General features: G+C 46.7%; 2 protein-coding genes across 2 annotated transcripts; both read left to right on the forward strand.

The window, feature by feature from the left end:
• The first annotated feature begins 21,877 nt into the window (after positions 1–21,877).
• ZDHHC4 (zinc finger, DHHC-type containing 4) lies at positions 21,878–31,642 on the forward strand. The gene is made up of 6 exons (XM_006859767.1): positions 21,878–21,994; positions 22,965–23,038; positions 24,313–24,491; positions 26,154–26,279; positions 29,675–29,919; positions 31,355–31,642. The coding sequence occupies exons 1-6, from the start codon at positions 21,878–21,880 to the stop codon at positions 31,640–31,642; spliced, it is 1,029 nt and encodes a 342-aa protein (XP_006859829.1).
• A 1,717-nt stretch (positions 31,643–33,359) lies between these two features.
• Positions 33,360–51,868, forward strand: LOC102814007 (chromosome unknown open reading frame, human C7orf26). Its single transcript, XM_006859768.1, has 6 exons — positions 33,360–33,551; positions 34,579–34,800; positions 38,635–38,800; positions 43,823–44,350; positions 45,493–45,532; positions 51,667–51,868. Exons 1-6 carry the CDS (start codon positions 33,360–33,362, stop codon positions 51,866–51,868), a joined length of 1,350 nt encoding a protein of 449 aa, XP_006859830.1.
• The last annotated feature ends 3,679 nt before the right edge of the window (positions 51,869–55,547 follow it).

Consider the following 55,547-nt stretch of genomic DNA (forward strand, 5'->3'; position numbering starts at 1 on the left):
TACATAAGGTTACCAAGGAGCAGCTGGTAGGTTTGAACTGCTAACCTGTGGTTCGCAGTCCAGTGCTGATCCTATAGCACCACACCAGGAGTCTATATGTGTGTGTGTGTGTGTGTGTGTGTGTGTGTTTATATAGTTCTGTTTCTCTGGAGAACCCTAACACAGATGGGTGCTTGGGTGTTTTATATATATATATTATGGAGACATTTAGCATAAAAGTAGCCACCTTTTCTCTGGCGTGGTGCTGCAGGATAATGTGCTGTACTGCAAGGTCAGTTTGAACTGCAAGATCAATGGTTCAAGTCCACCAGCCACCCCTCGGAAACCCTATACAGGGTCACTATGGGTTGGAACTGACTTGATGGTACTTAATTAATTAAGTCACCTATTTGTACTTTCATGCATTTTTTGAAAAATCCAATATAAGCACGAAAGTTAAGAGGACTTGAAACACTTACTGATTAAGATCCAAGAATACAGCCTTTGGTATAGATTACAATTCAATGTAAAGAAAACAAAAATCCTCACAACTGGACCAATACACATTATGATAAACAGAAAACATTGACGTCGTCATGGGTTAATTTTACCTGGATCTACAATCAATGCTCATGGAATAAAGAAATCAAACATATTTTACTTATTGCACTGAGAAAATCTGCTGCAAAAGACCTCTTTACAGTGTTGTAAAGATGTCATTGTGAGGACTAAGGTGTGCTTGACCCAAGTCATATATTTTCAATTGCCTCCGATGCATGTGAAAGCTGGACAGTGAATAAGGAAGACCAAAGAATTGATGCCTTTGAATTATGGGGTTGACAAAGAATATTGAAAGTACCATGGACTGCCAGAAGAACAAACAAATCTGTCTTGGAAAATGTATAGTCAGAATACTTCTTAGAAATGAGGATGACAAGACTCCATCTCACATACTTGGGATGTTCTCAGGAGGAGCCAGTCCCTGGAAAGGACATCATGCTTGGTCAAGTAGAGGATCAATGAAAAGGAGGAAGACTCTCAGTGAGGTGGATTGACACAATGGCTGCAACAATGGGCTCGAACATGACAACAATGATAAGGATGGCATAGGACCAAGCAGTGTTTCGCTCTGTAGCGCGTAGGGCCTCTCTGAGTTGGAGCCAATATGATGGCACCTAACAACAACATTGAAAAGTTTCACTACCCATCTGTCAGTTTCTTTACTGTGGTGGATTACATGTTGCTATGATGCTGGAAGATATGCCACTAGTATTTCAAATACCATGGTGGACAGGTTCCAGCAAAGCCTCCAAACTAGGACAGAGAGGAAGAGGCAAAACTGTAGGGACAGTTAAAAGATCAGTGACCACCAGGAGCAAGGGGCAGGGAGGGAGGGTGGGATAAGTAGGAATACACAGGGCATGTTTAGGGCATTGAAACTGTTCTGTAAGATACTGTAATGATGGACACATGATATTATGCATTTGCCCAAACCCCTAAGACTATCCAACACAGTGAACCCTAATGTCAGCTAAAGGAGCCCTCATGGCACAATGTTGTGGTCAGTGGTCCGAACCCACCAGCTTCTCCACAGAAGAAAGATGTGGCAGTCTGCTTCTGTAAAGACTGTCATTACTTTTGTGTGCTGGTAAGTCGGTTCTGACTCACAGCGACCCTTGTATGGGGTTTCTGAGGCAGTAAATCTTGAAGGGAACAGAAATCCTCATCTTTCTCCTGCAAAGCAGTGTATGGATTTGCACTGCTGACCTTGTGGGTTTTAGCCCAACAAGCAACCCACCAGGCTCCTTTCCATAAAGATTACAATCTTGGAAAATTTATAGGACAGTTCTACCCTGTCCTACAGAATCCACTAAGTGAAAAAAGGTTTAGCTTGAATGTAAACTATGTACCTTACAGGATAATAATGTATAAAATACTGCTTCATCAATTGCAACAAATATACTGCACCAATCAGGATGTTAGTAATAGTAGAAACAGTGTGCAGAAGGGATACAGGCATATGGGAACTCTTCTGGAATCCTCTGTGTGGGAGATTCAAGTCCACTCTGAGGCACCTGGCGATTGATGTAGATCAGCCATTGAAAATCCTCCATAGCAACCTCTACTGTGACACACATGGGGTCACCATGAGTCAGAATCCACTTGATGGCAACTTGTTTTCTGTACTTTGTGCTCACTTTTTCCCCAAAACCTAAAACTATTCTAAAAAACAAAGTCTACTTTGAAAAAGCAAATTCATACAGTTTATACCATTAACTATCCAATGGGCCTAAGTGCCTTTTTCACACCAAAAGAAATAAGTATTTGAGCAGCAGGACAATCAGGGAGGATTAGGAGAGAGCCCAGGAGGGGCAGGCATTCTGCCTCAGGGGACCTGGGTCCCAGGAGCCACATAGAGTTCAGCTATGGGGAAATAAAGTTGTGTCTGGTACAGTTGACGGTGAAAATGGCTCACCTTTTGGGGATGCACCCCACTCTCGAGGGAGGTGCTAACTGGAGTGGGCAAGGGATGCTCTGGGTAACCCCAGACACTGAGCTACTGTTCAGGAGCACTGGAAATAGAGAGGCTCTGGGGTCTCCTGGCCCAAGCAACAGAACTTCTCAGACCTTCCGGCTGATTCTGGAGCCCCCTAGTGGATGAAGCAATGTTGACAGCATGCTCTGGTGGCTCAGGTGAGCAATGTTGTTGCGGTTAGGTGCCATCAAGTAGGTACCGACTCATAGCAACCTTATGCACAGCAGAACACTGCCCAATCCTGGGCCAACCTCACTGTCATTGCCACGCTTGATCCCATTGATGTTGGCACTTTGCCAATCCATCTCGCTGGGGGTCTTCCTCTTTTTCTCTGACCCTCCACCTTAACAAACATGATATCCTTCTCCAGCAACTGGTCCCTCCTGACAATATGTGCAAAGTATGACAGATGAAGTTTGGCCATCTTGGCCTCCAAGGAGCACTCTGGCTGCACTTCTTCCAACACAGATCTGGTGGTTCTTTTGGCAGCCCATGGCACTTTCAATATTCTCCTCCAACACCATAACTCAAAAGCATCAATTCTTCTATGGTCTTCCTTATTCACTGTCCAGCTTTTACAAGCATATGAGGTTAATGAAAATACCATGGCTTGGGTCAGGTGCACCTTAGTCTTTAAGCTGACATCTTTGCTCTTCAACACTTTAAAAAGGTCTTGTGCAGCAGATTTGCCTAGTGCAATACATTGTTTGATTTCTTGACTGCTGCTTCCATGAGTGTTGATAGTTGATCCAAGAAGAATGAAGTCCTTCTCAATGGGAATGCATGCTCTGATTGGTGACCACGCCCATCACCAATAAGGGGAAGTGAAGGAAAAACAGCAACAAAGCTACGAACTAAGCCCTACAATGCTCAATAGACTCCTGTGTACCCGGATGGAGACCTGGCTGGCCAGCAGCGTGCCAAGTCCAGGGGACTCTTGGACCCAGAGTCAGCAACATAGCCACAGAAGACTAGAGTAGAGAATGAAGCGTCCAGCTGATAAGAAGAGAGGGTACATGCATAAGTACACCCACACTTGCTGATAATACCCACTTGACCTGGCTTCAATGACTGGATGATCAGAGCTCAAACAGAAGAAGAAGAGGGGAAAAAGAATAATCTGATACAATTTGATGAACTTGACCTACACCTATGGCAGCAATAGCTCAAAAGAGGGAACAAATCTTCACAGTGAGGATCATTCCCACCTCTTCTGCACATGGAGAGGACAGGGATGGGCAACTTGGACATTGGCTACCCAGAAAGGGGGTGCTAGAGGCAAGAAGTGACTGGCTTACAAGCTTTCAAGAGGGAACCTAGATCCAGAGGGCATGGAGCAAGGTAGAATCTCCACTGAGTAGTATCCACTCTGCCTAGTCAGGGCTGATGAAAGGAGATGCGGATAGGTCTCTTGCAATACAACAGCGAATAATTGTTATCAGTACTGATTGTAAGGGCTGGAAATGTAAAGGTAGACATTTTAGGGCAAAGGGAGGGGAGTGATTAACCTTGCAGTCTAGGAGCAGAGGTCCCTGAGACCATCAAAGGAGAAGAGCAGAGAACAGTACCCTACCCAGAGAAGCAGGGATGCCAGGGATGGAGGCAGAGACGATGATGTAGGGAGATGGAGTGGCTGGAAACTTTGGACCCAGAGAGAGAGGGGCAGTATGCAGACAACCAGGGAGCAGGCTTGCAGGTATACCCTTTGATTGATGGATGATGCATGAAAGGGATTGTAACCATGGCAAGGAAATGATATACGACGGGATCAATGTGAAGCTGGTGTCCTCCCATGTAAACTATCACACAATTCACAATAAAGCATTTAAAAAAAAAAAAAAAAAGAATGAAGTCCTTGACAACTTCAATCTTTTCTCCGTTAATAAGAATGTTTATTGGTCCAGTGGTGAGGATTTTTGTTTTCTTTACACTGAGATACAATCCATACTGAAGGCTCTGCTCTTTGATCTTCATCAGTAAATGTTTTAAGTCCTCTTCACTTTCAGCAAGCAAGGTTGTATCATCTGCGTATTGCAGGTTGTTAATGAGTCTTCCTCCAATCCTGATGCCACATTTTTCTTCATAGAACCCAGCTTCTCGGATTATTTGCTCAGCATACAGGTTGAATAAGTATGGTGAAAGAATACAACCCTGCAGCACACCTTTCTTAATTTTAAATCATTCAATGTTCCCATGTTTTGTTCGAACACAGAACAATGAAATGAAGAAATCATCGGACACTATCTTGATATCCCATACAAGTAAAATTTTACAGAAATGGTTACAAGCATACATTGCCAGAGAACTTCCAGAGGTTCAAGCTGGATTCAGAAGAGGAAGTGGAACGAGGGCTATCATTGTTGATGCCCAATGGATCTTGGCTGAAAGCAGAGAATATCAGAAAGATGTTTACCTGTGCGTTACTGACTACGCAAAGGCTTTCGATTGTGTGAATCATGACAAGCTATAGAAGTATGAGTATTCCTGAATACTTAATTGTGCTCATGAGGAATCTGTACATGGACCAAGAGGCAGTTGTTAGAACAGAACAGGGTGAGCAATAAGGACCGGGTTTCCAGGATCCCAGGTGAGGCAGTCTCACATCCCTGGAGGGCACATCAGCGAGTCTTGCTCCAGGCCGTACTGCCTCTCCCACTGGCCTCACTTGTGTGTCTCCTGGGAGAAGTTTTCTTTCTTTAACTTCCATGATACCCTTTTTCCTGCCCCCGCCACCTGCCCCTCCCAGGCTTCTCTGACCACCCTGAATGCATTTTCTTTGCCAGCTCCTCTTTTTCTGCTCTCCCAACTTCCCTCTCTTATTACACTCTCTAGATCTTCAGAAGAAAAAGCATCCCCTCAGTCTGCTCCCAGTGACCTTGCAGAGCTATGAGACTGCAGCTTTTGAGGCTAAAATTTCCTTCCCCTTCCTTTGGAGGCAAATTTCCTTGAACCTGCACCAGGAGCTGGCTGCCAGGAGGGAATTTTATTAATAGATTTGCCTTTGAGCCTGAGAGATGAAGGACGCCCAGCCCAAGTTAGCACCTCGTCCCTGTCCCAGAGCCGAGGCTGGCCTCTTTACCTGGTGCTCTTCCCATGTGTCAGTACAAAGAAGTCAGTTGTAGTGGGGACGTCTGTGTCTCTCTGTGTGGGGATAGGGTACCCACAGTGGCTCTTCCGCTAGCAGCCCTTTCCCCCTTCATGCATCCTGACCTTATTTTCACATATTCACCGTAGTTCTCCTGTCACTCCAGACGTAACAACTTATTAGATGCCCTGTGTTGACTGTCCACCCTGTATCTATGTCCCTTCCACATATGACCCATGTGTCTCTGCAGGAACCCATCCTCCCCTCAGCAGCTTATGTTTTTGGGAGTAGCTGAGCCCACCTGCAGCTTCAACAGAACACCTTGTTAAACAAGCCAAATGGCACATTCCAGTCTCGGGCTCCGGTCACTGGTTTGGGGATTGTCATGGATTAAATTATGTCCTCCCAAAGTATGTGTCAACTTGGCTGGGTCATGATTCTCTGGACTGGCAGTTATGTAAGGATGCAATCCTTCCTGTGATGTAATTTGATGTGACCAACCAACCAGTTGTAAACTGATTAGGGTGGAAAGGAAACATCCTTACTTAGGTCACAGCCTAGATGTGATGTACAGGAGTTTCCCTGGATTGTGGCCTGCATCACCTTTTACCTGACAAGAAATAAGAGGAGAGAGAAGTGAGCAGAGATCTCCTACCACCAAGAACGAAGAGTCAGGAGTGGACTGAGTCCTTTGGACCCAGGGTCCCTGTGCTGAGAACCTCCTAGACCCAAGGGCAGATCGATGCCAAGACACATGGATATCTGTAGAGGTCCGTGGGACCCACAGAGGTTGACAGGAGACAAGGACCTTCCTTAAGAGCCTTGAGAGAAAACATTTTCCCCTAGAGCTGGCACCCTCACCTTCTTGCCTCCTAAACTGCAAGATAATACATTTCTTTGTTAAAGTCACCTCCTTGTGGTGTTTCTGTTAAGGCAGCACTAGAGGACAAAGAATGGAGCTCTGGTACTGTAGTGGTTAGGAGTCGGGCTGCTAACCTCAACGTCAGCAGTTTGAAACTACCAGCTGTTCTGCGGGAAAAAGATAAGGCTTTCTGTTCCCATAAAGATTTACAGGGTCACTATGAGTCAGAACTGACTCCACAGCACATAACCACCACCACCACAACCACCATCACCACCAGAGAACTAAAACAGGGGTGAGTCTATGCCCAAGCCAGCCCAATCAAATGAATGTCAGTGCTCCTGCTTCGGATGATGGAATCAACTTGTATTCATTTCCCAGGGCTGCTGTAACAAAATACCACACATTGGATGGTATATAAGAGCAGAAATGTACTGTCACTCAGTTCTGGAAGTCGGAGGCCAGAGTGTCAGCCTTGGTGATGCCTTTGGAGGCTCTGAGGAAGAACCTGTTCTATGCCTCTCCTGACTTCTGGTGGCTTCAGGCATTCCTTGGCTTCAGCTACAGCATCATATACAGCATCACATAGTGTAGCATCGGCCACAGTGTCCTCCCTCTGTCTCCCTGTGTCTCTTCTCCTCTTTTATAAGGACACCAGCCATACATCAGGATACTATGCCTACCATATAGGACTTCATGTTAACCTACCCAATGACATCTTCAAAGACCCTACTTCCAAAAAGGATCACATTCACAGGTATGGGAGTTAAGACTTCATATCTCCTTGGGGTCGGGGGCAATATTCAATCCAAACAGACCTCCCAGTCTCACCTCACTAGATACAAATGTAGATGCAGGAAACCCCAACTATAGCTGACAGCTATCCTACCACCAGGAGAAAAGTTTGTCCTCCAGTGATTTAAAAAAAAAACATCTGTCCTTGGCTCTGTCACCAAACTGCTGGTTCAAACCATTCCTGAAGCCAAGCCCACCTCTGGACATTCCAATGACAGAGGCTGAGAAGTCTCCTTGTTATTTAAACCAGTTGGAGTTCGGCTTGCTGTTATTTGAAACATAAAGAGTCCTGATACTCCCCAACCTTCTGGCACCAGAAGAAATATGTCCTGCTTTGTCCTTCAGTATTGATCACATTTGTTAATGTCCAGGAATCGCCTGTGACATTGATGGTGGTGTGTGCCACTGAGTCGGTTCCAACTCATGGTGACCCTGCCGTATAGGGTTTCCTAAGCTGTAAATCTTAACAGGGGCAGAAAGTCTCATCTTTCTCCTGCAGAACTTCAATTGAATTTGAACTACTGACCTTGCAATTAGCTGCCCAATGCATAACCCACTATGTTACTAGCCCTCCTTGTCTATGATATTAGTGGATAGTACTTATTAAGTGTCTTTATGTTCATCATCTCATTTCATCCTCACAACAACCCTTCAAGTTAGTCGCTTATCCCCATTTTGCAGATGAGGAAAGAAAGGTCCAGAGAGACCAAGTGTCTTCGTCCTCTAGTGCTGCTATAACAAAAATACCAGATGAGTAGCTTCAACAGACAGATTTATTCTCTCATAGTTTAGGAGGCTAGAAGTCCAAATTCAAGACACCATTCTCTCTTTCTCTGTTGGCTCTGAAGGAAAGTGGCTCTGAAGGTAGTAAAACCCACGTGAAATTGTTCACTACAGGTTAGTAAATAAGCACAAGGATGTCCATGCTTACCTTGCCTACTAGGTACTATGTCTCAGTCAGGGAGTGTCAAATTGAAAAGAGGTGTTGGTTCTATGGTGGTGGGAGGCAGACAGATGCCAGTTATACCTAGAAGCAGGATCTTTAATATGGTGACAAAATGTGAAGTTGTTCCCTACAGAAGTAAGTAAGCACAAGTAAACCTGTGCATACCTTGCTTATTGAGTAATCTGACACTGATGACAGAAGCACAGACAATGTGGTATCTGATAGTGTAAATCAGTATAAATTGGTCACTAGTATCTCAAGCTCCTAGCTGCCTGCCACACACTGCAGCACCAGCTACTGGCCAGAGGACTGCTGGCTTCGGTTATAAACTAAGATCCAGGTGGTTGCCTTCCTTCACAGCTGGTTTCCCTAAAGATGGCAGTCTTGGACACCTAGTGGGGCAGTTCTACTATGTCCTATAAGGTCGCTACAAGTTGGAATCGACTCACAGTAATGGGCTTACATCAGAACTCATCTTCATTCGTGCAATGCGTTTGTATCTACTACCAGCCTGGCACTAAAATAGTTTACTGCCGCTACAATTATAAGGAGCACTGGTGGTGCTGAAGGATAAGCACTTAACTGCTAATTGCAAGGTAGTTGGTTCAAACTCACCAGCTGCTCTGTGGGAGACAGATAAGGCGGTCTGCTTCTGTAAAGATCGATCCTCTTGGAAACCCTATATAGGACTGCTATGAGTTGGAAATCAATTCAATGGCAGGGTTTGGTTTGGGTGTGGCTACCTTCCTCATAACCAAGGAATCACTGGCTGAAAACAAGCATCATGTGCTGCTGACCTGTTGAGAGAGTGTCTCTTGCAATGAAGTCCTATATCTCATTTCCCCAGCATTGCCTCAGTTATTCCCATGGGGCCAGGAGATCCTGGTGTAAAAGGGGGTTGGTCCTGTCAGCTGATCTGGCAGCACATAAAACACTGATACCGCAGGTCCGGTTTCAGGGCCAACAGGAGGGTTTAGGAAAGCTACAAGGAGAGATTATTTGCGACATATTTCACAGATGAGACAATTCTTTCTCTCACACTTAAATCTAATTCTTGGTTTTCAGCTTAGGTCATCTCTTATTTCTGCGCTATTTACAAAATATCAAGGTCCAAGTTTGTCCTTTGAAGAACAGGGAGAGAAATACAATGCAGACCCGCAGCTACCCACAGTAACTGTCCAACTGCTGAGAGATTTAGCCTGAGAAAATAATTCAATCGGAAAAAAAAAAGTCTATGAAGATGCTTCCATAAAGATGAACAGTCTCTCAACTAGAAGAAAATATTTTAGAATATAGTTGTATATAAATATTATATATATATATATCTGTTACTATATGCCATCAGGTAGGTTCCAACTCATAACGACCAGACCATGTATAGGGTTTCCAAGGAGCAGCTGATGAGTTCAGACTGCCAACCTTGCAGTTCAAACTGACCTTGAGGTCTAGTGCTTACCCTACAGTGCCACACCAGGACTCCTTGTTATAGACATAAAGCATGGAGTCCTGGTGCGGCTCTGTGGGTTAATGCACTAGAGACTACAAGGTTGCTTTGAACCAAAAGGTCAGTGATTCAAACTCACCAGCCACTGCTCAGAAATACTATATAGGGTCGCTGAGTCAGAACTGACTCGACAGTACTTAACAACAATATATTTAAATGAGAGGGCTTCAAAAGGTTCACAGAACCCTATGGGTTCATGGAACTCTGCTCTGTCCTGCAGGATCACTGTGAACTGGAATTTACTCAGGGGCAATAGCATCAGATTTACTATGTCCTGGCGGTGACGGCAGCTTTTGTACACTTCTACGGGGCCTCCAACCTTGGAGAATTTCGTTATGGCCTAGAAGGTGGCTGTACTGATGACTCCCTTCTCTAAACCTTCCCACCAGTTGGGTGGAGGAGGGACTTCCCAAGTGCTTTTAAAAATAACTTCTTTGCTGAAGTGAAGAAGAGTCTGAGTTGTCTGTTTCTAGAAGAAACCTAGTAGAGAATTCAGTACAAGTTTCTTGTTTTGTTTTAAACATTTACATGAATATACAATTTAGATATACCTACATATCTGTCTATATCTATGAATATACGATAATGAAGCAGCAGTTAAGACACTAAGATATAGACTTTTAAATTTATTTCTATAAAATATAACATGATTTTATCAGAGAAACATGAGGTGGCGGGGAGAAGGGCTGAACAATGACGTGCTTCCTTAAGGATTAGGAGATTTCCACTGCCAAGTCACACAGAAAATGTAATTCAACCTTGTTTACAAGGTTGGCTTACTGAACTGAAATGTGGATCAGAAGAGCAGGCTTCAGGTATGGCTCAGTTAGGGCCCTGGCTCCATTTCTGTGACTGTCAGTTCTGCCTTCCCCAGTGTCTCAGCCTCATTCTCACATATGACTTCCCTTGTGGTCCCAGGAGTAGAGCCGGGAGGGACTAGGCTTCTTCTTTAAAGAAGGGAGAGCAGAGGCATTCTATTTCTTAACTTTGAGCAAAAAAGAATCCCAGCTTCAATCCAACTGGCTCTCCCACAGGAACAGAGGACTGCCATGCCTTGGTTGGCTTTTGTTTTGAAAATATATTGATAAGAAGGATAGGATTAGCCTGATTTGTTAAGACCAATGGGGGCCCACACGTAGAAGTGAGGGTCTGTTCCATCTGACAGAAAGAACATTTAGGGAGAGGTAGAAAGATGAGGCTTTCTGCTCCTGTAAAGATTTACAGCTTCAGAAACCCTATACAGGGTCGTTGAGTCAGAACCAACTCTACGGCACACCACCACCACCCACCACCATGTGGCACTGTCGGATAAGCATTGGACAGCTAACCACAAGGTTGGTGGTTCCAAGACTCCTTGGAAACCCTATACAGGTCAGCACTGACTCAACGTACTTAACAATTAAACAATTATATACACGGGTGTATTGGTATGGCACTGTAGGACAAACACTGGACCAGAAGGCCAGTTTGAACCTGAAGGTCAGTGGTTCAAATTCACCAGCCACTCTACAGAAACCCAATACAGGGCTGCTATGAGAATCGACTACACAACACTTAAATAACAACGTCATAGACATGTGGAAGCCTGATGTAGTACTATATGATAAGCATTAGACTGCTAACCACAAGGCTGGCAGTCCAAACCACTAGCTGCTCCTCAGAAACTCTATAAAGGGTCACTATGAGTCAGAAGTGACTTGGCAGCACTTATCAACATCGTAGACACGTTGGGCAGAAAAGCTCAGTGTCCACTAGACCATTTATGTGCAACAGACTGTCATGAAAACCAGGAAGTGAGTTAGAAGGCAGTTTGGAATGTAATAGATCATGTTAGCCAAATATTTTAAATGGCTCCTTTCCCTCATGAAATGACCTCAGTCACCACTGGAAGAAATTCCAGATGAAATTAGAGATAAAAATATAAATAAACAATAGGAAAATATTTTAGAATATACTTCTGTATATATGTATTTGTATAAACATAAATTTAAAATATATATGAGGGGATTTCAAACGGTTCATGGAAGAATGGAATGAAATGGTCATGGAATTTTCCAGGAACTTTTTGACGCTCCTTGTATATATATATTATACAAGGTGAAATAAAAAAGTACGACTACAAAATCATAGAAACCTTTATTAAACGAAATCATTAAAATGTGAAGCTGCTGTTTCTCAATACAGTCTCCATCTAGGTCATACACTCCTAAAGGTAGTGTGTCCATCTCTCTAACCCCTCCCTGACGCATACTGTGCTCTTTGATTTACAAGAATCCAAATGACAGTTTTGGCTTCCTGGAGGGACTCAAATCTTGTTCTTTTGAAATTTCTGAGTTTGGTGAACAAAAAGAAGTCTGAAGAGGCAAGATCTGGGTTGTGGGGTAAATGGGGTAAAGTTTACCAATGAAAGTCTCATAGGACATAGAATAAGCAGGTGTGTTGTCACAATGGAACAAAACTCTTCAACGCAATTTTCCTGGTCTTTTTCTCACCAATACACTTTTCAATTTTCTTAAAACGTTTTGTTTATAAGCATCTGTGATTATCCTGTGTCCTTTAAGAAAATCTATCAAGTTGGCCTCTTTGAAATCCCCCAAAGTCACCATAACCTTCTTTCTGTACTTAGCTCTCTATTTTGAATTGAACTGGCCCAGCAGATCCCATTGAAGCTACTGTTTTGAGTAGACCTTTTTTGGTTTTTTGAAGGCATCCTAACAAGACTAAGACAAGTATCTTACTGGGAGAACCTGTCTGCAGCCATTTACTGACTACAGAAACCTGTTTAAACATGTTTTGCTTGAAATAAACATATGCATGTATGAACTGGACCTCTAATAACAGTATTTTTTAACTTTTGCAAGGAGCCCTGATGACATAGTGGGTACGTGATGGACTGCTAATTGCAAGGTCAGCAGTTTGAATCCACCATCTGCTCTGCAGAGAAAAAGAAGCAGCTTTCTGAGCCCATAAAGATTTACAGCCTCAGAAACCCTATGCTGGGTCGCTGAGTTGGAATCTACTTGATGGCTCTTGACAACAATATGGCAAAGACTCCATAAACGAAGTTAAAAGATACATGACAGTAGTGTAAGGACAAATCTGGCATGATGTTATTTGTATGAAATAATCAAAATGCATGCGGGAGCATGGTGCCTCTGTAGGATAAGCACTGAATTGCGAACCACAAGGTTGGCAGTTCAAGGCCACGAGTTGCTCTGTGGTAGAAAGATGGGGTTTTATGCTCCCACAAAGATTTATAGCCTTGGAAACCCTATACAGGGTTGATATGAGTTAGAACTGACTGGACAGCACTTAACAACACAACAACAACAAACAAAATATACAGAAAGCACAGAGGATTGATCAGTGGATACCAAGAGCAGAAGGGCATGGGCATGGGGACATTTTACTTAGGGGCACTGAGTTTATATTCATGGTAGTGGAATGATTTGGAAAGATAGCGAGAATGGTGGTACGACTTGAAGGATATAATCAATGTCATTCAATGATACATGCAGAAATGGTTGAGATACATGTTTTCATGTTTTGTTGCGTATAGTCTCATCACTAAAAAAAAGAGCAGGTTAGACACAGAAGTGAACACATACTGGGGACAGATGCCACAAGAGGATCGTCTGCAAGCCATGATCACCGAGGAACACCAACAAGGAAGGAATCCATAGGGATGAGACCCTGTATTGGACTCATGGGGACCTCAAGTGTGTCAGAGTAGAAAACACATTTTGAACCCCCAGGACAATGTCCCTTAGATACCCTTCAAACCTGGAACTGATTGCACCCCTGTGGCTCAAGTTAAACCGAACACAGTCTATAAGGTGAAAATGCAGCAGGGAAGTCCACATTGCTTAGATCAAGCACAGATCAAAAGGGTAGCCTTTGCCTAGAGATGAAGCGCAGAAGGTAGGGACAGGAAAGAAGAAGGAACCTCAGGGAGGAAGTAGAAAGGTGCTGTTATGTGACATTGCAATCAATGTCACAAATCAAAATGGGGCTGAAATGTTGGATGGGAAACCAATTTGCTCTGTCAACTTTCACCCAAATCAAAGTAACATGTAAAAGAATTTCTGATTCTTTAAGGCAATCCACTTGTGGCATTTGAGTTACAGCAGCCCTAAGAAACAAAGCCAAACCCACTGTCAAGAGCTGATTCTGACTCATAGTAACTCTGTACAGGGTTTCCAAGGTTGTAAATCTTTATAGGGGCAGACTGCCTCATCTTTCTCCTGAGGAGAGTCTGGTAGGTTTGAACTGTCAACCTTCTGGTTAACAGCCCAGTACTTATCCTACAGTGCCGTAAAGGCATCTTTCCTTATACTAAAGTAAAGCTAAAAGAACTGTATGCGTCTGTTCCGACTTACCTACAAAGTTAATTTAAAGACACACTTCGGAACTGATCTTGTTTGTATACCAGGTACTGCCTGTAAAAAGAAACATTGAAGTGTAGCCTGAATGTTTACCAATTACTGTTGTTGTTAGGTGCCATTGAGTCGGTACCGACTCATAGCGACCTGATGCATAGCAGAAAAAAACACTGCCTGATCCTGGGCCAACCTCACTACTGTTGCCACTCTTGAGTCCATCGATGCTGCCACTTAGCCAATCTATCTTGTTGGGGGTCTACCTCTTTTTCTCTGACCCTCCACCTTATCAAACATGATATCCCTCCCAATGACTGGTCCCTCCTGACAATATGTCCAAAGCATGACAGACAAAGTTTGGCCATCCTGGCCTACAAAGAGCACTCTGGCTGCACTTCTTCCAAAACGGATCTATTGGTTCTTTTGGCAACCCATGGCACTTTCAATATTCTCCTCGAACAACATTAACGCTTTAGCATCAATTCTTCTACGGTCTTCCTTACTCACTGTACAGCTTTTACATGCATATGAGGTTATTGAAAATACCACAGCTTGGGTCAGGCACACCGTAATCCTCAAGCTGACAGCTTTGCTCTTCAACACTTTAAAAAGGTCTTGTACACATTGTTTGATTTCTTGACTGCTGCTTCCATGAGTGTTGATAGTTGATCCAGGAAGAGTGAAGTCCTTGACAACTTCAATCTTTTCTCGGTAAGAATTTGTTTATTAGTCCAGTAGTGAGGATTTGTTTTTTTTACATTGAAATGTAATCCATACCGAAGGCTGTGCTCTTTGATCTTCATTAGTAAATGTTTTAAGTCCTCTTCACTTTCAGCAAGCAAGGTTGTATCGTCTGCATATCGCAGGTTGTTAATGAGTCTTCCTCCAGTCCTGATGCCATGTTTTTCTTCATAGAACCCAGCTTCTCGGAATATTTGCTCAGCATACAGGTTGAATAAGTATGGTGAAAGGCTATAACCTTGTCGCACACCTTTCTTAACATTAAACCATTCAGTGTTCCCATGTTCTGTTCGAACAACTGCCTCTTGGTCCAGGTGCAGATTTCTCATGAGCACACTTACATGTTCCGGAGTACTCATACTTCGCAATGTTGTCCATAGTTTGTCATGATCCACATAATCGAAAGCCCTTGTGTAGTCAATAAAGCACAGGTAAACATCTTTCTGATACTTTCTGCTTTCAGCCAGGATTCATCGGATATCAGCAATGATATCCCTTGTTCCACAGCCTCTTCTGGATCTGGCTTGAACCTCTGGAAGTTCTCTGTCAATGTATGATTGCAGCTGTTTCTGTATTACCTTTAATAAAACTTTACTCGCATGAGATATCAAAGAGATTGTCCGATGATTTCCACATTCCATTGGGTCACCTCCCTTTGGAATGGGCACAAATACGGATCTCTTCCAATCAGTCGGCTAGATAGTTGTCTTCCAAATTTCTTGGCAGAGATGAGTGCCTCCTGTGCCACCTTACTTTCTTGAAAGATTTCCATTTTTATTCCATCAATTCCTGATGCCTTGTTCTTTGCCAATTCCTTCAATGCACCTTGGACTTTCTCCTTCAGTATCATTGGCTCTTGATCATATGCTACCTCTTGAAAGGGCTGAACATTAACCATTTCCTTTTGGTACAGTGACTCAGTGTATTCCTTCCATCTTCTCTTGATGCTTTCTGCATCGCTCATTCATTTGCCCAGAGAATCTTTCAATCACAAAAGTCGAGGCTTGAATTTTTTCTTCAGTTCCCCCAGCTTGAGAAATGCTGAGTGTGTTCTTCCTTTTTGATTTTCTGTTTCCATATCTTTGTACATTTTGTTATAATATTTGGCTTTATCTTCTCAAGCTGATCTTTGAAATTTTCTGTTCAGCTCGTGGACCTCCTAATTTCTTCCATTTGCTTTAGCATCTCTAAGCTGGAAAGCAAGTTTCACTGTCTCTTCTGACATTCATTTTGACCTTTTCCTTATTGTCTTCTCAATGACTCTTTGCTTTCTTCATGTATGATGTTCTGGATGTCATCCCACAACTCTTCTGGTCTTCGGTCTTTAGTGTTTAATGTATCAAATCTGTTCTTCAGATGATCCCTAAATTCAGGTGGGATATATTCAAGGTCATATTTTGACAATAGAACAGCTCAATTCAAGATTGCAAACTGGGGACCCTTGTGCTAAATTTGGCCTGCTGGGGTGTTGGTGCTTAGCCCAGACAGTGTTTTAAGATCTTGGTTTGATTGCCAACATGAAAAAATCAGATCTATGTTAATGGAGTCCTGGTGTGGCGCTGTGGGTTAATGCGCCAGACCGCAAAGCCGTTTGAACTACCAGGTTGGCACCCTTTCAAGCTTACCAGCTGCTTCTTGGAAACCCTATACAGGGTCGCTATGGGTCGGAATCGACTTGATGGCACTTAACACAACATATTATTATAAAATGCAGATTTCCGCATGCTCTAAAAGCACTGGAATTCTGGATTCATTCGAGTTAGTGGCTGGGTAGTGGCTACCTCTACATCAGACAGACATGTCTGCTCCCATTTGTCACTCTGAGAGGCAGCCACCTCAGGCCCAAGGGAATGACCATTGTAACCCACAGGGGTTTTAATGGCTGATTTTTATAAGTAGACAACCAGGCCTTTCTCCCAAGTCCATCTTAAGTCTGAAAATTCCACTGAAACCAACACAACATCACAGCCACCCACAAGCCTCCATGGATAGGTGGTCAGTAGGTGTGTATGAGGTATGTAGGTATGAACTCAGGTCTTCTGTAAAGAAGTTGAAGACTTATACCATTGAATGACCACTGCCCCCAGTGAAATGTATACAAGTATAATGAGGTAAACACAGTGTTATGGATCTATAGGTATGGCATGGAAAAATCACGACTACATATTGTTGAGTGGGAAAAAAAGCAAGACGCAGAACTATGTAGACAATTAGGTGTCCTTTCTGTAAGTCAGCATATGCGAATGTCAACTCTGTAAGGTTTGGGGATTTTTATCTGTTGGGTTCAGTGCTATGTTCCCAATAAATAGAACAATTCCAGGCACATTTTAAGTCCTCAATACGTATTTGTTGAATGAATAAACCACAACCCAATCCATTTGAGAGGGTCCTGGGCCATGCAAGATGGATCCTGCCCACAAAGGAGTCTGGGAGAGAACCAGAACAGCTGGCTGAGCAGTGATCTAGACCAGGAAAAAACACACCAAACACCTGACGTCTAGGTAACTTCCACTGGAATCCATTAACTAATACAAAAACAACCCCAACCATCAAAGGACAGCCATGCATTTTCCTGGGTTCCCTGCATGTAAGCAGTAAGTATGTAAGTGTTTACACGCACTGCTGTGTGCAGACCATCACTCTTGTGACTTCATCACTGTCCTAGGGAATCTTGGTGCCAACCTCTACCTGTAAGTTCCCAGATGGAAGCTAGCTCTAGTCGACCTGGCTTGTGGCCTTTTTTTTCAGAATCTGACCTATGCCCCCTCAGAGCCACTTTTTTCACCAGCAGACTGTGACAACCATTACGATCAAGTCAATTCAGACTCATGGAGACCACACGTGTTTCAGACTAGAACTGAGCTCCATTGGATTTTCAGTGACTGTCGTCTAATGGAAGTACATCACCAGGCTTTTGTTCCATGGGTGTAGCTAGATGCATCAGCCTTTTGGTTTGTAGTCAATGCAAACTTTGCACTAACCAGGGACCTGCTGAATACGTATGTATAAATGTTAAAAAGAGGGTTTTGGAGAACACATATTTAATAATCACTTGCCTTTCAATCAACTACAGTTGGGGACAACCTCAAGTATGTCAGAGCACAGCTGGGCTGTTATGGTTTTTTTAACTTCTTATTGTGAACTGAGCAAAGGTTTACAGAGATGATCAGTCCCATATTCAACAAATCAGACATTTTGTTCCATTACAATGATTGCAATCCCCTCTGTGTACCATCAGTTAGCAGTACTCACCTCTAATCACTTAAACTCTTACACTCCTCATTTTTAATATCTATTGTTTTTTTCAGAAGTAGATATCAGGTTCTAAAAGAAAGGTGACTTTGGAGGCACCTCCAGTGGACTTACTACTCAGTTAGCAGCTGAATGCATTAACCACTTGTACCATTGAGGAACCCTACACGTTGAGTGGTTAATTCTGTGAAGGGACTGAGATTTGGGAGGGCTGGTGGTCAAGGAAAACCTTTGATATGGTTTTATTATTTTTTTCTCTCTTGTAAGAATACAACACTGCTATTACTTAATTTTTTTTTTTTTTTAATTTTAAGGCAACACAGCACAAAATACATGTTGTTGTTAAGTGCTGCCAAGTCGGTTCCGACTTATAGTAACCCTGTATAAGGCTCCCAAGGGGTGGCTGGCGGGTTTGAACTGCCAACCTTGTAGTTAGCAATCCAGTGCTTATCCTACAGCGCCACAGAGGTGATCAAACCAAGATTCAAAGTTAGTCTCTACTGAAGCTATTCAGAGGGGAAAAAATGAATAGAGTTAAAAATAAAGTTCTGCATTAATGAACAACAACAACAACAAAGCTAACTCTTAAATATTTAATCCCCAGCTTAGTCATAAACAGCTGGCTGGAATGTTAGCTCCAGACAGGGAAAAAATTCCAGCTCAATATGGATTATGTAATGGGGTTCCTCCACCACCAATCTTCCCAAACCAAACTATGTTGTTAGTTGTTTGTTTTCTTGTTTCTAACTGTGCCCACAAGTTCATGAAAGCCCTTAACATGAATAGAGGAGAAGGGATCCAGGTTGGTAAGTCATTTTTAAAAAAGGATCAAGAAAAGTTATCAAGAAGCTGTGAGAAGTAGAAAAGGCAGACAGAAAAAGAGCTTTAAAGACAGTGTTTGAAGAGTTGACCTTTGTCCCTCAACAGGCGGCTGGGACTAGCTCAGGCACAGAAGCATCTTGAATAGGTTGGTCTCGGCGGAGTCAGACGCGTTCTGAATCCAGGTAACACCCACATGCTATGTTTGGAAGCAGCTCTTGGCACCCCGGGTCCATCTATCATTTCACAATCTCTGAAGCTCCCGGTGTGTGGCCAAGCAATTGTCACTATCCTCGGGGGCCGGTTGTTCCGAAACAGCCGTGAGGCGGCAGGCATGTCAGACTCTGTGCCTTTTACCTGCCTCAACAGTTCGGAGAGAAGGGGCTGGCTGAGAGCAAACGCTGCCCACCAAGAAAGTACGAGTACATGAGCGCACGAAGTCTGACCGTCTGGTCAGGAAGGGTCCCCGCTGAAGTGTGAGTGGGGCCGCGTGGGTTCCACCCAGGTCGCTAGGTGACTCGGTTTCCCAAAACCGACTTTCTGGTCTACACTAGAACGGCTCTTTTGTAAGAATCTGGCACTTGCACTCTCAAATCGAGGTTCTCTGGGACGTGGGGCCGGATTCTGGATTAGCGATGTGGAAACAAGTCGGGTAGCCAGAGACGACTGACGCTGAGGCGGCCCTCAGCACTTCCGCCGGAAGTCTAGCTTCTGGCAGTGCACCGGACTCATGAGTCCGCCGGAACCTGGAGCTACGCACTGGAGGCGCCGGCGCAGTGTGCTGGCAGTTGGCGGTAAGGCGTGGGGGGGGCGGGAACCTGGTGGCACCCGGGCAGCTCAGGGTCTAAGCTAACCTAAATCCTTGTGTGTGGGTCCGCTGCCCACCCGGGGCCTGGCGTCTCCGGGCCTGCTGCTCACCGCGCCCTCCACCCGGGCTCTGGTTCCTGCGAAATCTCGGACCCAGGCTCTGACCTCCGGCACCGCCGGCTAGACATTGGCCACAGCTGACTTTTTTATGGCATTCCCAGCCTGGCCACCGCAGGGATAGGGTTAGACCTGGGACGCAAATGAGCCGGTTCTGCAGAAGTCTCCTAACCTACGAGGAACTCAGCACTCCCGATTTCCACATCCTTAGCCACATGCGTTTTAGTTGTCTCTGCTGTCTTGTTAAGTGAGCGATTCATTTATCTGTCTCTCCAGCCAGATCCAGCCTCTCTGAACCATGTCTTCTGCAGCTTTGGGTGCTGCCTGTGGTGCTAGGCACCCACAGTGCCCAAGAAGACAAGCTGTGTGAATTCTCTGTGACTGTTGGAAGGAAGGAATGCCAGAGCTGCTGACTGTCAAGTATCCAACCAAGAACAATACGTAGGTTGGGCGTGGAATTCTCATGAGAATTGCTAATACTATTTTGAATCCTCTGTTTACAAAATCACAAGAATAAAAGCTCCTTTTGGCGCCCAAGTTAAGCACTCAGCAGCTGACCAAGAGATTGGCAGTTCAAACCTACCTAGGGCTCTGCAAGAGAAAAGATCTGTCAGTCTGCTCTTGTAAAGATGACAATCTAGAAAACTCTGTTAACCAGTTCTACTCTACCACATAGGGTTGCTGTGAGTCAAAAATCGACCCAACAGCATCCAACAATTTTTGCATGAGTAGTTTCTGGATTGGTTTTCTTCATTTGAATTCCTAACCAGAGTCCTATCTGCTAAGGCCCAAAGTAACACATTTCCAATTTATGGCTGTGGTTAAGTGCCACTGAGCCTGTTCTGACTCCTAGTGACCCTGTATTGGGTTTCTGAGGAGCAGTTGGGGGGTTCGAACTGCTGACATTGTGGTTCGCAGTTCAGTGCTTATCCTACAGTGCCACGTTTATTAAGTACTTTATGGAAAAGAATTCATGCCTTCACTTGGAGACATATCAGTGCTCTGACTCACACACACAAACCATAAATCATGTTGCAGAGGGAGCAAAGTCTGTGGTAGTGTTTTGTTTGGCCTTTCCATTACCAGCAGCTCATGGCAGTCTCAGGTGAAGGTGGTAATGATTTGTTTCTGGGGATGTCAGCTTAGGTCACTGCTAAAGTCAAAGGTCTGTGAGTTGACTAGTCCCTGGGTGGCACAGTCCCTGGCTTGTGCTTGACTACTAATCTCAAGTTTGGTGGTTCAAACCCACCCAGCTGTGTCTTGGAACAAAGGCCTGGCTGACGATCTACTTCAGTTAAGATTATTGTTGTTGTTATGTGCCGTCAAGTCAGTTCCGACTCATAGTGACTCTTTACAGGGTTTCCAAGGCTGTAAAGCTTTATAGGAGCAGAAAGCCTCGTCTTTCTCCCACGGAACAGCTGGTAGTTTCGAACTGCTGGCCTTGAGGTTCATAACCCGATTCGTAACCACTACGCTCAGCCAAGAAAACCTTGTGGAGCGACTCTACTCTAATACATGGCGTTGCGTGAGTTGGAATTGACTCAACAGCACTGAGTTTGGTTTTATGTGTATGTGTTGACTGTTTCTGGTCCCAACAGATGATCCTAATAGTTGTGGTTATTGACCTGGAGAGATACCTAATTCTGGGTGCAACCCACACACCACTGATTGATTGTAGGGGATGCTTGTTCCAATGGCTTTGTTACGTAGAATCTTTGGGTACATTCTGTATCGACATCTATGTGAAGAATGATTGGTTGCTAAGGGAAGGGAGAGTGGATGCATTCCCCATCCCCCACACACTTTATTTTGGAATTTGCCACCTGGCAATTTTGCAAAGGCAGATCACAACATTAGTTTGGGAAATTCTAGAGAAAGAAGACTTGGGACCGGTTGGATGGGGCTCCATTAAAGAGTAGCCGAGCTCCAAGGCTTTTGCTTTGAAGGCTGACATATTCGGGTTGGGGAAACCACTTAGGCAGATGGAATATGAAGAATGAATGAATCCCTCAGCAGCAGATGGTCCCTCTCTTATGTTCCATTCCAGCCTCCAGGATGGATTTCCTGGTTCTCTTCTTCTTCTACCTGGCCCTTTTGCTGACCGGTGGTGTTCTGATTTGCATCTGCTCAAGGTCCCAGTACTGGAAAGGCCTGGTCGGGAAAGGAGCACAGGTAACAGTGATGATCAGGGACCGCTGAACACAGTACTGCTCATTGGTATCATGACAGGAGAGAAAACGGGATGCCATTTGTAGTCACTTGTTTATTCTTTCATGAACAGCAGTTGTGGTATATTCGTAAGTCTCTCTCTCTCTCTGGTTGCTGTTGAAAGTCCTATAGCTCTGTGCTTTGTAGTTATAACATTCTCAAGGTTGACTGTTTTCCTCTGTGTTTGACACCTATCATGAGTCATGGATGTGGCCCTTGTCTGCTGAGGGGCTTGATGGATGAAACCGGGGGAGAGAGAGTCAGAAAGCTGAAGTCAGGCCACTATCTTCCTTTTCCTTCAAGGGTCAAAATGGGATGAGTGGTCCTTAAGAAGAGGTTGACATAGATGGGTGCCTAATAAACTGGGCTAGGCTCCAGAGCCTGGGTGTGAGTCATGTTACTGACCCACCCTCACCACTCCCCTGCTTTTCCCTGAAGACTGACATGGAACCTTCTTTGGGGTGAGGCTATCTTGAAGGAGTTGATAGTTGAAGAATGGTCTCCTCTCTTTTTTGTTGTTGTTAAGTGCCTTCAAGTCGGTTCTGACTCATAGCAACCCTGTATAGAGTTTCCGAGGCAATAAATCTTTTGCAGGAGCAGAAAACCTCATTTTTCTCCAGAGGAGTGGCTGGTAAGTTTGAACCGCTGACCTTGTATTACCAAGATTGCCATTTATGCATGAAGAAAGGGGTCCCAGTGGCACAACAGTGAAGTGCTTGGCTGCTAACTGAAAAAGCCCTAGTAATCTGCACCCATAAGGATGACAGCCTTGGAAACCCTACTAGGCAGTTGGTTCTCCTCTGTCACATGGGGTCTCCAGGAATTGGAATCAACTTGATGGCACTTGAGAACAACATTCATGGGGAATCTAGTTTGTTTGGGAATGAAAGGAATGAGACATGAAATTGAGCCTTTCTTTTTTCTTCGATTTCAGGTAATTTCCTGTCTAATTCCAGAATGCCTTCAGAGACCTGTGCAAAGACTGCTTCATTACCTCTTTCATTCACGGTATTTATAGTTCAGAAGGAGTCCTGGTGGCACAGTGGTTAAGCACTCGGCTGCCTCCCTCAACCTGTCCTCCTCATCTCTTCATTCAGCCTCCCTCTCCCAAATTCTCACCCTCCTCTGTACACCATTGTGCCCCACCCACCTGAGCAGCTGCAGGCAGGCTAAATAGGTGCCAGGTGGAGTGCCAGCCAGCTCCAGAGAGTCAATGGAGAGCCCACCTTCCGCAGAGTTGTGCATAAAGAAATGCAGAATCCCACTCCTCAACCCAAAGACCCTCTCTGCTTCCTCGAGCCTTTTGTGCACTCTAGAATGCCCTTCTGCTTTTTCTCATTTTTAAATTGGGATTTGGGTGAGTCTGCAGAGCACAGGGGATTTCCTCACAACAGTTCAGACACATTGTGTTTCATTTCATTGATTGCAGTCCCCACAATGGAACACCACTCTTTGGGCTCTTCCTCCCTGGGTTTTGTGTTTCCATTCATCCTTCTTTCCTACCCCTTCCTGCCTTCTGTGCCTTCTCCCTGGGCAAATGCTGCCCTTCTAACCTTGTATGGTTGGTGGTTCTCAGGAGTATATGTCTCCCTGGTGATATGTTCACTGTCTATCATTTGACTGGAAGTTGCATGGGGGGTGAATTCAGTTGAAAGGTGTCTAAGAGTCATAATCTTGAGGGTGTGAGTACAAGGAGATCTCATGAAGAAGTCACGTAGAGAGGGAACAGAACTGGATCTTGAGTGTGGTGGTGGTTTCATGAATCTACACATGGTAAAATTCCAGAGAAACACACACACACACACACACACACACACACACCACATGAATGTGTGTAAACTGGTGGAACTAAATGAACTGTGGCTAGTACCAATGTCAATTTCCTGGCTGTCATACTATAGTTAGGAGCCCTGGTGGCCCAATGGAGAAAGTGTTAGGCTACTAAACGCAAGGGCAGCAGTTCAAACCCACCAGCCGCTCCATCAGAGAACAACGTAGCAGTCTACTTCGGTATAGATTGACAGCCTCAGAAACCCCATGGGACAGTTCTACTCTGTCCTTTAGGGTCACTATGATGCAGAATCAACTCGATGGCAGCGGGGTTTTTTGTGTTTTTTTCAAATACACTATATGAAATCTTGTACACACTTTCCTATGGAATTCCCTCTATTATCTCAAATCCAAAGGAAGTGGTTGGCCCTTGGCTTCTTTTCTTAAATGAAGTTGCCAGATTTCTTCCTGAAGCATCCGAGTGATCAAGTCGTATGCCTGTCTCCTTCCAGAAACCCCACCTTCATTGTCTTGCACCTCGTCTTGCAAGGGCTGGTTTACACCGAGTTCACCTGGGAGATTTTTGGCTACTGCCGAGAACTGGACTTCTCTGTGTCTTACCTTCTTCTACCCTACCTGCTGCTGTTTGTGAACCTGCTCTTTTTCGCCCTAAGTTGTGGTAGCAACCCAGGTAAGTTGAGGTTCTTTGTATCCAGGCGAGTGACCACCTCACCCTCAGCCTTACTAATGGTGCTCCAAACAAGCAGTAACGTACTGCTGGACCACACCCTGTCAGGACTGTCCTCTCAGTACTCTGCCAAAGGCTCCATGAGCAATGTCTTCATCAGCTGTCATCTTTTTCTTTGATGACCATGGGGTTCATGAAAACTATTTAACATTTTCCACTTTTTTTTTTTTTAAGTTCATCTTTTTGAGATATGAGCGGGTACCCTATTGTGCAATGGTTAAGGCACTTGGGTGCTAACTGAAAGGTCGGTGGTTCAAACCCACTAGTCACTCCACAGGGGAAAGATGTGGCTATCTGCTTCTATAAAGATTTACAGCCTTGGAAGCCCTGTGGGACAGCTCTTCTCTGTCCCTCAGTGTCACCGGTAGTTGGAATCAGCTTGACCATGGACGTGGGTTTGTGCTATAGAGCTGTGGCCTATAGAGTATTCTCAGTGATGATACTACCAGTCAGCAGTGAATGTCCATCCATAGTGAATGGACAGATACAACGTGGCCCATCCAGACAGCAGAATATAGGCAGACCTCAGAGATAACTGTAGTTCAGTTCCAAACCCCCCGCAATAAAATGAATATCTCAATAAAGCCAGTCATCTTTGTTTTGAGGGGGTTCCCAGTGCGTGTAATAGTGATGTTTACTCTAGACTGTAATGTCTGACGTGTGCAAGAGCATTAGGAAAAACTGGGAAATCCTGTGAGAAAACGGGACACAGAGACAGAAAGGGAGCACACGCTGTTGGGAAAATGGCTCAATGAAGGTTTGCTGCAGACAACCGAGTAGTAAAAACGCAGTATTTGTGAAGCATCATAAAGGGAGCTATGCCTGTCGTATTGTTGTTGCATGCCGTCAAGTTGAGTCTGACTCAGAATGACTCTGTACAGAGTTTCTGAGGAGCAACTGGTAGGTTTGAACTGCTGACTTTGTGGTTCACAGTCCTGTGCTTCTCCTATTGCAGCACACCTGGATCCCGTGCTTGTATTGTTGTTGAGCGCCGTTGAGTCAGTCCCAACCCACAGCGACCCTATACAGGGTTTCCAAGGAGCAACTGGTGAGCCTGAACCACCAACCCTGCAGCTCAAATGACTTTGCAGTCCAGCTCCTTAATCCACAGCACCACACCAGGACTCCATGCTTGTATTATTTAACCCTAAAAAGAAGTCTAGTCCTGAGGCATGCTACAACATGAATGAGCCGTGAACACATGGTGTTGAGTGAAATAAATCAGTCACAAAAGCACAAACAATGTATGATCCCACTTCAAGGAAATGTCCAGAGAAAGCAAATCCATTGAGAGAGAAAGTAGATTCATGGTTGCAGAGGGTTGGAGGGAGGAGGGGGAAATGGGGAATGGTGGCTAAAGGGGTCAGCATTTCTCTTCCTGGTTGGTGAAACTGTTCTAACCTGGTTTTTGCACAACTCTGAATGTATGAAAAGCTGCTGACCTCAGTGGTACATGGATGATACCTCAATATGGCTGTTATAAGAAAAAAATTACTTGAATTGTAGAGTCGAGCGGTTTTGGTTGTGTTGCATGGGAGAGCTTTTGTGAACATCTAGAAGTCTACAGTACTGCAGGAAACTGCCACTTTTCCTTACTCTTTTCAGGAACCATCACAAAAGCCAACGAACTCTTGCTTCTCCAAGTTTACAAATTTGATGAAGTAATGTTTCCGAAGAACGTGAGGTGTCCCACTTGTGACTTAAGGAAGCCGGCTCGATCCAAGCACTGCAGTGAGTGTGGCTCCTGCCCCGGCTGCCCCTCCCTCATAGGACCATGTGTGCTTGGTCCATCAGGGAACCTTCTAGAAATCAAAAAGCACAGTCTTTTGTCTCCTAGCTGAGGGTGGTCACTATGGTGGAGGTCAGACAGCGGTTTCTCTCAGGTGGCTGGGGTGAAGTTTGCATTCTGGTACGGTAGGGTGACCCTCAGACCTGGACACACCAGCCCTGCCTTTGCCATATGTGCACTTTTAAAAAAAGTTTTTATTGTGAACTGAGTGATGGTTTACATAGGAAAGCATCAGGTTTATGCATATTGTTTCATTGCAATGATTATAATCTCCTCCATGCACCATCATTCAACAGTATTTACTTCCATTTCCTCTGTTTGTTTTTTGGCGGGGGAGGAGGGGAGGATGTAAACAAAAACACTCAGAAATATATAATAATTTAACCAAAGGACACATTCTGTAAGCGTGCCTCCTGGCCGCCAGCTCTCAGTCCCTCTCTTTCCATGAGTCTAGAGTCCTCAGCTGCCCACTCTCCATGCCCTCATCTCTCCCTCCATCTCTGGCGTTGCTGCTTCTCTGGATAGGGTCACACTTTCCACTTGTGCTCTCTCCTTTGGCAGCCCTAGGGTTGTTTGTTTCTGGACTGTACTCCCACTTTTGTTACAGAACTTCTACCTTTACAGTTGTGACAATTGCAATTAGTCGTGATAACAGTTTCTCACTATTGAATCATTAGAATCTTATCCCCATCTCTTTTCACCAGACCTGTCTAGACAACATGAAAACTATTCAGTGGGTACTCTATCTTCCCCCACACACTTAAACCAAACTCCCTCTTGAAAACTTGTAAGCCAGTCACGTCACTTCGTGCCTTTATCGCTCCCTCATTTTAGGTAGCCAATGCCTAAAAGCCTGTCCCTATCAACCCTGTATACAAGGGGATATGATTGATACTTGATGTGAAGGCCCCTTCCCTGTCAGTTGATATTTTGAGATACTACATCCATAAGTATAGGTCAAGTACATCAAATTGTAGCAATTTACAGCTGTATGTGCTCTTTTGTGGGGTGTTGTCCTTGCTGTCCTGTGGTGGCACAGCCCAGTCTTCTGGGCCATGTTTGGGATTTTAGGCCAGCGCTGTTTAACAGGACATTAATGACAGCCACCAAGAGGACTTTAAATTTTCTACAACCATAGTGCAAAAGTACAGTCATGTGAAATTAATGTTAACAATAAATTTAACCTCCAAACAAACACATGAGGACGGATTCTGACCCACAGCGACCCACAAAACTGCCCTATAGAGGTTCCAAGGCTTTATAGAAATCTTCCTAGAACTAGGCTGCCTCATCTTTCTCCTGTGGAAGTGGCTAGTGGGTCCGAACCACTGGCCTCCTGGTTAAAAGGCGATTACTTAACCCTCCACCGCTCACTGCCACCGAGTTGATTCCAACTCATTGCAACCCCATGTGTTGTGTTACTGAGTAGAACTGCTCCAGAGGGTTCTGAGGTGGCACATCTTTGAGGGGTCCTGGTGTAGTGCCATAGGGAGAGCACTGGACCACAAGGTCAGTTTGACCTGCAAGATTGGCAGTTCAAATTCACCAGCTGCTCCTCGGAAACCCTATGCAGGGTTGCTATGAGTTGGAACTGACTCGATGGCACTGAACAGCAACAACAAATCTTGATGGAGACACACAGCCTCATCTTTCTCCCTTGGAACGGCTGGTAGGTTTGAACCACTAACCTTTCAGTTAGCTGCTCAGTGTTTAATCACCAGGGCTTCCGTATTTAACCCAGTGTATCCCAAATATTTTAACATGTGACCAACACAGAGATTATTCATAGATTGGTGTATATTATTATTATTATTTTTTCCATATTAAATCTCTGAAATCTGATGTACATTTGATAGCACCTTTCAATCCAAATGCTGAATTTTCATTGGAATTACTTCATCTGCATTTAGATATAACATTTACTGCTAAAAATGGAGCTCTGGTAGCATAGTGGATTACAAGCTAAGCTGGTAACCACAAGGTCAGCAGTTCGAATCTACCAGTCACTTCACGAGAGAAAGATGCTCCCATAAAAATTTTCTGCTCCCATAAAAATTTGCAGCCTTGGAAACCCTGTACAGGGTCACTATGAGTCAACACCAACTAGGTGGCACCCAAACCGCCACCACCACAGCTAAAAAGCTAGATTCACATACTCAAGCCATTCCAAACCTTCTAAGAAGTTTCCCCATTCTTGATTCGAGAACCAAGCAATCATTCCCTAACTATTCTCACCCGCAGTAACAGAACCCAAGCTAACTCACTGCTATCGAGTCAATTCCACCTCAGAGCCACCCGATAGGGTAAAGTAGAACTACTCCATAGGGTGTCTGAGGTTGTCAATCTGTGGGAGCAGATGGCCTCATCTTTCTCCTGTAGAGCGGCTGGTGGATTTGAACCACTAACCTTGTAGTTAGCAGCCCAATACTTAACCCACTGTGTCACCAGGACTCCTTCAGTACAGCATGGTGTGTCGTTATTAGAAGAATTGATGTAACTAGGAAGCAAAACACGTACTCGTTTCAAAACCATGTTTGTCTAAAGTAAATCCACCAACTCTTGTGCCACCTCAGGTTCCTGGGTCATGCTCGACCACTAGCCTAAAGGCTGGCAGTTCAAACCCACCCAGGGGTCTGCAGAACAAAGGCCTGGTGATCTACTTCTGGAAAAATTACAGGCAAGAAAAACATGCGGAACAGCTGTACTCTGCAGCACGTGGGTTCACTGTGAAAATCTACTCAGTGACAATGGTTTTATTAGTAATTGTGTCCTGGTGTGGCGTTGTGGGTTAATGTGCCAGACTGCAAATCCATTTGAACTCCAAGGTCGGCAGTTCAAGCTCACCAACTGCTCCTCGGAAACCCTATACAGGGTCACTATGGGTCAGAACTGACTCCACGGCATTTCACAACAACAGCAAATTGTGATTTTAGTGCAAGGCCACACAGAAGATTTGTTTTCCAGCTCACAATTTAGACACATTTTGTTACACTGCATTGGTTGCAGTTTCCTCATTATAGCGCACTCGGCCCTGGCTTCATGCCAGTCTTCAGTCGCCCTTGCCCCTTCCTGCCTTCTGAGTTTTGTATTTGGGGTAACTTTTGTGTGTGTGTGCCATCTCCCCATTACTTAGGTTGAATTCAAAGGTGTACTGCATACACTGAAAAGCAGGTCTAAATTAACCACCAGTAACAAGTATTCTTTCAGATTTTGGGGAGAGCGCTTTCCGCTTGGCTGTGGCCACATCCCTGGCATGTGTCAAAGGTCTCTGCAGGCGTGCCTTGGGTCCTTGTCTCATCCAGGGCCAACCCAGGTGTGCCTCCCTGTTTCCACGCAGGGGTGTGTAACAGGTGTGTGCACCGTTTCGACCATCACTGTGTCTGGGTGAACAACTGCATCGGGGCCTGGAACACCAGATACTTCCTCATCTACCTCATGACGCTGACAGCCTCGGCGGCCACCATAGCCACATTAAGCACAGCATTTCTAGTCCAGGTGGTATTCTTCTCGGATCTCTACCTGGAGACCTACATTGATGACCGTGGACACTCCCGGGTTGTTGACATCGTTTTTCTTGTTCAGGTAATGACCCCAGGGGGTGAACGTTTCCAGCCTTAGGTATCAGAATTGGGAAAACCCTCCCATCCACTGCCATTGAGTCGAATTCTGACTCAGCGCAACCTCATGGCAAAACTGCTCCTCAGGGCTTCCAGGACTGTACATCTTTACAGAAGCAGCCAGCCTCATCTTTCTCTTGAGGTGCTAGCCTTTTTTTTTTTAATAAAGAAAGTGAGAGAGAGTTGACCCCTGAACACTTGATCAACATGGATTTAATCTGCATGGATCTACTTACAAGGGCTACTGGGGATTTGAGCTGCACAGGTGGAGGTAATTAGTATCTCAGGGCATTTGAAGAGCTTGCTCCCTATGCTCATGCTCATTGCAATTGTTGTTAAGTGCCCATAGCGACCCTGTATAGGGTTTCCAAGGAGTTGCTGGTGAGCTTGAACCACCAACCTTGCAGTTCAAATGGCTTTGCAGTCTGGCGCATTAACCCACAATGCCACACCAGGACTCGTTGCAATAGCAACTGGAAAAAAAAAAAATTCCCCATGTAAGTGGGTGGGTGGTGAACACAGTTCAAACCTGTGTTGTTCGATTTTTGTTATTAAGTGCTGTTGAGTCGATTCTGACCCATAGCCACCCTGTATAGGGTTTCTAAGGAGCAGCTGGTGAGCTTGAACCACATGTCAAATGTAAATTGTACAGGATTTTCAACTTCACAGGAGTTTGGTGCCCCTAACCTCTGAGTTATTCAGTGGTCAACTGTAATTCACATTCTAGAAAACTCATCCTTAACAAGTGGTTTTAGCATATTTACAAAGTTGTACCATCATCGCTGGAAACAATTTTAGAACATTTCTATCATCCCTTAAGGAACACAGTGGCTCTGTAGGATAAGCACAGAACTGCAAGCTACAAGATTGATGGCTCAAGCCTACCAGCTGCTCTGCTAGAGAAAGTTTGAGCCCATCGTTGCAGCCACTGTGTCAAGCCATCTCTTCAAGGGTCTTCCTTTTTATTGCTGACCCTCTACCTATTAAATATCTAGAACAGGCAAATTCATAAAGATTGATTAGTGGTTGCCAGGGCTAGGTAGGGAAAGGAGGAGTGACGCATTACTGCTTATGGATACAGAGTTTGTATTCAGGACGATGAAACTGATGCCAGGAAGGGCTTGGAGAGAGAGAAAGGTGAGAGAAGGGATTCCCTTCAGAAGAGTAACATGCAACCCATGTTACCTTCTTGTCCATCCTAGGATTTGATCCTGGGCTATATATCAGTCCTGTTTCTGGTTCTGATTTATGGTCAGTGGGCCAGAGAGCAATGCTGGTGAGTGACCAAAAAGACAGCGGAGATGTTCTAGTGGACAGCACCAGGGCTTGTGGGTGCTGACCCTCACATGTGTCACCATTCAGTTCAGCTCCTGATGGTACTGTTCCTCTTTTGCCCCCAGTACCTGTTCCTGCTCTTCCCAAGGATCATCTTCCTGCTGGGTTTTGTGGTCATGCTCAGCTTCCTCCTGGGAGGCTACCTGTGTTTTGCTCTGTACCTGGCTGCCACCAACCAGACCACTAATGAGTGGTACAGAGCTGGCCGGACCCCAGGCCAGCACTGCTGCCACCAGGCACCACCCTCATCCACCACGCCCCAAATTTTCCAGAACATGCACTCCCATGGAATTTGGAGCAATCTTCGAGAGATCTTCCTCCCTGCTACATGTTATGAGAAAAAGAAGAAATAAGAATGTCCTTGCCTTTTAAATATAGTATACTTTTGTTTATACTTATGAATACTTACTTTCTGCTGTTTATTTGCCAGTGGACCTTCAGTAGATAAGGAAGTTGTTGTTAAGTGCCGTCAAGTGGGTTCTGACCCATAGTGACCCTGTATAGAGATTCCGAGGAGTGACTGGTGAGCTGCCGACCTTGCAGTTCAAATGGCTTTGTAGTCTGGCGCGAGCGCCACACCAGGACTCCAGATAAGGAAGGGAAAGGACAAATTGTGTTTGTTGGGTGCTTGGTGCCTAACCAAGTCCTGGGGTGGAAATCCACGTGGTTCATCATCTGAGCAGACTTTAAAATCTGGGACTCAAACCAAACCAAACCAATTGCTGTGGAATAGAATCTCACTTGTGGTGACCCCCATGTACTGCAGGGTAGAACTGTATGTAATCTTTATGGGAGCAGGTCATCAGGCTTCCTTCCACAGTGCCTCTGGATAGGTTTGAACCTCCAGCCTTTAAGTTTACCACTTGCAAATTGACTGCATGACAATTGAACCACCTGGGCTTCTGCATAAGAAGGGCTCTTGTGGTTGTGTTCCACCACCCCCCTCATTAATTCAGGGGCTTTTCCATCAACTGGGCCTGGTTTCACTCTCTTTTTTGCCCTTCTGGAGTTTCCTTTCCACTGCCCCCAGGGGGAGGCATGGCTTCATCTCTTGCACCACACCCAGCTTCCTAGCGCAGCCTGCCCTGGGCCAGCTTTGCCCTCCTTCTACACTAGCAAGTGTTTCTCTGCTGGTGGTCTCCAACCTGCCCTCCACTGCCCCTTTCTGGCCATACTGCCTCATTTCAAAATGATCCCAAACTTAAGCCCAACATATTAGGTTCAGAGATGAATGCCGGGGAAAGAGGTTCATAGAAAGTGCTGAGGGTTTGTTTTGCTTTTCATGGTGAGGGGAGGGGTATGAGTTTCAGAAGCAGGAAGCCGGTGGCCCTCCTAGGATCCAGCATCCAGAGAAGTAGGCCACCCTAGAGGGCAGTGAACGATTGGGACCCTGAGGACAGTTATGGCAGTCTAGGGTGGGGAGGCCATAACAGACGCAGCTGTCATAGCAGCCTTTGGCGTTGAGAAAAACACCATCCAGAAGATGAGTTGCTGAAGCCCCTGGAGTGTTGGAGCCCACCTCCTGAGTCCTATCATTGCTGATAAAGGCTTTGAATGTGGCGCCAAAAAGCTAGGTGGGAGAAGGGGGGAAGGAAGCAGCACCAGCTAGGGGAGCTGGAGTGTTTTCTGAATGGAGGGGTTATCCTCCAAGGCACCCCCAGTCCGTCCAGGGTAGTAAGATCGCCTCCTCGCCCGGGGCGGAGCCTACCACCCTAGCCCCGCCCTGAGCAGCCTGGCCGCCAGGGGGCGCCTTCCTGAGCACGTTCTCCACCCGGCCTGGCGTGGCCCCTACGGGCCGCCGTCGCCAGCGCGTCCGGCTTTCCGCCGCCGCTCGGTTCCGCGGTGTCGGGCTCCCGCGGCTCCAGGGGCTCCGTAGTTGGGATATCCCCGGGTGCCCGCTGGCCGGCGGCAGCGGCGGCCATGGCCTCCTAAGCAGGCCCGGAACAGGGAGCGGCTGGCGCCCGGGCCGAGGGCGGCGGGTGGGCGGGCGGAGTACGGGTCGCGGCCCTTTGTCTCCGCGGGCGGCGGGCGGAAGTCTCCGGGACGGGGGGCGGGGGAGGCGGCGGCAACATGAGCGACATCCGCCACTCACTGCTGCGCCGCGACGCGCTGAGCGCCGCCAAGGAGGTGCTATACCACCTGGACATCTACTTCAGCAGCCAGCTGCAGAGCGCGCCGCTGCCCATCGTGGACAAGGGCCCCGTGGAGCTGCTGGAAGAGTTCGTGTTCCAGGTGCCCAAGGAGCGCGGAACGCAGCCCAAGGTGCGGCGGGGGCACCGGGCAGCCGGGGGCGGGGGGCATCCCGTCCCGTCCCACCCCACCCCACCCGGTGACTGCGCCGAACGGGTCCCCCATGCACACTCAAATCCCCTGCCGTGGAGTTGATTCCGGCTTATAGATACATTAGAGTTTCCGAGACTTCTTTCAACGCCCAGCGGCTGGTGGGTTTGAACCGCTGACCTTTCGGTTAGCAGTCGAATGCCCAATCCACAGCGTCACTAGAGCTCCTTGATGTGCACATCGTTACTAGTTGGTTTCTATTCATAGCGGCCCGGTAATAGGGTTTCCAAAGATACGCTGGTGAGTTAGAACCGCCGATCTTGAGGTTAGCAGTTTAACGCTTTTCCTACAGCGCCTTTATTTCATTTTTGTGCCTTCTCGGTGACAGGTATTTGCCAAACCTAAAAAACGTCTTTCGCGCCAGAGTCTCCGTTCTCGGCTCAGAGCACCTGGCTCCTTCAGCCGTCTTTCCCGGAGTCCCATGTTGTTGCCCAACGGCGTGTCTGTTCCGGCGCGTCTGTTCCCAGAGAGCCTGGCAGCCGTGTGTCTATGGTGCTAAAAGAAGAGGCTGTGGGCCCTGCCCACTCACCTCACTCAAAACGTTACCGGGTGATCAAGCGTCCCAACCATCGTTGTGCCTCCAGGATGGTGTCCAATGATATGTTGTTGTTGTTGTTAAGTGCTATTAAACCGAGTTTGACTCGTAGCCACCTTGTATAGGGTTTCTGAGGAGTAGCTGGTGAGTTTGAACAGCCAACCTTTCAGTTAGCAGTCCAGTGACACACCAGGACTCCAATGATATAAATCAGACTCTGATGATGTAGAATAATTTTTTTCCTTTTTTGAGAGGAACCATTGAAATTACTATACTATGTATATTTTCTGGGTGGGACCTGGGCATCAATGGGCTGAAAAGTAGTACACTGGAGAAGAGAGTGCACGTTTTTTCACTGTTAGTCAACGTGATAGAGCTGGATTTCTCACAGCGTCTCCTGGCTTTGTTTTGCAGAGACTGAATTCACTCCAGGAGCTTCAACTTCTTGAAATCATGTGCAATTATTTCCAGGAGCAAACCAAGGAATCAGTCCGGCAGATTATTTTCTCCTCCCTTTTCAGTCCCCAAGGGAACAAAGCCGATGACAGCCGGATGAGTTTGTTGGGAAAAATAGTCTCCATGGCAGTGGCGGTGTGCCGGATCCCTGTGCTGGAGTGTGCAGCCTCTTGGCTCCAGGTAAAACCACTGCTGGCCATGACATCGTTTCCCACTCATGGCAACCCAAGGGTGTCACAGTAGAGCTGCCCTCCAGAGAGAATTCTTTCTCTTTTTTTAACCTTAATTTTGTTACTATTTTTTAAAACTCTTCCTGTGATTTGGACAAAGTTTTGCAGAGTAAATTGGTTTTTCATTCAACAATTCATATGCATTTTGATTCATGACAATTGCAATTCCTACAACATAACAGCATTTTTACCAGTTCCTGTGTTTCCCGTTTCTATTCCTTTCCTGCCCCTTCCTACCCTCTGGGATTTAACCTAAGGCAAATGCTGCCCTTTGATTTGATTGTTCTAAGTAGTACATAACCTGCCTGGTGTTGCTATTCATTTTATAGGATTGTTTATCATTTGACTGAAAGTTGAGCCAAGGGAGTGGGGTGATTTTAGTTTCAAAGTCCTTTTCTACCACCTTAGACTATGTCTAAGGGTCATAATCTCAGAGGTTACACCTGTCTCTGAACAGTGATCCTGATCCTTTTTTATGATTTTGAGTTTTATTCCACATTTTCCTCCCACTCCACCCAGAACCATCCCTTTCAGAAGGGTCAGCGGTGGCATCTGGGCACCATTTAATTCTTCCAGTTTCAGGATCATAGAGGCTGGGGTTCATGTGGCCTGTTAGTTCTTTTCCACTAGTTGCTTCAATGTGTCTTTGATTTTCATTAGTCATATTTGCTCCAGATAGGGAGAGCAATATTTGGGGAGGGGGCAGCACAAAACTTTGTGGGAAATTTTCATTTTCTTTTAATTCCATTTTTCCATGAACTTTTTGAAGCACCCTATAAATCCACCTTCCAAGAGTTTTCCATAGCTAGGTTTTTTTGGAAGTCAGTTGCTAGATCTTTCTTTCAGGGTACATCTGGGTATACATCCAACTTGAGCTCCTTGACTATTTACATCACCCAAGGATTTCAGTGATGCACTTGAGTTATGTTGTTGGAGGAGAATATTAAAAGGAGCCAGAACAAACCAATCTGGGGTGGAAAAAGTACAACCAGAATGCTCTCTAAAAGCCAGGATGGCCAAACTTCGTCTTTTGTGCTTTGGACATGTTGTTAGGAATGACCAGTTCCTGAAGAAGGAAAAGTGGTAAAGTGGAGGGTTGGAGAAAAAGGGGAAGACCCCTAACTAGATGGGTTGGCACAGCGGAAACAGCGGTGGGCTCAAACGTAGCAACGATTGTGAGGTTGGCACAGGATCTGGCAGTGTTTCATTCTGTTGTGCATGGGGTTGCCATGAGTTGGTACTAACAACAAGGACTCCCTGGCTCCAGGGATTGCTTTAGAAGGAACCTTCTTGCAGAGAGTCCAATAATTTATTGTCAGGAAGTTTAATTTGATTGAATCTCTGAAGACGCCTTTTCCACACTCATTTCCTCTTTGATCGTCATTGCCCTGTTAACTGATCACAACTCTCAGCCTCATTTTCAAAAACAGGTGGTAACTATGATTGAGTTAGCAGCAGTTTGTAATGGTAAAAGATTAGTCCTCCCCCTTTTAGGTAAAATTTAAGGAGCCCTGGTGGCACAGTGGATTAAGTGTTAGGCTGCTAACCGCAGGTCTGTGGTTCAAATCTTTCAGCAGTCTGCTCCCGTAAAGATATGCAGCTTCAGAAGCCCTGTGGAGCAATTCTGTCAAGTTGCCATGTGTCAGCAGCTGTTGAATGAATAGTAACTACAGTGACATTTATATATGGTAGGATTTTGAAAATAGCTATACAGACAGTTTCAAAGATGGGACTTTTGTTTTAAAGATCAAGTTGTGACTATTCGTTAGTAGAATGTTGATTTGTATACTGGTAGAGTAATAAGCATGTGGATTTTATGTTACTGTTTTGCATTGTGGGTTAATGCGCTGGACTTGAAGGTTGGCGATTCAAGCTTACAAGCCACTCCTTGGAAACCCTATACAGGGTCGCTATGAATTAGTACCAACTCAACAGCACTTAACAACAAATGGCACAATGATGAAACCCTCAGCTGTTAACCCAGTGGTTCAAGCCCACTAGTTGTTCTGTGGGAGAAAGATGAGACAATCTGCTATGGTAAAGATGACAGTCTAGGAAACCGTATGGGGCCATTAGAAACCCTGCAAGTGCTGTCGAGTCGGTCCTTACTCATAGCAACCCTTTGTAGGGTTTCCCATGAGTGGCTGGTAAGTTTGAACCACCGACCTTATTATGGCCCAGTGCTTATCCTGTAGTTCCACTTTAGGACACCCAACTCGGTCCTTTAGGGTCACTACCAGTCAGAATCGATAGATGACATCCCACAAAAACAACAACAGGACGACATTACAAGGTTGGCAGCTTCTAGTGGACATGAGACCCTTATAATAGCAAAGGGGAAAAAAAAATGCATATTTGGAATTGATTTGGTGGTAGGTGATACTTTGGAAGTTTCGTTCCATTGTGCTTTTTTCTTATTCAGAAGCTCTGAAAAATTGGTCATTTGTTTAGGGTTTTTTTTAACGAATCTGATCCTCAGCCAAATGAGTAGAAGTTTACTACATGTTTCACAAGCAGTTTTTCCTTTCTAATTTTAGGAAATGTTTTTCTTGTCCTTTGTAGTAAACATCAGTGGAGTCTGAACCTTTATTCTTACCTGTCTAGTTTCTAGTGTGCAGGAGTTAATCAGATACATTGCATGGAACCTCAGGATTTGTGTTCTTCCCAGCAGCCTGGTAAAGCCAAGTGTAGCGTTTCTCTTGCCTCATAAAAGTTTGCCATTTACCTCTCATGATGCTCTTGGGCTGGCAAATTGCAAATCAAATCACTGCCTTCAAGTTGATTTTGACTCATAGTGACTCTATCAGGATTTCCAGGACTATATACCTTCACGGGAGCAGACCGTCTCATCTTTTCTCCAGCAGAGCAGCTGGTGGATGTGAACCACAGAACTTGCATTTTAGCAACCCAGTGCTTAACCACAGCGTCAGCAAGGCACTTTAGCCAAATGACAGCAGGTGTCAGTGCTAGGAAAGGGTCTTAGCAGTTTGGGTCAGGAGTTGCCACCCTGGGGTGAGCTTCCTTCTGCAGAGAGAGATTGAAGTTTTTAATGGGGGCAGATGACAGCCTGCATGCACAGTCCAGCCTTGCTGTCTCCTTGTAACTCCTCCTATGGGGCTAAGCTGGGACCCTGGAGATGCAGCATCCTGAGCAACCGATGGATGTGGCAGTTGCCTCCAGACTGGCAGACTAATGGGAAGGAAGGAGAAGATGGGCTATTGGACTCAAAAGTATCATAGAAACCTGTTGAAGAGGAGGGATTGTAAGAGGAATTTAGGGTATTTCTGTAAACATTTGGCTCATGTAGTCATCCATAAGCACACTAAATCCCTCCAAAGTGGGAGCAGCTGTCCATTTTCTCTTGTGTTTCACTGGGAATTCCATGGGGTTACAAAAATGGTCATTTCTTCACTTGACATCTGAAATGACCTTTCTGCCATAAAAGTGAAAACTGAGGCCAGCAGACGTTTTCTGTAAAGGGCCAAGTAGAAAACCTTGGCGTCTTTGCAGGTTTCATAGCAAGAGCAGCTGTAAATTACAGGTAAATCAAGAAATGTGGTTGCATTTCAGTACAGCGTGATTCACATAATTAGCTGGTGAGACAGCTTTGGCCTGTAGGCTTTTAGTTTGCAGACGCCTCACTTGGAAATAAACAGTTCACATCATTTCCCCTTCCTGGAAGGGATTTTGCCAGCTCAGGTGGGAAGTCTTCGCCATATGTACACGGTTACTAGTGTTTGACTGACAATATCTGGAGTTAACGTAGCCTATGGCTTTTTTCCAGCGCACACCTGTGGTGTACTGTGTGAGGTTAGCCAGAGCCCTTGTGGACGACTACTGCTGCCTGGTGCCAGGATCCGTGCAAACACTGAAGCAGACCTTCAGTGCCAGCCCTCGTTTCTGCTGCCAGTTTGTGACATCCGTCACTGCGCTTTATGACCTGTCCTCAGGTAAACTTTAAACACTAAAGTGTCTTCAACAGGCTTCCAGTTTTATACCCAGCTAAAGTGTTCACTGAAAGCTGTGTGTGACCTTTTCTCCTCTAAAAAGTGTGTTTATTTTAAGCCACAAAAATAACAGATGCATGTGGGCTGCCCGCCCAGGCTTACATAATGCTAAGAGGCAGTTTTCCTCAGTGGCACCCTAACTTGGAATGGTAGGAGGATCTAGTGTTTGGGTGAGATGTGCTGTTTGTGTCGTTCTCCCTAGACGAGACATGTGACTTGCTTTTCCATGTCCTAGTTTTTTTGTTTTGTTTTTTAAATGTTTTATTGTGAATTATGTGATAGTTTACATGGGAGAACATTAGCTTTACATTCATCCTATCATATTGTTTCATTGCCATGGTTACAATCCCCTCCGTGCATCATTAACCAACCAAAGGGTATACCGTGCAAGCCTGCCTCCTGCTCATCAGCACACAGCCCCTCTCCCTCTATGGGTCTAAAGTCCCCAGCCGCTCCACCTCTCCATGTCATCATCTCTGCCTCCATCTCTGACGTCACTGCTTCTCTGGGTAGGGTTCCACACTCTGCTCTTCTCCTTTGATGGTTCCAGGGACCGCCACTTCTGGACTGCAAAGTCAATCACTCCTCTCCTTTTGCTACACAATGTCTACCTTTACATTTCCAACCTTCACAGTCAGTCCTGGTAGCTATTATTCACTATTGTACCGCAAGAGACCTATCCCCATATCCTTTCATCAGCCCCGCCCAGACAGATTGGATACTACTCAGTGAAGAGTCTACCTTCTTCCACACCCTCTGGATCTAGGCTCCCTTTTGAAAGCTTGTAAGCCAGTCAGTTCTTGCCTTTGTAGTTCCCCCATTTTGGGTAGCCATTATCCAAGTTGCCTATCCCTGTCCACCCTGTATATCGAGGGGGTGGGAATGATCCTCGTAAACATTTGTTCTCTCATTTGAGCTACTGCATCCATAGGTGTAGGTCAACTTCATCAAATTGTATCAGATTACTCTTTTTTTTCTCTTCTTTCTTCTGGTTGAGCTCTGATCATCCAGTCATTGAAGCCAGGTCAAGTGGGTATTATCTGCAAATGTGGGTGTTCTTATGCATATGCCCTCTCTTATCAGCTGGACGCTTCACTTTCCACTCTAGTCCTCTGGGCCCATGAGTCACTCCAATGCCCCAGTTATTTATTTGGAAAATTTCAGAACTTTAGAAAAGTTGCAAGACTAGGTCAAGCGTTCATCTTCATCTCACCTCAATTGATCAGTTACTTAGCATTTCCCCCTGCCCCTCCTGCCATGTACACAGACATGTTCTTCCTGGACAAGTTGAGAGCTGTTGCATGTACTAAATGCTTCAGTATGTTTCTCCCAAGAACAAGAACATTCTCTTCCAAAACCAGGCTGCCATCATCACACTAGAAATTTAATACAGGAGTCCTGGTGTGGCAATGTAAGATGAGGACTGGACTGCTAACCACACGGTCAGCAGTTCAAACCCACCAGCCGTTCCTTGGAAACCCTATATAGGGTCACTGAGAGTCAAAATTTACATGACAGTAGCCACAGCCCCCAGCTTACTGAGAGTTCTGCTCCCGCACTTTCTGTAAGTCTGTTCTGATGTAAGTCAGGCACTGCTTTTTTTTTTCTCTTTTAGGTTTCATTGTTGTTAAGTGCCAGTGAGTCAGTTCCAACTAATGGCGACCCTGTATGGAGTTTCCCAGGAGTGAGTGTTGAGCCCGAACTGCCGACCTTGCAGTTCAAACGCCTTACAGTCCAGCACATTAACCCACAGCATCATACCAGTCATTAGGCAACTTCAAAAAGTTCATGAAAAAATTCCATTCATTTCATTTTTCAATAAACTTTTTGAAGTCCCCTTGTATGATAGTCCTTTAGCAGCTGTTTTTTTGTTATTATTGTTATAGGAGTCCTGGTGTGACGCTGTAGGGTAAGCACTGGACTGCTACTCTAACCACAAAATCTGTGGGGTAAATCAACCAACTGCTCCTCAGAAACCCTGTACAGGATGGCTTTGAATCAGCACTTAACAACATTTTACTTAACGTTCATCTTTATTTATTTGTCTTTGGGGGCTGGTACAGCCAATCACAGCACTGCCATGTGGTCTGTGCATATTACTAACAGTTGATGTTGTTGTTGTGTGCAGCTGAGGTGTATGGAACCGTTGTGCTCCCATCACTAAAGAAAACAGGAATACGTCATAAGTTGGGCAATACCTGTATCGATGGAATATTAATATCTAATGTATAGTCTGTGTTCTGGGAGTGTGGTGGCTCCATGTGATAAGCACTGGACTTTGAACCAGCTGATCCACAGTGAGCTCCTGGAAAGATTGAAAAGCCTTGGAAACCATATGCAGGGTTGCTATGAGTCAGAGCCGACTCGATGATACTTAACAACAAAATCAACAATTCACATATCCTATATTCAGGTTTTCCCAGCCATCTCAATAATGTTTTTTAGAATCTCCACTCCGTACACACACATTTTGGGCAATGAGAAGAGTTCAGGATCCAGTCAGAGATCATGCATTCATGCATTGTACACAGTTGTCATGATTCTTTCATCTTAAAAATCCAGACCAACTCCCCAGTAGTTCAAACAAACCAAATTTTAGGTGGCACTGACACTTTTGACGTTTCAGGTATGTTGCTTGGCAGACTATTCCCCAAACATGGATTTGTGTGGTAGTTTACTTCTGAGAAGATTGGACCTGGACGTTTCGGGCCACACTGCTACCAAGATGAGGGTGCAGTGTGCTAGGCGGCACAGGTGCCGCTTTGGTTTAGTATTGGCGACTGTCTTCATTCTCTAGTGCTGCTGTGTCAGAAATGCCACAAGACGTGTGCTCTTACAACCTCGGAGACTTGGAAGTTCACCTCCGAAGGAAGCCTTTCATTCTGTCGGCTCACAGTCTAGGAGGAAGGGCCTTACTTCCTTATGGCATCTGTTGGCCCAGCATGCCTTGGCTATCTTACCTCAACATCAGTCTTCCCCAGGGTCTAGGAGCTTTACAGTTACAGGGACCCCAGGTTCCAGGGGTGCCCTCCACTCCTGACCACCTTTCTCGGTGGTGATAGCTTCTTCTGCCTCTGCTTCCTTCTCTCTCCTTTGAGCTCTTGGAGCTCTGGTAGCGTAGTGGTTAGGAATCGGGCTGTGAACCCCAAGGTCAGCAGTTCGAAACTACCAGCTGTTCCGCATGAGAAAATGAGGCTTTCCTGTAAAGATTATAGCCTTGAAAACCCTGTACAGGATCACTATGAGTTGGAACCCACTCCACGGCACATTACAACAATAACAACAACAAGGTAAAAGGGGCTGCAGCCCACACCCAGGGAAACCTGCCTTACATCACATCCGGGCTATGAGCTGAGTAAGGGGCTTCTATCCCCCCATAGTCCCCTTCCAGCTGATGGGCTGATCACATCCTGGGGGATGAGTCCATCATTGCAAAGCTGCCAGATCACCAAGTACTGTCACCCAGTCTAGTTGAGGGGGCCACAGTTCCATCCATGACAGTGACATTTGTGAGACCTTAGCTGGATGCAGGTTTGGCCTTCAGGGCCCATTAGTTGGCATGTAGCTTCCTGTGGGAGAAGCTCTTGTCCAGCAGAACCCTCCAAAACGAGTCCTTTCATGCAGGCGCCCAACCAAGACAGGAGTCCTGGTGGCACAATGATTAAGAGCTCGACTGCTAACCAAAAAGTCGGCAGTTCAAACCCACCAGCAGCTCTGTCTGCTCCCATAGCAATGACAGCCTTGGGAGCACTATAGGGCAGTTCTACTCCATCCTTCTGGGCTCCTGTGAGTTGGAACCGATGTAGCCACATCCATTAACAGCAGCAGTCAAGACTCAAAGAAGGTGAACAATGTGGTTGAGTTGTTAAGAGCCATCAAGCCAGTTCTGACTCGTAGAGACCCTGATAGGGTTTCCAAGGAGCTGCTGGTGAATTTGAACCACCAACCTAGCAGTCTAGTGCTTATCCTATAGCGCCACATCAGGATTCTGTGGTTGAGTTAGGTCTAGAGTTATACTCTGGGGAGAAAAGGTCAGTCTCCTGAAGAAGAACTGTTGGAAACTCCATGCCAGTGTGGGTCTTGGTCATGTCACGCTCTGCTTTCTCATGCTGAACTTCTCATGTTGAACTCTGGTTAACTCAGCTGCCTGCAGAAGCTGCTCTTTTCCTCTGTCCCTCGCTTGCTCTTGAGCTGTGAGGCGCGCACACCCATCCCAGGCTGGGCAGTGCCACCTAGTGGTGAGAGGGAAGGCTCTGAGCCAGGCTTCATCACATACGGCTGATGAAGCTTGGGCTCTGTTTACGGTATCCAGCTATGGGAACAGTAGGTACCTGGGCTTGTGCGCGGGTCCTGTGAGTTGATCTGTCGAAAGGACGGAGACCTGGGCGGTGCAGAATCAATGCCAGTGTTCTTGTTTATCCTCTTTCTCGGCTCATCTGTAGCACGAGCTCTGGTTCAGGGGAGTCCCAAGTGGGTAGGCTGGTGCTTGGACGAGGGCTCCAGGCATGGGGCAGAGGATGGCCTTGGCCGCTGACTGACCATTGCCTGGACTCCGAGCTGCTCTCTGAAGGCCACCATAGCTGTCACTGCAGACACTAACACAGGCTCCGGTCCTACTCACAGGGTAGTTTCAGATATCCCAGGTGAGGACTTGCACTGAAATTGGCACACAGCACACAGGATGTACTGTCATCAGGGCCCTAATGGAGTTGTGGGGGATCCTCGGTTCAATAAATACTTCTTGAGTCAGACCCCCACCTTGGGCTGAGGGTTCTGAGCACCGTAGTTGTCGTGGTGGGTGAAACAGAGTCCCAGAGCTCATGGAACTGAGATCCCAGAAAGGAGACGATCCTGTGAGTGCCAGCTGCTAAGTCCTGTGGAGTCAGTGGTCCAACCTCCATCCCCTGCCCCATTCCCACTTCAGAGGCGCACAACCCTTCTGACCTGATGGACCTTTGCTTGCAGATGACCTCATCCCTCCTCTGGACTTGCTCGAGATGATTGTCAGCTGGATTGTTGAGGACCCACGGTTGATTCTCATCACTTTTTTAAACACCCCGATTGCAGCCAGTCTGCCCATTGGATTTTTAGAGCTCACCCCGCTCACAGGACTGATCCGCTGGTGCGTGAAGGCGCCTCTGGCCTATAAGAGGAAGAAGAAGCCCCCACTCACCAACGGTCACCTCAGTAACAAAGTGACAAAGGACTCAGGTGTGGGCTCAGACAGGGACTCACACCTCTTGTACTCCAAGCTGCACCTCAGTGTCCTGCAGGTGCTGATGATGCTACAGGGCCACCTGACCGAGAAGAACCTGTACGGGCGCCTGGGCCTCGTGCTCTTCGACCACGTGGTCCCGCTGGTCGAGGAGATCGACAGGCTAGTGGACGAGCTGAGCCCCCTCAACGCCTCCCAGGAGACGGAGCTGGCGCTGGACCGGCTTGCCCAGGCTCTGCAGGTGGCCATGGCCTCCGGGGCCCTGCTGTGCACTCGAGGTGGGTGCTCTGTCCCCAGCATTGGGATGGGCGATGGACGGGGAAGTTAAGGAACACCCCCAGTTGGCAGTCTCCCCTTCTGCTTCACTGGGGACCCTTCCTTTTCATTGAGGAGAGGTAGCGAGCTCCCTGGTGGGCGTAGTGTGTTAAGCATTGGTCTGCTAACTGCTCAGTTTGTCGTTGAAACACACCAGCCACTCCTCGGGAGAAAGATGAGGCTGTCTGCTCTCGTGAAACTCTTCCTCCTCGGAAACCCTGCAGAGCAGTACTCTGTCCTCACAGGCCGGAGTGGATCAGAATGGACTCAACGGCAGTGTGTTGTGTAATGAGGCATCGTTCGTGTGCTGGCTGGTTGGTTTTGACTCATGTCACCCATGTGACAGCAGAATTGCCTTTAGGGTGTCCCAGGCTGCAGTCTTCACGGGAGCAGATTGCCAAGTCTCTTCTCCCACAGAGCCACTGGATAGGTTTTGCTCCTTGGTGTGTGTCATTTGCATACAACAAAATGCACCGGTGTAAGTGCAGAGCTTTGCCACATGACAGTCTCCTCTAACTGCTGCCCCAACCGAGGCAGAAAATGGCCCATCCCCTGCTCTGGGCATCTGCTGCTACGTTTCACCACTTGAGCTACCCCAGGAGAATGACACGGGGATTTGTTCTGTTGACTTACAGGGTCTGCTTGTGGCCCACATGATAGTCAGTGGCTGGTTTCCCATCTCAACCCCACTCCTTCCCTCTGGTTTTCCATGGGGTGTGCTGAGCTGCTGACCAAGCTCACAAGCCCCATTGTCCCAGGTCTGCAGGGAGAATTGTGGGCAGGGGTGAGACCAGCTAGGGACAGTATTCACAAAACACAAAAGCTCCTGTGGACTGCATCCACCACCCCCAGCCCAGACCTGTCAGTCTTCTGAGATCCCTGCCTTTGGACTGACTACCAGCAGTCTCACAAATTGCCAGCAGGGCTGTCTCCTTCCCAGAGCCGTGTAGCCTGTCTGAGGCCAAGTTTGTGAAAACAAACACTGACAAACCTTTTCTGAGTGGTGTTTGATAAATGTCCTATCACCAGCATTCTTGAACACCAGCAACCAGCCCCTCAGTGTCTCCAGACGATTCTTTCACGGTGTGTGTCTCCTTCGTTTCAGATGACCTGAGACCCCTGTGCTCCAGGCTGCCCCACAATAAGTAAGTGTCTTCATGGTTGCTGGCTGGGCTGTGGTGCCAGGGCCTCCAGGGGGTGGGCAGCAAGTATGGTGGGCCTTTTTGTTGTCCCAGGTTCATTCGGGAGTGTTGGTCTGCAAAGTTAAGATCATCATCCTTAGGGTCTCAGTGATGAGTGGGGAGGGGTGGAGATGCTGGGGTGAGCCTCCTGTGGACAGAACCCCAGGTACAGAGTAAATGGGAAAAAGAGAGGCCATCTTGCAGGGAGGCAAGGAGTGGACCCAGAGTGCACTCAACTCGGCAGTTCATGCTTACTGAAGTAGCACGTGCGCGGCTCACGGTAAGATTGGCCTCACACTGTGTTGGCGACCTGGTTCATAACCCTTTGGAAGGTTCTGTGGAGCCTGGCCGGGGGGCACTAGGTGTCACCTGGCATCACGTGTCCTGGGTCTGTGTTCTGAGCACAGTGTTAGTTGCTCTGATACTTGGGCAGGCCTATATTCTCTCTCCAAGCCTTGCTTTTTCCTGGTAAAATGAGGCAACGATACTGCCTGCTGCATGGGATCAGGCTGCCGTTGAATTGGTAACCCCATGCACAACAGAGCGAAAAGCTGCCCAGACTGCGTCATCCCCGTGTTCGGTGGTGGATCAAGCTGCTGGGATCCATATGGGTTTTCACGGACAGATTTTCAGACATAGATCGCCAGACTTTCTTCCTCATCTGTTTTATTGTCTGGAAGCTCCACTGAAACATACCAGTGGAAAGCTTGTACTGACAGACTGGTAGTGATTGTGTGTGAGGTGTGTTGGCTGGGAATTCAGCCTGTGTCTCCCTCATGGAAGGTGAGAATTCTACCTCTGAATTACCACTGTCTTCCCGTAGGGCTATTGTGGTGGGTTAGGTGCCATCCAGCTGGTTCTGACTGATAGCAGTCCTGTGCACAATAGTGTGAAACACTGCCTGTTTCTGTTCCATTGTTGCAGCTGCTGTGTCGGTCCATCTTTATATTTAAGTCTCTGTTGTGAATAGAGTGAAGGTTTACAGAGCAGATCATCAGCTTTACATTCAGCGCATCATATACTTTTCCTCATCAGTGCTTGCAGTCCCCTCCATATACCCAGCAGTTAGCAGGATTCTCCGTTGTCCCCTTTAACACTGCATTCCTCCCTGTGTCCCCTTGTCAGCCCATCTTGTTGGGGATCTTTTTCTTTTTCACTGACCTTGTGCTTTACCAAGCAGGATGTCCTTCTCCTGAATTGAGTTGATAGCTGTATATATCTTAGCATAGCCCTTGGCGAGTGGAATGCTCATCATAAATGGATGATTATTATTACAGGTTTAAGAAAGTAGTAACAATAGTGGGCAAAACGTGAAGTGTGTTCTCAGCCAGGCTCTAGTCGATTCTCATATCTGACCTTGCTATTTTACTGTATGTGACCTTGGCTGGGCCAGTTACTCAATCACTCTTTGCTACCGTTTTCTCATCTGTAAAATCACAATAAACCTAGCACTTGCCCATGTCTCCCAACATGGAGACTTTTGTAAGGATTGTTAAGTGCCATTGAGGCAGTTCTGCCTCCTAACCACCCTGTATAGGGCTTGTGAGGATTAAATGAGTGAAAATTTGAAGTACTTATTACAGTACTAGGTAGATCCCATTACTGTCTAGTGAATTCCAACTCATTGCACCCCTAGAGTACAGAGTAGAATTGTCCCTTAGGGATTCCAAGATTATAAAGCTTCAAGGAATCTGACTGCCACATTTTTCTTCCACAGAGTGACTGGTGGGTTCGAACCGCTGACCTTGCAGCTAGTAACCCAACGTGTAACCCATTGTGCCACTAGAGCTTCTCTACTAGGTAGATGTTGTTGTTGTGAAGTGCCGTTGAGTCACTTCTGATGCATAGCGACCCTGTATTGGGTTTCTGAGGAGTGATTGATGAGCTTGAACTGCCAACCTTACAGTTCAGCATGACTTTGTAGTCTGGCACTAACCCACCACACCATCTAATAAATGAGCTGCTATCACTGGGACTGCTAGTGTGGTGCAGTAGGATCAGCACTGGACTGCGAACCACAAGGTTGGCAGTTCAAACCCACCATCTGCTCCTCAGAAACCCTGTACAGGGTCACTATGAGTTGGAATCAACTCGATGGCATTTAACAGTGCCAACAACATCACTGTGACTATTATCTAAGTAACTTCGGATTTCACTTTTGTGGCTCTCTCCTTAAAAATTGAAGAAAAAAGGCTGTGTACTCATGCAAATGCAGTATCAAAAATCCACCAGCCAGTCCAACCCATTGCTGTCAGTGTCACACTAACTCATGGCAACCCCATGCATGACAGCGTCCATACGTTTTCTTGGCAGTCATGTTTACAGAAAGTTTGCCAGGCCTTTCTTCGGAGAGCTGCTGGGCAGGTTCAAACTGCCAGTGCTTAGGTTAGCAGCTGTTCACAAATGGCTTAAGGCCACCTGAGCATCTCATACAGCAGTGTCAATAGCTAAAAAAAAAAAAAAAACCGGAAACAGCCTGTCAATTAGCAATACAAGGTTACTCAGTCAATGAGATGTACTACATCAGAAGGCTAGAACGTCGTGTATCCATCCAGAGTGGTCAGGAAATGCTTATAAAGCCAGAGGCAAAGCAGAGTGCACGAGGACAGGGCTTGCAGAAATGAGGATGTTGAGTTTTGTTGGTGGGTGCTGTCAGGTGACTTCCAACTCAGGTGATCCCATGGGACTGATAGAACTGCTCCTTCGAGTTCTCCAGACTCATTTTCACAGAGATCCCTAGTGACACCGTGGTTAAAAGCACTTGGCTGTTAACTAAAAGGTTGGCAGTTCAAACCCACCAGCTGCTCTGTGAGAGAAAGCTGAGGCAGTCTGTGTCTATAAACAGGACAGCCCTGAAAACCACTGTGGGGCCGTTCTCCTCTGTCCTTTAGGGGAGCTCTGAGTCAGAATCCACTCAGTAGAGGTGGGTTGGACCTTGATGATCTTTATGGGAGCAGATTACTGGGTCTTTTCTCCTGTGGAGTGATTGATGGGTTCAAGCCACCAACCTTTCAGTCAGCCACCCAGCACTTGACCATTGTGCCACCAGGGCTCCAAATACTGAGTTACGCTGGTAGAACTATTACTGCCTTCCTTTCTTCACATTGGCACACTAGTGGCCTGTCATGAGGTGTGCTGGGGCTCCAGGGCCAGCATGGGTACCTGCGTCCTCCAAGGCCAGCCGATCAGCCCATTGCTGGCTCATGGTCTTTGTATAGAGTTTGTGTCCTGCCTACTCTGGCTGAGCTCTGCCTGAGCTATATAAAGTTGCTTTCGTGGGAGGCGTGAGCACCATCTGGTGGGCTAGAAGGTCCTGGACTGAAATTCCGTGCCGCAGAACCAGTCTTTCCCTCGGAGCCTTTGTGTCGGGCCCTGAGAAACTTCCCAGGCATCGAGGACTTTGAGGATAAGTTATGATGGGTTACCAATCCTTACATCATCATCTGGTTGTGGTGGTTGTTAGCTGCTGTCAAGCTGACCCCTCCACCACATGCCGACCCCATGCTTTGCTGTATTGTGCGTTTCACTGTACAAAGGGAAGGTCCCCGAGTCTGCCAGGGCCATTTTCCCAGCAGCATGTGCTCTGTGGCCCACATTGGTCATTCTCATTAGATTTCACACTTGTCCATCCTGCTGTTGTTCACTCCGTAGACAGCAGTCGGCCTTCAACATCACTTTTCAGTGCTCTGGGAAACCAAAAAAATGCACCTGGTTCGCTTTTTGCTATATGTAACGCCTTCCTGCAGTGTCCCAGAAAGGAGCTCTGGTAGTGTAATCGGGTTGCGAACCGCAAGGTCAGCAGTTCGAAACTACTAGCTCTCCCACAGGAGAAAGATGAGCATTCTGCTCCCGTAAAGATTTACAGCCTCGGAAACCCTGTACGGGGTTACTATGAGTCGGAATCGACTTCACAGTGTACAGCCAGCGGTGTCCTAGAACCGAACCCACAGTATCTCCAGGGTATGTTTGTAGAGTTTTCGTTGCATTATTTTCAGAAGTGGGTTACCAGGCCTTTCTTCCAAGTTCATTTTTCTCCATAAGTACTAAACCTCCAGTGACCGTCAGGTGGTGGCTGCATCGGCCTGAAGCAAAGCCAGGTCTCCCACATGGTAGGTGAGACTGTCCCATGAACCACTCCTGCCCGCTTTGCCCTCTTCTTACCAGTATTGGAACAGGGAACTTTGTCTCCTGCCATTTCTACCGCATGCCGATAGACCCACAGGCAGGCCTCCGGGGGAGGGGGAGGGGGCAGTGAGTAGTTTGAAGTCTTCCCTCGATTCCCAGTTCGTCATTAGTTGTCTTCCCAGCTAGTCTGGAAACATCTTAAGACCCCCTTTTATCTCTGGAACATTTATAGGTTCAAAACACACTTGTAGACACGTGGCGAAAGTTGGCCTCTGCTAACTTGGCTTTATTTGTCTCTTTGCGGTGGACTTTCTCACTCCAAGCCCTAAAGTAGTAGTTGCAGTGGTTGCTAGTTGATGTAGAGACCAACTGTGCAGAGTAGACCAGTTCCAGCGGGTTTTCAAGGTGCTGATGTTTCAGAAGCAGATCGCAGGGCCTGCCTTCTGAGGTACCTCTGGGTGGGTTTATACCGCCAACTTTTTGGCTAGTGGTTGAGCACATCATCCTTTGAGCCACCAGAGGCAGGCTCTGTAGAGAAATTGTGTTAAGTGGAACCTTTGGGCCATATAGTGCACTGACTGCCTCAGCATGGGAGTCCCAAGCCTTATGCTTTAGGGGACAGTGCAGGGAGAGAGGGCCCTCCTGCAAAAGACACCCCTCTTCCCACAGCAGCCAGTGGATTCTGGTAAGCTAGGCAAGGTTCAGGTGTTCTGAGGGTGTCGTGTTCCCAGCGAATGGCTTCCCTGTGTCCCCGGAGCAGTGCGGGGAGGCTGGTCTCAAGGAGGACTAGAGTGGGTGGTGGAGGGGCAGGTCTAGTGGTGTGGAAGGCACCGCCAGAGCAGAGGGCCCCTGGGAGCAGGCAGAGCTGACCTAGCTACGAACCCAAGCTTACGGGGTAGGGGTGGGGCTGAGATGGGGGAAACCCGCATCTTGAGCGGGGAGCCAGGGGGGTCTCTCTGATACGGGGACTGACAATGATGCCTGGCAGTCTGACAGCAGGGTGTGGCTTGGCTGAGGCCAGGGGAGGCTGGAGGTATGGACAAGAATGAGGGCATGCTGGTAGTAATTCTGGGGTAGGGGTGTCTGAATGGGGGAGACCAACAGGACTCACTGAGGTGTTTCTCCAGGGGTCTGGGGCTGGTAACTGACACTGAATTCTAGTGAAGGCTGGTCTGGGTGCTGGGGCCACTGATCAGATGGGCTGTGGATAGAAGGCAGACAGGAGGGACAGGGTCTCTGGAGTTTGCGGTGGTCATGTGGGACTGTTGATGGGAGGGAATGGGAGGTTGTGCTGACTTTGCATGGTATTTTAGCAGGGTCTGGTGGGGGTGTTCCCAGGTGGGGAGACCACCCCACTGAGCTGAAGAATTTGGCGAGCAAGCAGGCAGACGTGAAATACCCAGGGATGAGAATGTGGTGGGTCCCTTCAGTTTGGTAAGGGTTGGGGGCTGCTCAGTGCTCTGGATTTCAGCCTCCTTTTGAAGGCTGGTATCTGTGTGGCGTCGCTAGGAATTCAGTCTCATCTCTGGGGAAGGAGCTGCTGCTGCTCTGGGGCCGAAGGCCTGCCGGGGCTGAAATGGTACCCACATGCTGTGTCCTGGGCCACAGGCCAGACGCCAGGGTGGTGTAGCAGAGTCCCCTCGAACCACCTGCATGCTTCCTGTTCCCCCTCGACCTACTCTTTCCCAGCATCCCCTCTGCTCTGGATCCATCTGCTGCGTGCGTCTGTGAGGGCCACCTGACCCCTTTTCGGCTCTCCCTGCCTCGAGCCCTCTCCTGTGCCTCCATCAGCCTGGAAGGCTCTGTCATGGTTATCCTGGCATCACCAAAGCCTCTTTTCTGGTGGTGCCTTTGTGGGACTGTGTATGCAGGGTGATCCCATACCCCACACCTCTCTCCCCGTCTGGCTCACAGGTGCCCCTGGTGCAGGCTTGGGAAGCACTCCATCCTAACCTTTCTCCTTATCATTGCAGCCTACTCCAGCTGGTCATCTCGGGCCCCGTGCAGCAGTCTCCCCATGCGGCGCTCCCTCCTGGCTTCTACCCGCACATCCACACACCCCCACTGAGCTATGGGACCGTGCCAGCCCACCCCGCTGCCCACCCTGCCCTGCCCACACATCCCGGGCACACCTTCATCTCAGGCATGACTTTCCCCTTCCGGCCCATCCGCTAGGCCGGCCCGTTGTGTGCCGCCGTGTGGCAGTGTGCCTTCTGCGCCCAGGCTGAGGGATGCCCTCCGGAAGAAGGGAAGGCCGGTCCAGAGAGGAGAACCTCGGAGAGGTGGCCAGGTGGCTCCCACTCGCCGACCGGTCTGGTCTCGAAGTTCTGAGTCGTCACAGTCCTGGTCACATTCTTAACCATCCAGATTGGATGGCTGGAAGGAAAACTGCGCTGCCCTCCGCAGAGCAGCGTGGGTGTTTTGTAAAGTCGGCCCGTCCATGAGCTTGTGCACAAGCAGTGCTGTGGGGAGAGGCGGAGTGGGCATTTGCTGCCTTGTGAATGTCATGTGTCCCCGCAATACAGAGCAGACAGGCTCTTCTTATGGCTCCATGAGCTCAAAGCTGGTACGTGGTGACACAAGTCTACAGTGCTTGGCACCGTTCAGGAAGTCTGGTGGGATGTCCCCTGTCACCGAGGAAAGGAACTTCTCTGTTTTATGGAGCTCTCTGAATTTTCCTTTCATATGTTCAAATAAAATTTTTCTAAACAGCTTGCTCTTCTGGGTGTTATTTATTTTAAAAACTCAGCGGGAGCCATGGTGGCTTTTGCTGTCGCCACAGAAAATAAAAAGAAGAGGATAATTGTCTTTGTCACTTTTGACAACGACCACAGACACCACGTCCCTGCCTGTGCTGGAGAAAGTCTAGGGTGTGCTGGCCCACAAGAGGTTGACCTTGCTTCCCTCTGGTGTAAAATATACTTGTATTTGTTTTGTTTCCTGTGACTACTCGCGCTTCATTCTGGGAGGAAGCGAAGTATCAGGAACCGCATCATGGGGCGCCCTTAGTCTGAAAGGGAGAAATGAAATGTACACTGCCAGCTTGTAGCCTTCGAGTGGCTTAACCGTGAGGGTGGGAGGAAACATGGCTCTTTGACTTACCCTTCTTCTGTTCCTCGTTGAAGACCCTAGGAGACCACACCAGGTTGTCTAACAAATTCCTAGTGCATTTCTTAAAAAGCCTGGAATTTAAGGTGCATTCAAGATAAGTAGCTGCTGGGTGGTATAAACAGTTAAAGCACTCATCTGCTCACCAAAAGGAGAATCAAATATACCCAGAGGAACCTTGTAAGAAAGACCTGGCAAGCTACTTTGGAAAAATCACCTGTTGAAAACCCTGTGGAGCACAGCTCAAGTCTGCCATATATGGGGATGCTGTGAGCAAGCACACAGCCTCCCAAACCACATCACCTGACAGCTACTGGACAAGATGGGAACCACGTGCTTGGGAGGATCACGTGCCTTCTCGGACAATAAGCCCACCACTTTCTCAGGTACTTGAAGTTCCCCTGTTCTCAGTCTATATCCCCAACAGCCTCAGCCAAGCACTGGGTGGGCCTACTAAGTGAAGCCTCTTTCTGGAATCTGTTCTAAAATAGCTGTTGAAAACCATGAGCTATAAAGGAAGTATCCTTTGAATTTGAGTTTGTAAGACGGTGGTGTTATGTGCCCTCTGATTCCAACTCATAGCAACCCTATGTACCATAGAAGGAAACGCTCCCAGATCCTGCGCCATTCTCACCATCGTTACTTTGCTTGAGCCCATCGTCTAAACCACTTTTTCAGTCCATCTCTCAAAAGTCTTCCTCTTTTTCACTGACCCTTTATTTTTCCAGCATGGTGTCCTTTTTCAAGGACTGGTCCATCTGGAGAACATGTACAAAGTACACAAGACGACGTTCCACCATCCTTCAAGGGCGCATTTTGGCTGCATTTCTTCCAACACAAATTTGTTCATTCTTCTAGCAGTCGATGGTATAGTTAATACTCTTCATCAACACCACATTTCAAAGGTATCAGTTATTTGGTCTTCATTTTTCACTGTCCAGCTTTCACATGTATATGATGTGGTTGAAAATACAGTGGCTTGGGACCTCAAAGTGACATCTTTGTTCTTCAACATTTTAAAGAGGTCTTTTGCAGCAGATATGCCCACTGCAGTGTTTTCTTGGCTTTCTCGACTGCTGAATCCATGTCCTCTAGGGTACCTGAGTCAGAAAGGACTCAGCAGCAATGGGTTTGGATTTGGGATTTTAGAATCTTCACGGGAGCAGATTGTCATACCCTTCTTCCGTGCAACGAATGGCGGGTTGGAGCGGCCAACCTTTTGGTTAGCAGCCAACATTTTAACCACTGCACCACCAAAATACCCAGTCACTGCCATCAAATCGATTCCAACTTACAGTGACCCTTGATAGTTTCCAAGGCTGTAAATCTTTATGAGAAAAGAAAGCCTCATCTCTCTCCCATTAAGCAACTGGTGGGTTTGAACTACAGATGTTGTGGTTTATAGTCTAGTGCTTATCCTCCAATGCCACCTGGGCTCTGACATAACTACATAGAACCATCAAAACTAGAAAATTAACCTGTATATATTACTTCCAGGATGCTGGTGGTTACATGGTACCCAGTCGATTCTGACTCACAGTGACTTTATAGGGCAGCACAGAACTACACTGGCAGGTTTCCATGGCTGTTATCTTTACGGGAGCAGACTGCCACATTTTTTTCCCATGGAGCAGCTGGTGGGATTGAACCACCAGCCTTGCAGTTAGCAGCCGAATGCTTAACCACTGTGCCACTAGGGCTCCCATAGATATTGGCCTGTAGATGTTTTGGAAAGTGATTGACACCAAACTGGAGACAGTAGAGACCTCTAGAGAGAGTACTAGATGGGGGTGACGACTGCTGTTGTGTAGTTTCATTTTGCTTAAAAATGTTTATTTAAAAAAAATAATAAAATCCCATGTGTCACAATAAATGGCTACAGACTTGAACTATTTCCTAGTCATTAAAATAAAGAGAAACCCATTGTTGACAGGCTTTTCAGCCAGTGGTGCTCATATTTTCTGTTTCTGTAAGAATAGCATATTGTAAGAATTATCTGTCTAGAGAACAAACAAGATGGCGGAGTGGGTGGAACTGCACTGAGGAACTCCACCAGAAACAACACAGAACACAGGACAAGCAGGCTCAGGCGATGGTCCCAGAACTCTCAACCACATATAAAGGAATATTTAGAAGGTTGGAAGACTTACAGCTGGGGGAGTTTGTGGCAGAAGCAAGAAATCCACTGCTTTCTGGTTCGGGACGCTCAGCTGCTCCAGGAGCCGCCATCTTGGGTGGGGCCAAGTGGGGGAAGGATAGGAGCGGCCACCAACACCTAACAGAGCAGCGGAGATAGAGGTATGGACATTCTTTTTTTCTGGTATCTGTTCGTTGGTCCCTTGCTGTCTGCGTACCTCCATTCTGGTGACTATAGGGGTGCCTGAGCTAGTGGACACCCCAGCCCCATCCTCAGAGGGTTCTATTACGCATGCGCACAGATCTCCTCAAAATTTAAAGAGACAGTTTCCACTTAAAGCCAAACGGCCAAAGCCGGCCCTGAACTGTTTATAATCAGAAAAAAGGCCTGAATGGGGATTGTGGAGCAGGACAAGCAGACAAAAAAAGGAAATAGGCTGAAAATTAAATCCTAAATTACATCACAATGACCAACAGTGGCATCTTGAAATTTCTCAAGAAGAAGAGTAAAATGGGAAGCCCATTTCCTGATCCCATCTACCTGGAGGCAATCAGAAAGCATAAAAAATACCAAAATGCATACCATCTAAGTATTAAGGCCACAGATAAC

Source organism: Chrysochloris asiatica, unplaced genomic scaffold (assembly GCF_000296735.1).
Source record: "Chrysochloris asiatica unplaced genomic scaffold, ChrAsi1.0 scaffold00034, whole genome shotgun sequence".
Lineage (NCBI taxonomy): Eukaryota > Metazoa > Chordata > Mammalia > Afrosoricida > Chrysochloridae > Chrysochloris > Chrysochloris asiatica.

Excerpts from the sequence above, each read along its gene's own strand:
- ZDHHC4 (XM_006859767.1), top strand. The coding sequence starts at position 21,878 with ATGGATTTCCTGGTTCTCTTCTTCTTCTACCTGGCCCTTTTGCTGACC. Across the intron at positions 26,280-29,674 it reads GGCTCGATCCAAGCACTGCA|GGGTGTGTAACAGGTGTGTG; the intron begins GTGAGTGTGGCT and ends GTTTCCACGCAG. Across the intron at positions 29,920-31,354 it reads ACATCGTTTTTCTTGTTCAG|TACCTGTTCCTGCTCTTCCC; the intron begins GTAATGACCCCA and ends TTTTGCCCCCAG.
- LOC102814007 (XM_006859768.1), top strand. The coding sequence starts at position 33,360 with ATGAGCGACATCCGCCACTCACTGCTGCGCCGCGACGCGCTGAGCGCC. Across the intron at positions 33,552-34,578 it reads AGCGCGGAACGCAGCCCAAG|AGACTGAATTCACTCCAGGA; the intron begins GTGCGGCGGGGG and ends TTTGTTTTGCAG. Across the intron at positions 38,801-43,822 it reads GCTTTATGACCTGTCCTCAG|ATGACCTCATCCCTCCTCTG; the intron begins GTAAACTTTAAA and ends CTTTGCTTGCAG.